Raw genomic sequence first — 71,703 nt, forward strand, 5'->3', positions numbered from 1 at the left:
GCCTGAAGGGACTCCCCGCGCGCGACCGGCGGCGCCTGAAACCCTGCAGAAGCTCGGGAGCGTCGCGGTGCCCGGCGGCTCCGCGTAACTTTGCCCACTGCGCCCCCGCGTGCAGAGGCGTCCCCTCGCACTCACACCCTCACCCCACCCCGCTCCCCCTCGGCTGCGGCCCCGAGCCTGCCTTTGTATTTCAGGGACTGGGAAGGACCTGCTAATCTGAGCCAAAGAAGGAGGGATGTAAATTGCGAACATTCCACTCCCTGGTCCCCCCAGATCCCGGGGGAGAGCGTCCGGGTCTCCCCGAGAGCGTCCCCTCCGCTTCCCTCTGCCCTTGGGTCTCCAGCTTCTTTACTGCTGTGGACTGAAGAAGGTAAAGCACAGCCCGATCGATGCGAATAGTTTTTCTGAAAGCACGACCTCCCCAAACCCTGGCCCCCACAGATCCGGGCGGGGTTGGAGAAAGGCACGTTATTTCGGGGGAGGGGGGCAACAGCACCCCTCGGGAGGCGCGCGCGCGCGGCCTGGAGGACGCCTTGCCGGGCTCCGCGCGGCCGGGCGGAGTGGCTGGATTATGTAAGTAACAGCCCTCCATGTGCTCACCACCATCTGTTAATATCTTGATATTGGAAAGTTCGGTGCCTGAGGCAAAGCCAGGGTTGGCGGCGCAGAGCTCCAAGCCTACTCTTTTCTACTCCCGGGCAGGGAATGTACCTCCCTTCGATTGTTTTTGCCCACTTCCCCAAAATCAAGTTAGTAGTGTGCCCCTTCCCTCACTGACAACCAGCCCCACAGGTGTGTGTGTGTGTGTGGACGAAGGGTGCTTTTCTTGGAGGTCACTTGATTGTACTGAATCCTTTCGATGAATTTATATTTTTATGACAATTCTAGTTTCCTTTAGGCATTGTGGTGGACCCCTATTTGGAATGGAAGCTTTATTACTTAAAAAAAATTACTTTTTCCGCCAACACTCCGGCCCCCTAATTCTTGTAAGGGTTATATTTCAACTTCTTTGGAGCGCTTGGCCTCTGTTTACTTTGAAAGCTGTTGGTTAAACAAACATCACTGGGGAGGCTTCAAGCAGTGGGGTTCCCAAGAGAGAAACGCGGCAGCTGCTACTTGCTACTGATCTTGTGGCATTTCTACCCCCCCCCCCCCAATTCAGAACAGATCCAGGTTGGGCTTGGAGTCACACTGGGCACAGGGTTAGAGGGGGGTGGGGGATGAGAGAATGGCGGTCAGTCTGCCCTTCGACAGCCGGAAGCAGGCCGGCCTGCACCCTGGACTTGGTTTTTCTTTCTTTTTCTTCTCCTCTTCAGGGTGGTGGCGGTGGTGAAGAGTGGATGGTTTTGTGTGTGTTTGTGTTTCCAGGTAGGGATCTTCAGCATCTTTCTCCCGAAATCCACGCTCACGTTGGCCTCTGTACCGGATCCAGTTGAAATTCCCAGAATTGATTTGTTTAGGATCTGATGACGGTCCTTTGTAAGGTTTTAAATTTCTTATGTGCCATCTTCCCTCCTTCCTTCGTCTAAGGGCTTTAAGAAAGAACGGTGGAGGGGGGCCGAAATACACCGAAGAATCGTCAAAGCAACGTGTGTTTAACCCAGAACCAGATGCATTAAGTGGTAACTGCAGGAGTTTGACTAAGAACTCACTGCAGATCCCCTTCCCATAAATAAGTAAATGCAGTGTGCGTGGATGAGATTTGTTGGAAGACCGGTCAGAACTTGTGTTAACTTTAAAGTTATTGGGGTTGTGTTGCCAATGGGCGGAGGAAGGGGTTGACCCTAGGCTTGGCCCCTGGTTGCAGAGATGGAGCCAATATCTAGGCGACTTCTCGGCTCCGACCTGACCGATCGCTTCTCCCCTATCAGAAAACAAACCGGGAGTCGCCGGAGATAGGGGGCTCGGGCCTCACGCCTTGCTTTTGGGCGGCCCAAGACCTGGGAGAGCGCCGCAGCTTGGGCAAGAGAGGCTGCCAGGAGCCCGGCCTGTACGTCGCCCCGACGGCAGGGGACAGGACAGGGCGCCGCGTACGTAGCTCACGGAGCTGGGCTGCGGACCGAGCTCGCTCACCCAGCGTCGCGCGCGCTCCTATTTCAACCAGCCGCTCCTGCGCCCTAATGCGGGCTGCGAACTGCCGCGGCAGAGCGCTGCGAGCCGCGAGCCTCCGCCGCGTCGGCGGGGGGTGGGGGGGGGAGCTTCCTTGTCTGCCAGGCGGGTTACCCCGACTTCCATTCAGGGCTGCCTTCCCCCGGGAGTGGCAGAAGGGTTCCTGGGGTTCGCAGGGAACTTTTCCTGCCGCCAGTTCCGGGGCGTAGAGTGTGCAAAACGTGCATCCGAGCGTTAGGTGCAATTGACATAACTTGTGGGCTAAAGTTCAAGCCATTTCCTTCCAGATTCTGAATCTTTTCGGTCCCTGGGCTCCGTTTCTCCCCCCTCCACCCCTCCTCCTCCTTCCCTGCCCTCCTTCCTTTTAAATGTCAAACTGAGCAGATGGTTTTAAGGTGTGGAGGGCATATATCTTTGACTCCTACTCGTTTATTTGTGGGCTGGCGCTAACATATGTACAAACTGGGATACTTAAAGAAAATAATAGGACGGAAAAGAAGAAAGGAAGCAGCCTTGATCCATTCACAGAACGCACATTTCCTCGCTCAATACACCCGCTTACCTCGAAAGGACCCAACCAATAGAAGCATTATTCCATCCTGTATCTAATGGGCACGTTGATAGATTATTACTGTTCCCAGCCTAAATGGTCACATCCCGGTTACAACACTTGATACAATAGCCGATCATTGTAAGTGTGAGTGGTGTGTTTGTGTGCGTCTGTGTGGTTTCCCTAATGGTGTGGAGGGAATGTCTGGGGGTGGCGGAAGGGGAGGAACGAAGGCTGGGGATGCTGAAGCAAGTCTCTTTTCTTATCCCTGACACCTACCCTGGCCAGCTTGATTTTTTTCCCCCTTCTTTTCAGTGTTTGAATCCCGTGCCAAAAGTTTCCTACAGGGTATAGTCTCAGACATGTTATCATCTCTATTCTTATTCAAAGAGAAGACTTCTTCACAGTCTGATGAATTTGAGGCTGAATTTGTAAATGTCTTAGGAAAGAGGTGTGTGTGTGTGTGTGTGTGTGTGTGTGTGTTGCAGAAGATGGTAGTAGTTGTCCGCCAGTGTACTTTTAACATAGCTCATAAACACTCTGTTGTCCCAAAGTCATTCAACCTTTGATCTGCCTGAATTCGAGGAACATACAAAAAGTACTTGCCCCCATCCTACCTAAAAACTGAGTGTGTAATCGACTAGGTATGAATGTTTCTGCTTCACAGCCCTTGTAAGTCCTGGCTTTTATAGGATCTTTAGGACATAAACACAGTTGCTTTATTAAAAGCCGTTTACGGTGCCCGGTGAAAGACACGTTCTGGCTGCCGCTAGAAATGCCCTTTAGCATTTGTAAGTTGCAAACCCCCAAGGAGGTCTTTAAGAGCCCACATTATCTAAAGAAATCTTGCCAGTTATTTTTCATCCAAGAAATGTCAAACCAAAGTGAATTTTCTATAGCTTTATGTTGAAGCCCGAAATTTAAGCGCTTGAAATTTCTTACCTAATAAACTTCAAAGTTTGTTACCCAGGCGTCAAAACTGTGTACTCCTATATGAAACCTCTCTCTTTGGTCATTCTGGGGTGAGTGAGTTAGTGCAGGGTAATTGCGAAGTAATGTTTGCAAGATCTCCCCCCCCCAAAAAAAAAAAAAGGCTGCTGTTTCTACAACCCAAATAACCAAGGGCAAATACTCATATTCCTAATAATTTTGACGGGAGATTAACTGGAAGTCAGCCAATACTGGTCGGCTACCAGATGCAGCGGAGCCCAGGGGAAACCTCTGGCACCCATGATTTTCATCCCAAACGTACCTGTATTTTATTGTCCACCTCGCCTTTAAAAGGAAGCAAGGGTGACATGTATTCTTGATACTATCTATGATCATTTAAAAGGTGGAACGATTTGAGCTACCCCGCTCCCTCCTCCTAGACCACCCCACCCCTAAAGCCCCACTTTTTCTCCAGTACACTTTTCCGTGCCTTCCTCCACCCAAGTCCGCTCCACGCTCGGCCACTCGGGGAACTGGATCAGCCGTATCTGGGGAAGGAAGGGGGGTGGGGGGAGAAGGACCTGCGTCCTGGACGAGCTAGTGTGAGCCGAGCGCCGCTCGCGCCGTCGCCCGCTTTGCACAGTGCCCGCAGATGGCTCGCTCCGGCCCCGGCGCGGCGATCCCGTCGCCCCGAAGCGGTGGCAGGGCGGGGGCGGGGGTGGGGGCCGGGGATGGAGGCGGGGGGAGGGGGAGCGCGGGGCCCCTCTCCCCTCCTCTCTTCCCAGCCCCTCACCCCCACCCCTTTTATATATTTTTTTTTCCTCCCAAGTTCTCTTGCCTCGCTATCCCCCCTTGAATCCGAAGGCGCCTCGCGATTGGGTGCTGGGGCCGGGTACGTCAGTCAGACTGTGACGTGCAGTCTTCCTGTTTCCTTCAGCTGTGTCTTAAAGTAAATCTTGTTGTGGAGCGGAGCCCTCAGCTGAGGGAGCGCTCTGAAATCATACACCATTGCAGCCGGGGAAGCGCCGCGGCGCAAAAGAGCTCTCGCCGGGCCGCCCGCTCCCGCTCCGCGCGGCCCCTCTCCGCCGCTGCTCTCGCCTCCGCTGCTCTCCCTCCGCTCCTCCCTGCTCTCCTCTGCCTCCTCTTCTTCCCTCTCTTCCCCTCTGCTCTCCTCTCCTGCCCCCTCCCACCCTTCCCTCCGTCCCCGCTCCGTCGCCGCGCTCGCCCCGCTCGCCCGGCTCGCGCACACTCACCGGCCCGGGTCCAATTATCACATTCATCCCCCGCGAGACACCGCCGCGTGTGTGCGCGCGCGTGTGCTCCTCTCCCTGCCGGCGAAACCGCGCTCGGTCCCCCTGCCCTCTGCACCGCGTAAGTATCCGCTCCCCCTCGCCAGTCCCCTCCCCTTTTCCAGAATCACTTGTCCTGGCTTGTTCTTGAATGGGAAGAAAAGAAAAGAGACTCCCATTACTCATACCCGTGTAAACATTTTTTTTTTCCAGGAGAAAATGGTGTTATTTAAATGAATCGTCATAAAATAGGCTCTAAACAGTTTCTAAGCAGGAGCCTCCGTGGAACTCAGCGCTCCGCTCCTCCCAGTTCCTAAGAGTAAGTGATCCGCTTGGCTTTTATTTCTTTCTCTTTCCTGCTGGTGGCTGGGGTGGTGGTGGCGATGGGGGCGGGGGGGGGTGGCTGATACGGCTGGACTTGTCGCTGATCTTGTCACCTTTTGTGTACTGTTTCTGGGCTGTGAGGAGGCGTCTGCTTCCTTTCCTTCTTTCTCCTGCCCTGCCTCCTCGGGAGAGAGGACCGCGAGGGGGACCGGGTCGCTTTTTGTTCGCCTGGATCCCCGCTTTCCGCCAAGCCTCCTCCTCCCCGTCTCCCCCGGCTAAAACTCCGGTGCTGGTCCCCTCGTCCTTTCTCTTTGTCTTGTTTATTATAGCTGCCTTTCTTCCAGGCTCTTCCAATTTGCTTGTCATTTGCATACCTTTCACTTCTCCTTTTTAACCCCTGCGGAGGGCTGGGGAGTAGGGAGGAGGGGAGAGGGAGGAGGAGGAGGGCGCTCTGTGACTTTGCTCGCCAAACGCTGTCGAAGCCGAAATGTTGAAATCGGGGTTGGAGCGGTGGAGAGATGGTCCCGGGAAACCCGCGCGGCGCCCCTCTCCCGAGCTCCGAGGAGCCAGGGATAGGTCAAGTTGAGTTGGGTAAGGCGGCGCAGGAGCCTCGGGAGGTGGGGTGGTGCAGGGAGGGGGGGCGCCCGAGCGCCGCGGGGGGCCCGAGCGGTCGCGGTGCGGGTGGGGGTAGGGGATGTTCTCCCGCTGCGGATGCGCGACGCGAGGACTCTCTCCGCGCTCGCTGGCAGTCTGCGCTGGCGGGCTGCTCCGATCTGGTCTTGTCTGGGTGGTACCTGCGGTTCTGCCCCAGTTCGGAGGGCTCGGGAGGGAGGAGAACAGAGGTGAGGGGGACTGTGACTGGGAAGAATGGTGAGGAGGGCGGGAAGAGCCGCTATCTTGGCCGAACAGACTAGGAGGAGGGGGTGGGGGGGCGTTGGCAGGGAGACATCACCAAAGTCCAGTTTAGCAAGTTGTCGGTTCTTCTGGCGGGCTAGCCGCTTACTCCTGCTGAAGCTGAATGTTGGTGAGAAGTGTGGCTTGGAGTTCGGGTGGGGGGCGTGGAGTGGCTGAAGGGAGTCGCTTTCCAGCGAGACTCACCCTTCCTTCTCCCGCCACTTCTCAGCTCTTTTCGGAAGTTGAGAGCCCTCCAGGCTGGCAGAGAAGGAGGAGGAGGAGGGGTTGGGCGACCGTCTTAAATAGCCCAAGGAGGCAGGTTGCAGTGTGAAACTGCTGTTCTTGGCAATCCAGAACCCTACTCCGCCTGGGGGAAGGCTGGGAACTCACCTGCTTGTTTTTATTTTTCCAAGAAGGTCTGTGTTGTCTCCTTGAGCTTATAAAAACAGTGCAAGCACAGGGTGGCCTTCTCTCAAAGTCAAGGCTGTAAGTGTCTTGTTCTCTCTCCCTCTTCCCCTCTGCCCCCCCCCTTCCCTCAACCCCTCCCTCCCACCCTCCTTTCCTCCCACCTATAACCTCCCTTACAAAAAAAAATAATTTCCTTTCCTAAACTAGGTAGGCAGAGGTCTATTAGTAGAGTGCTGTGCATGGGCAGGGCCTGACAGGTGTGTTGTGTCAAGAAAGACAGGTGCAAATTTCCTCTGTGTCTGTGTGTGTCTGTGCAGTTCCAGACCACAATGTGTGCTCCAGGCTTCTCGAGGTTTATGAATTTATGGGCGCCCCGGTTAATAGGATTGTCCGGGCTAATGGGAACCAGGCTGTTGTTAACGTTTTGAGCCCTGCCGAGGGAGTTCTTTGCTTGGGGGGGTGGGGGGGCGAGTTGGTTTGTGTTTGTTTATTTTTCTTAAGGATGTTGGCAGGCTGTGGCTGAGGCTGTGTCTCAGACTTCTGTCTGCCAGGCAGCGGAAAGCACCCCCACCTCAGGCAGCAGGTGGACGGAGATTGACTTTCCTTTTGCTCCCCTCTCTGGTTTATGCCTATCTCCCAGGTCTGCGGTGCCAAAGGGGGGTGGGGGAGAGCTGTCTTTTGTGTGCTTGTGTGTTTTAAGCAGCCACCGGTGGTGTGTGTAACTGCCAGGATACCAAAAGTCATTTGAAAGTGTTACTGTTGTTAAAGCTTATCTTTTTAGCGTGCTTTCTCCCTGCCCAGAAAGAATAGGTACGTGCACAAAGTCTTTCAAGTCCGATGTTAAATACTCTCATAAAGTAGAATGAGCCTGTCATTGTACCAGACATGTGCCAGATGTCCTAGTTATTACTTGGATGGAGAAGGAAAATCTCAAGTACGTGAGAGGTAACTGTTTGTTTCTATTGGATGCAAGATGCAAGCAGTCGGCTCTCTGAAGAGTTTCTTGCAAGAACTTCTGAGTATTTTCAAGAATGGAATGGGCTGTGTGTGGTGAGCAGGGAAGAGGGGAGCGTTCAGGTTAACCTGTGCATATGCTCCAACGTGGACCTGTTTATATAATGGTAAAATAGGGGAAGGTAAGGCCCGAGGCTTGATGTTGCAGGAAGATACTGAGAATTCAATGTAAGCATTATGGCTGGATGATTCAAACTTGACTTTTAAAGTTTTTCTGGAAGCAGGCTCCTTCTTGTGTGCCATAGAAATAGATTACAGGGCGAATGGTTTTCTCGGTTGGTTTTGCTGTTTGGGTGGTGATCGTTGTTTCACGAAAATGCAATAGCCTGTGTATTTGCTCTTTAGCCTTAACACATTCAAGTCCCTCCCCCAATACTTTTCCTTGGATTCTTTGGAAGTTCTTTCATGTATCTATGGATATATCCATTCGCTCTATTTTTAATGGGGATTATCTGCGCTGGGTACTTACTGATATTTTTTATGTGTCCATTATGCAGAATTCTGTTTAGTTTAATCACCACCTTGTGGGAAAAAAAGTCATGCATACGTAACATGCATCTTTGTTCTCACTTTATTCATTTCCTAGCATGGTTCCTCTGTAAGGAGCCCTTGCAATCTTAAAACATAAGCTAGCTGCCAGGGTTGCTCTTTATTTGTTCAAAGTGCAAATAGGCCTTTTTCATGAATTTCTTATATCAGTTAAGGGATTGTCTTGTATTTTCTAATATAAGGAATTTTTAGGTTTAGGATTAACAAAGAAATTATAAAATGTTAGTGGTTTTATGATATGAAGATGGATTGTGTGTGACATGTTATTATAATTGGATTCTAATTAAGTACCTGTATAAACTGGAAAGGACATATACGTGAGGAATTTCTCAAACCTAACTGCTTAGTGTACTCTAATGCTTCAAAGAACATTTAGAGTGTTTCAGTGTTCCACGAAAAGAAAAAAAGCGTAAGTGTTTTGCCTTGAGATCATTTATTTAGTAATTTGGTGAATTACTGCTTTTTAAGCAAGTACAAGTGAATATTTTTGGCATGTCTCAGAAAATACTCTGTGCTCATTGTGCAGGTAGAAAATGTGTGGAATTTTTGATAGGATGGAGGCATTTTCAGTGAAATGGTTGTGATTTGAGAACTCTCTTATGATCGGAAAATTTGAAGCCTGATATAAGATTTGACAATACAATCTTAGTTAATTGAAGTATTAACTTGTATCAAGTGGGTTCTTCAGACTAAACATAAAACGCTTTCTTAACCTTACAATAAGCAGAAACATCTCCGAAGGGCAAGTTGCTAATTAGCAGAAATGAACTCTTGAATACAGTGAGGAGGGCAGCTTAGTGATTTGGTGGTGTTGGAGGAGAGTCCCTCTGTCTAACCATCTGATCTTTTCTTCCCCCCTTGAATGACTGAATTTTAGGTGGATTTATAATGTTCTTTGTTAGTGATACTCCGCTTGAAATTTCATAACCAGGTTGGCCCAAGTAGGTTAGAGGCCCATTCAAAGCTGTTTTTCTATAGGAAATAAAGCGTAGGCTTGAGAAATTTCTTCAAATAATTTCATCAACAAAGACAGATAATCTAAGTGATCCAAACAGGAAACCATGCCAACCTTACACTCCCCCTGTCTCATAAAAGATTTGTCTGAACTGTTTGGATAATTACCATAATGAACACTTCTTTGTCCAGAATCTGGACTCCAGATAGATACAGTAAAAGTTGAGCTCCCCTCCCCCAAATAACTTCTTTATTAAAGTAGAGCACTTAACCACTTTCTCCTTCACACACTGCAGTGTTCCTTTCAAATTCTTCACTGAAAATTCTTTTCTAACACGAAGCCACCAGGTTCCTTAGGAGTCCCCATGTTAGATCGGCTGACATTCTTCAGATGATTCAGATCTTAATGAATCTTTGGGAGTAGTTACAATCTGACTGGATTATACCCGGATGTGTGTTCTTATCTTTTTCTGGGAGGAATCTGCTCTGTCAAGATATTCATTGTATAAGAATTAGTGAAGCATTTGTATACCAAATGTATGGCAAAATATTTAAAAATGGAACTATTCTGTCTCGGTTTTCCTACCAGTCACAGAGGAGTTTATAGGAATACAATATGTGTATCCAAACGATGATCCGTTTGGGTTCAAATTCTGTATCAGTAATTTTTTCTGCAGACTTGCTGATATAGCTGTTCACAAGTTCTGATCAAAAGGTTTCATATCGCCTGGATAAACTCAAAATTAATGTTAAGATTAAAATATAATAAGAGTCGATAATAATTGTAGTTGAAACCTTGTGGCTTAGTACAGATGTTGAGAAATAAGGGAATTTCTAAACATCTTAATGGACAGGATGGTATCAGTGGTAAAGTCAGTGCATAGCAGTCTCTAAATTCCGAATTAGGAAATCCATGGAAGCGCCTTTAAGAGTGTTTTTGAGTGATTTAATTTCTATTAGCATCACATAACAATGCATTTTCTCGAGTGGTGTATGTGTTCACATAGAGATCTTGTTTATGAATCAAGATGCTAATGAAGTATTACGTCAAGCAGTTATAATGGCTTCATCTCTGTTGCCTCCATGGGTTATGGTCCCCATGTGTACTACTACGATACCTTTAGTTCTAAGTTTTAGTTTTAGGTCTTAGCTCTATGGAGAGATGTAGTGACTTGTGCCTATTAATATAATGCCTTGTCTGAGTGTGGAATATACAATTTTTCCTGTTTGTGTTGTCTTGTTGGTTACATCTCAGCTGAACATTTTATAAGACCTAAAAGTGTTTAAATTCTCTTAGCCTAAAACAGATAACAGATTGTTACCTAATCTAAAAATGATGACTGGTTAAAAGAGGGTTGCAAGAATCAGTTTAGTTTGGTGAATTTGAAGGTAGTAACAGGATGTTCTCTTCTTGAAAGACCCAACAAGGATGTTTAATTCACACTTAACCATCCACCAAAGATGAGAGCATCGTGTCTTTGCACCTTAGGAAGAGCACAGCCCTCTTCTTGGCTTGGGTATGAGGCAGGGATGCAGCTGTTGATACCTAGGCTGGCTGAGAGGAAGTGCAGTTGACACAGAGGTAAATGGCAGTTGGGAAAGGAAGGATGCCTGGGCATGACCTTGTGCTCATCCCTTACACCAGCCTGTCATTTCTGAGCCTCAGTTGCAGAAATGCTCTTCCCCTGAGTAGGAGGACGGGTAGGAGAAAAATCTAGATTAAGATGAATAGAGGAAGAAAAAGACTGCAGAAAGTTTGTTCAAGGTTTTGATTGGAGACTCATGTGTTTTTCAGGTGATATTAAAGAGAAAAGGATTTGCCCACCAAAAGAAAAAAAGGTAAAATTTTTAAATAATGGCAATGAACTCTATTTTTGGAGAGCTGATAGACACACAAAAAAGTCCTCCTTGCAAAGACCTACCCCCCATGTGCAAGTCTTCCTGGGCTTTGAAATAATTTATCCCTTTTCTTGTTTGTCTCGGTCTTTTTCTTTTTCTCATCTGATCGTTACACCCGATTTATCAGATCTAATATGTCAGTGAAATATTTGTCATTGTATTTTTGTATTCCTGAATGCAGTTTTATTACTGATGTGTGAGGGTTCCAAATCGTTCTGAAACTGATTTTGAAACCTGTATTGAAGTTCTTAAGATCTGTTTCCATTCCGACTTCAGGAAATTTTATCCTGGGGCATACAAAAAGTATTTCATTTTTAAGTGTATGAAAAATATGGAGAAGCATCCTATAGCCTGCATGATACTCTAAAACCGTCTTTTTAAAAAAAAATGCTGTATCTTCATATAGAGATCAGGAATAAGGAATGCAGGATGAAATCTTTGTTGCTTAAAAAAAAAAAAAGAATTAAAAACCCACACACTGTCATCTAAGCATTGAGCATTTTCTTGATTTTTACAGGTTATTTCATGCTGAAATTATGCCTATTTGCATGGATAGTCATTCTTTAAAACTAGCCACAGATGCAGTCCTAGGGAGCACGTAGATGTTTTTACAGGTGAACCGAAAGAGATGGGAGCTGTTCCAAACACTCTGCACGCTGCCTTTGGCAATAGACCCTGTTATTGTGAAGATGTGCTCTGTTAAGCAAACGTGAAGTTTAATATTAGATAAACCCTGTGTGAAAAAAATATTTTCATTTTCTTCATAAAATGTTAATTGTAAGCAAAAAGATACAACATCTTATATTTACACAAAATTTGGGGCTAACCTCACTAGGTAATAAGTCACAAAATATGTCAAGTGCCTTTTATGAAATGCAAGGAAGGATATTCTCTTTTTTTATGGGTCCTCAAGAAACAATGGAAGTTCATATGCAGAAAAGGTACTGCTCTTTCCTCCTGTATTTTGATTGATGCCAGTTTTCCCTTTATTTATCTTTTTTTCTTTAATTTGCATAAGAAACATGATCCATAAATGGTGTATGTTAAAGTTTCCTTAGGCATTTGGAGTATTATTTTGGCAGATTGGAACAGAAGAAGACTGATACCAAAGATGTATTTACCCTTGCCTAAGTCAACTTATTGGTCCACATATCGATTTCTAAAATGTGACAATTCCTTCTTTTGCAGCAAGTCCAACTTTGTAATAATTTAAGTCAAAAGGACATCACAGAAATGTATAAATATTCTCACACTTGTGTTAAAATATAGCAATAGATACCATTTTCGAATGTAATTTTACTAATAAAAATGCATATCTATGCTAAATAAGCAGACTTGTAAAATGAGTATTTGTGCATTTATTTCAATGTTAAATTGACCATTTATATTGGAAAGATGCTGATGGGGGTGTTCTCTTTCCCTTTTTGTATATGACAAAAATATTTAAAAATTCAGCAATAAAGGGGGCGTGTTAAGTATTTGCATTTATTTTCAAGTCCTTTTCCTTTAATAGCATTAATACCACAATAATTTTAATTCAGAAATGGAATTTTTCACCCAGATTTCACACGGCCTCAAAATTGAACCTTATTTCTTAAGTATAGACCACTTTCATCTTCTTCTGTAATATGAATCTCAATGCCCAAAATTTAATCAATTGGTTGTCAGAGGCTGTGTTCTTATAATATACTGTTTCTTCTGAAGATAAACAGTATCATTTTAGGCATTTGTGAAAGAGAATCATATTACTGGTGCTTAAGCAGTTTTTGCTTTTTTTTTTTTTTTTTAATCTTAATCCATCTTAAACCAGTGGAGCAGAAATATTTAAAAATGTTTCATTTCAAGCAGAGTGCATAATAAATTGCAATAATTGTAATGTGCCATAAATCCCAGAGCCTATGCATTTTGCATTTGATTCAGGATTGAGGTCAGGAAATTTGGAGAAATTTAAAGAAAATGATTCATCAGTCCTTTTGTTCTGTTGGCCAGGGTCCCGGGATTCTTGAGCTGTGCCCAGCTGACGAGCTTTTGAAGATGGCACAGTAGCTGTCCAGTGATGCCTGACCATGACAGCACAGCCCTCTTAAGCCGGCAGACCAAGAGGAGAAGAGTTGACATTGGAGTGAAAAGGACGGTAGGGACAGCATCTGCATTTTTTGCTAAGGCAAGAGCGACGTTTTTTAGTGCCATGAATCCCCAAGGTTCTGAGCAGGATGTTGAATATTCCGTGGTTCAGCATGCAGATGGGGAAAAGTCAAACGTACTCCGCAAGCTGCTGAAGAGGGCGAACTCGTATGAAGATGCCATGATGCCTTTTCCAGGAGCAACCATAATTTCCCAGCTGTTGAAAAATAACATGAACAAAAATGGTGGCACGGAGCCCAGTTTCCAAGCCAGCGGTCTCTCTAGTACAGGCTCCGAAGTACATCAGGAGGATATATGCAGCAACTCTTCAAGAGACAGCCCCCCAGAGTGTCTTTCCCCGTTCGGCAGGCCTACCATGAGCCAGTTCGACATGGATCGCTTATGTGATGAGCACCTGAGAGCAAAGCGGGCCCGGGTTGAGAACATCATTCGGGGGATGAGCCATTCCCCCAGCGTGGCATTAAGGGGCAATGAAAATGAAAGAGAGATGGCCCCGCAGTCTGTGAGTCCCCGAGAAAGTTACAGAGAAAACAAACGCAAGCAGAAGCTGCCCCAGCAGCAGCAACAGAGTTTCCAGCAGCTGGTTTCAGCCCGAAAAGAACAGAAGCGAGAGGAGCGCCGACAGCTGAAGCAGCAGCTGGAGGACATGCAGAAACAGCTGCGCCAGCTGCAGGAGAAGTTCTACCAAATCTATGACAGCACCGACTCTGAAAATGATGAAGATGGGAACCTGTCTGAAGACAGCATGCGCTCGGAGATCCTGGACGCCAGGGCCCAGGACTCCGTGGGGCGGTCGGACACCGAGATGTGCGAGCTGGACCCGGGACAGTTCATCGACCGAGCCCGCGCCCTGATCAGGGAGCAGGAGCTGGCGGAGAACAAGCCGAAACGTGAAGGCAACAACAAAGAGAGAGATCACGGGCCAAACTCCTTACAACCAGAAGGCAAACATTTGGCCGAGACCTTGAAGCAGGAACTGAACACTGCCATGTCGCAAGTTGTGGACACTGTGGTCAAAGTCTTTGCCGCCAAACCCTCCCGCCAGGTTCCTCAGGTCTTCCCGCCTCTCCAGATCCCCCAGGCCAGATTCGCCGTCAACGGGGAGAACCACAATTTCCACACCGCCAACCAGCGCCTGCAGTGTTTCGGCGACGTCATCATTCCGAACCCTCTGGACACCTTTGGCAACGTGCAGATGCCCAGTTCCACAGACCAGACGGAAGCACTGCCCCTGGTGGTCCGCAAAAACTCCTCCGACCAGGCCACCACCGGCCCCCCGGCCGGCGGCCACCACCAGCCCCTGCACCAGTCGCCTCTGTCCGCCACCGCTGGCTTCACCACGTCCACCTTCCGCCACCCCTTCCCCCTTCCCCTGATGGCCTACCCATTTCAGAGTCCATTAGGTGCTCCCTCCGGCTCCTTCTCGGGAAAAGACAGAGCCTCTCCCGAATCCTTAGACTTAACTAGGGAGACCACGAGTCTGAGGACCAAGATGTCCTCCCACCACCTGAGCCACCATCCTTGTTCACCAGCACACCCGCCCAGCACCGCAGAAGGGCTCTCCCTGTCGCTCATCAAGTCCGAGTGTGGCGATCTTCAAGACATGTCCGAGATCTCACCGTATTCGGGAAGTGCAATATCCTTTTCTTTTCCACCCCCGCAAGGAAAACGAAACAAAACAAAACAAAACCAAAAGGCTTCCCCAGAGGTCAGGTGTCCACGATATATAGAATAACGTAGATTACTATCTTCCTAGGAACGCAATCTTTCCTCTTATTCAGAGTAATAGGCTTTTATCAGCCCGCGTGCTGCACTCCTGATGCCACAAAAGCTTCGCAGGAAACCTACGTCTTTGCAACTTTCACAAGTTGTTAATTGCCTCAGAGAGCTGGTATTTAATATGTGCTTTTCAGCAGTGCTTTTCCTGCTATTCCTGCATTCTCTTCTTTTTTCTTTTTCTTTTTTTTTTTTTAATTTCTTTTAGGAGTAGAGTCAGAGATGGACCCAAAAAATCTCATTATAATATTGAATTCTATCAGTTTCATTTTTTTTTTTTTTTAAAGGTGTTAAGCTTTATCATGGAGTCAAGAGAAAAGTCAGTTTTGAGATCCCTAAGATTCCATAAGAAGAATTCTCCCTTTAAACCATCTGCAAGGCTCCTGGGCCATGTAAAGAAGACCTGATTTAATCTTATGAAGAGCACTTTACTGGTGGGAGGCTCCCATGAGACAAAAATGGACACCGGGGAGGGGGAGGGGGGAGTCAGAGTCTCTCTTTAATCTTTAAGTAATGTCATTTGTCGTTGTTGGTGTTTCTTTAAGGAAATATACAGGTACTGATTTATTCAGACGGCATTGGTCTCTCTCTCTCTCTCTCTCTCGTTCACCCAAGGTCTGTTCTTTGGGTCTGGTGCAGCTGCCTCTATGCATGATTAACCTCTGTTCAGCCATACACAGAAATCTTTTGTCCTAACATACACAAAGCAAATTATTTTGGAAAGCAAGAGAGCACAATTAAATATAAAACTCAGCTGTATTCGACTTAAAAATGGCTCTTTTTTATGACTTTTTTATATTTTGAACCTGACTTTTTAGGTAGAGGTGCCAGTTATATTTTTTTATTAGACCTGTCCTGAACTCCAGCTATTTTTAACGGGCATTTTTTTTCCTCTGTAATTTGGTCCTTTCGGTAAAATTTTAAAACTCTTGTGGTTGTTGGTGTTTGGGGGCAGTCGAATAGTAGCATTTGGGGGCAGGTAGAGGCATGTTTCTTTTATAATCAATTGCCAGATGGACATAAAATTTAGCAATTAAGTTGGCTGTTGCTAAATTGAGGATTTTGAGCAATTGTCCTGATGACTAGAGATTGACATTTTAGTATCTAAGCCCACTCCAGACGCTGCCACGTAAGTGCAAAGTCCCAGCTATGGTGGAAATACATTTTTCTGTGTAGGGAAGGCCGTTCTTCTAACCAGCTCTTAGGACAGTAGCGAAGATGTCTGCTAAGATGAGCCACGAGTATGAGACCCACTTGGGGCACTGAAAATGGTCTCTTTCCACTGTGAGGAAGAAGAGAATAATGTCACGAGAGGAAGGAAGATGAAGATGTTGAGGACTTAGATATAGAAACAGAAATTGAGTCTTGGCTTGGTTGCTAATTTAACTTCTACCTTCCAAAGACCTAAAATGTAATCTACCAGCCATGAATCAAAACTGTGCCAAGCACCATGCCTTGCACATTATAAACAGGCAATAAACATCGGTCAAAGTGATTGCCATATAGTGTCGGCGATGAGAAAGGCCAGGCAAGAAGATGCAGGGCCTGGAATGGTTTTCCTTGGGTGGAAGAGGATCTTCTGAGATACACACAAGGCTGAGGTCCAGGGCTAGACCCTATTGCTAGACCCTATCTTACTTCATTTTGAAGGCTGTAGTCATGATGGTGGGTTGTTTCTCTCCCTTCCCTCTCTCTCTCTCTCATACACACACAAACACATACACACACACTCAGAGGAAAGGGACATACTCATTTTGAGGAATATTTAAAGCCAGGTCTCACAGTCCCATAAGTGCACACTAAACTCTTTAACTAGTTTATGGTTTTTTTTTTTTATTAGACTTTTTATCATAATCAGATCTTTATGCCTGTGCCTTTTTTTTTTTTTTAAACGTAAGTTGGGTCTTCTAGGAAAAAATCTTTTAGATTGCTTTAAGTGTTGGCTACATTCATTGTCTCATGCTCTCTAAATCCCCTGAAGAATTTAGAGGATTTGAATAGAAAGAAGTTCCTTTTATTTCTATACATATCAAAGGCTTTAAGGAGAATATAGTTGCTTCTTCAGCTGAATAACGTCCCTCTCCTACCAATATAAGAGGCTGTTGAACAGGGATGGCTTGGAAACACCTGTGTTTGTATGAAATGTTGCTTACACCCGGAGCTGTTTCTTTCATGGAGCTAAATAATTTTGGCCCCTTGTCTCAGTTAATGGTTACGTGTCCCACTTTTGGCCTTCTAGCCTCTGTTTCTTTCCCCTCGATCATGCCGTACTTTTAACCATTCACCCCACTGATTCATTCTTTCTTGGGAAGAAGATAGGCAAGCAACCCTTTCTATAATCCCCATGATTCTGAAGCCAATGAGGGTCTGAGTGTTTTGGGGAGACTGGGTCCACTGGTCTCCTGTCTCCATCCTTGTATGGCAATGAGTTCTTCCCTTGACTTACCCGATGGTGTGTAAGCAAAATTTTCAAGCTTTTAGTTGAAAGAACTCTTCTGGGAATCCTGGAGTGTGGTGTCTACTTCAGTTTTAGGTATATAAGGCCACCTTAGAATCATCGAGTTATTCCTAGAAAAAAAATTCAATAGACATGAGTAGAAATAAGGATGAAGTGATACCTCTATGGTTGTCTTATTATGTTTTTCTTTGTGGTCATGGCTTTTCCAATAGTAATGAATAATCTAATTCTTAAGGAATGATTCTTTCCCACTTCAAAGGGCATTGTGTGCTTCTTTGAACAAAGTAGCCAAGATAAGAACTATTAAGAACACCAGCTTATCAGATAAATCCATTCTAAGTTCAGCACATGAAGCATATGTAATCTATATAAACACACTACCTCGTTATCCTTTTCTAATCCAAAGGAAGTAGTGAATGTGTGCCTGTTGAACTCCATGTCAGTGCACCTGCTCCAGGAGCGCACATCTCAGAGATGTGTGTGTGTGTGTGTGTGTGTGTGCAGTATCTTTGCAAATGAATCTATTTAATCAAATACTAAGTTTTATTCAAATTCCAAAAGAAAGAGCCAGCCAATTGTTTTTCTTCATGATGTTCCTTGTCATTCATCCTCTTTGCATCTCAAGAAAAATAGCCTTGTTTGGGCCTCAGACATTTGCATGCCCCATAAGCCGGAGAGTAGTCTTAGGAGCCTTTAAGATGCACCAGTGGAGAAACTGAGCCCCTTTCCTGTGACAGCCAGCATCCCGGACTTGACTTTGGGGGAGAATATTTAAAGCATTTCAAGTTTAGGAAAGGAAAATTGTTTGGTAATTTGAAACTAAAATCTAACTGGAAAACATGAATTAAAAATGAATTTCTGATATGTGAAATAGTCCATAGACATTTTTAGAAGTCTTGTGGAGCCACAGTGATTCTATTAGCTTCATGAGCTACAGGGAAAACATTTACACAAAAGACTGAGAGACTCTGGGTTCTTACCCCACCAAAAAAAATCATTCAGTAAATTTTTTTTTAAATTTCCATAAGTGACACATCTTATGAGTTCAACTTCTTAATGGAGTAACAGCATGTTCTATCACTTTGATTAAATGAGACAGTCTAGATCCTCTCTCCCCATTTGAGGGAGAAATCCTCTTGGAAACAGCAAATCAGAGCATCAGGAGACTGCTTAAAAAATTCTTTGGGTTTCAGAGCATTTTAGAAAATGTAAGTAGCCCCAATCCAATTCGGTTGGAAGTACAGCTGGTAAAATCTCTAGCCACAATTTGGAGTTCAGCTGAGGGGGAAATAAATCCTTCCTCCAGCACTCACAATGCCTTATTGCATTTGCCTTTTTGCGGCCCTGCTCCCCCTGCCACCACTGTGTAGGTAAGGTTATATTGAGCTTGGTAAACAGACAACACTCAGATTCCCAGGTTGTTTGAGGCCCCCCGCCCCCCCCCCTGCAGGTTCAGCTGCAGTACCCACTTCTCTGATCTTTTCTATTCCTGAGCAGATGTCTTTCATTAATTTATGGATTTATCATCTTTTTTTTCCTTTTTCATTTTCTTTTTTCTTTCTTTTTCTTTTTCTTTTTCTTTTCTTTTTTTTTTTTTTTTTTACACCTGGCAGCTGTCTCAAGTTTCAGTAGTTATTGTCTATTTTGCATTACACATAGAATTGAATGTCATCTGTCTTCACAAAGCTATGGCTAAGAGAATTGAGGCAAAGCCACATGAGCTGCTGGGACAGATCTTGTTTGCGTTCCATCCCCCTCACCCCATCCCCCCCTTACCTCCTTAATATTTATTTGTGCTCATTTTCTTTCCTGGCCTTGAATGGAGCTTAGCTCGTGTTCAGTACAGCTGTATGTTTACTGAATCTATTCCATCATGAGTCATTGTGCGTGTGTAAGTATCCTGGAAACAGCTAGTGCTTTCTTGGAAGAACAGTTGCTTTTCAGCACAAGCACTTAAAAGGGAAATTAACCAATTGGTCAGTTCAGATTTATTTTGAGGAGGAAAAAAAAGGATTATCTAACTGTTGGCTTTTAAATGTTTCATTAGCTATTTTTAATAGTTTATTAGAAACATATATTTTATGGGAATTTTATCTTAATTACACGATGAGCGAGAGATAAAGATTTATTCTCTGTTCCATTTCAACTGATCAATTCTAAGTATAACCAACAGGAAACATTTTAAAGCAAAACGAACTTGAGACACTGGAATCAGAATCATTTTTTTCATGAACTAAAAAGCCTCTAAATCCTGATCAAAATAAGACCGATAGTGGTTTGTCTTTTTTTTTGTTTTTTTGTTTTTTGTTGTTGTTGTTGTTGTTTTTTAAATAAAAAGAGCTAAAACATCGAAGCATGATTTAAGCATATTGAAAGCGTCAGGAAGTTCTGGTAGTTCTATCTCAGAGAATCAGAATCACAGCAAAACAGGGTGTTTTGCAGGAGACCACGTTTTTTTTTAACCATTCAGTACTTTTCCCCTGCTAATAATTCAGTGTGCAAGGTTGTTTTTTCATCTGTCCATCTGAAGAAAAGACTAGAACCCAGATCTGAGAGTGTCTGCTGAAGTTTGGAGTTGCCTAAAAACTCTTACCACAAGGCAAGACGAGACAGCTTGCCACTATTATTTCACTTACCCGTTTGGACAGATGGTCCTGAAGTGTGCTGGGCTCCTTTAGTCTTCTCTACCGTTCTAATGGAGGTTACTGGAGGGCCTTTCAGCTCTTTCCTTGGCACAAGAAGTATGTCAGTCATAAATTATCGTCTTTGTGATCATTACGGATCTGAAACAAAAACACAAGTTCAGTGAAGCTGCTTTGGCTCACAGACAGAAAATCGAAATTTCTTCCTTCAGTCCGTATTGTCCGTGGGGAGGGCGGGGGGGACGGTAGCGCAACACTGAACTTTTCTGTTTACAAACCAAGATGATCTTTTAAACGTTGCATGATGTTAAATGGAATGCGAGTGGATCCGATCCCCAGCAGAATATTTGGTTCAACACCCTGCTAGAAGTAGTCTAGAGTTTATCAGTGTGAATTTGATTATGCGTCGCTACCAACTTCCTGCTTTCTCTCTCTTCCTAAGACTGCTCATGCTGTTCTTGGTGGAGGTCATTTAGAAACCTTGACTTTTCCTAAATAGGAGGTTTTTTTTGTTTTTTGTTTTTTACCTTTTTTCACCAGGTGTGGCATTTTTGTTGCCTACTAAGATGTGTGTGCACGCGCACACTTAAGTGCAGATTTTCTTTTCTTTTCTTCCTTATTTTTCCCAGACTCTCTTTTAAGAGAAAATCCTTAGAGAAGCTTCTAGGAAGGACCCTTAATTGACCTTGTGGGGGACCACATTGATTTTCTCCACGTGCATCTTCATTTCTGATAAATTATAAAGCCATTAATTTGCTGAGGAAATGGCAGGGCCAGGCTGCGGCACAGATGTGACCAGAGCATCCCAGCTCTGAGTCTGCTGAGGACTGCCAAGAATCTGGGGGAGAATCAGGAAGCCTGGATTGTTATGGTTAGCCTCACATTCTCTCGGGAACTGTTTTAGTTGCTGCTGTTTACAGATCTAAAAGGTAATGATGTTTCCAGATAAATAGGCCTTCTTATTTTGGGTAAGTGGCCATTTATTGATCTGCTAACCCACATTTATTGATTTGCTAGCCCCCGCCACTGTGCCACTCTCAAAGGAGTTAACTATAAATCCAGGAGAGGCAAATTGTATTTGGTCTTGGATCGTTGCTTTAACAAAAGCGACACCCCCTCCCGGCACCCTCTGTGCCAAAACGACCCCTCCCAAGTTGCGGCTATTTAAAAGGAAACAATTAAAAGGATATAATAATAAGATAGGAAGAAAGTGAGTCAAGATGCTCCATTAGATTAGCACTAAAAGGTAAAATACGCAGCTTGCCTGACAGTGTTCAAAATAATGCATTTTATATTTTCATGCACATTAGGATAATAACTTGATGTAAACTGCAGAGTGGGGAGAGAAGAACAAACAGAACTGTAATTGCAGAGAAGAAAAAAAACTCTCACGCTAAGAGTTGTACAATCCATGTTGGGTGCATTTGTCTCCTTAGCAACAAGTGAATGTATAGGGAGCATAAGGACCTCGGAAGGGGGAATGTGTTGCCATCCTCACCACAGAGCCGTCAAGATTTCTGCAACCCCGTTGTCCATCCTCACCATTACACCTGGCAGTTTCTGACCAGCGGGGGTCGTTTAGAGCAAGGGGCAGCAGCGTAGTGATGGATTCCATGGCCCGTGCCATTGACCTTCCAGAATTCCACCCTCCCCCTCCCCATCCTCAGCTGCTTGATGGGCCTCCAGGTTCTTTGGGGGAGTGGGTGGTGAGTGCTTGTGTTTAAAGACATTTTTTTTTCCTTAACTAAATGCCTCCTACATGCAGGAAGGATTGTCACCCAATCACTTGAAAAAAGCAAAGCTCATGTTCTTTTATACCCGTTATCCCAGCTCAAATATGCTGAAGACCTACTTCTCCGATGTGAAGGTAAGGATGTTTTTCATCGGTTGTTTATCAGTCTCTGTGCATGTGGTCGTGATTCAAACTCTTGGAAGTTAGCGGAGATGAGTGTGAAAATCAATCCATGAATACACCTGTGTTTAATTGATGCAATGCATTTGTCTTTTTGTCAAAAGCCGTGCCAGGCAAAGATACCCCATAAGACCAGGAGGCTGGTACCAAGTCATATGGGTTTCCAGTGTGATGTGGGAACTTAGCCTCTTGCTTTGTATGTCTTAGTCACTTCTTGGGAGAAATTTCAGCCAGCCCTGGATGGGTGTGCTTCCCAGAATTTTTTTTTTTCCCCTCCCTCCAGCAACAGTAAACTGTTTTCTGTTTTTGTTTCTGTTGGTTTCCCCATATTTGCGCTTAGGAAAGCAAACTCTAACACCTCTTTTTCCCCCCTGTCGAAAGGAGCGTACATTGAAATTCTCTATGCAGTAGCTGCTTAAAAACAAAAGTGATGATTGTCTCTTATTTACAACTTAATTTGTTGTTGATGTAGAGTACACTGAGCATAAGGAGAATGAATAAAGTGACAGATTCAGGACACATTATTCAAATGAGGATATGAAAGCTGTCGGCTACAGCTGCAGCCTCCCTCGTTCTACAGAATATGGGGACCTCCTGGTTCTGTGTGCGTGTGGATGTGTGTGCGCGTCTGGGTCTGTGTGTGGGTTTTAAGTAATTGTTTGCAACAACTTGATGTTGTGTTAATCATCTGCAACTTTTTAAAACATAGATTGGGTTTTGATGATGATAATCACATGCATGGTATCATTATCCGAGGAACTCGATAAACATTACATTAGCTGAGATTAGTTTATTAGGGTTGGGTGCCTTTCCCCCCCACCCCTTGCTGCCCACCCCCATGTGTACAAGTTCTTATTCCTGCCACTGAGAACTCAGGAGCTGCCAAAGCAGGCTTTTGCCGTGGCACCGCTCCCTCCACGCAGAGGGTTTCAAGCCCCGTGGCCCCGTGGCCGCACTGCCCCCCCCGCTTTTGCAGGCCAACTCATTTTCATTTCCTTCACTCCTGTTATAAGAAAAGTTCTGTTTTCCCTCCTGTTTGCTTTTGAAGTGTGTATCCACTTCAGCCTTTTATCTTCCTCCTTCCCTGGGGGGAGCTCCTTAAGTGGCAGGCGTGTCCCCCCAACTTCCAGGGCCAGCCTTCTGGGCCGGATAGGGAGGCCCAGAGAGGCAGTAACTTGGAGGGCTGGTTGAGGATCGTTCAAGTACAGACAATGTTGAGTGACACGGTAGGCCCAGGAAGAGGGTTTGGATTTCGTGGGGGACCATCTGAAACAGACACCAGGGAGGGAATTTGCCAACTGGTTGAAGACTGGAGAGCTTCTGCAGCCTAATGGAACCTGGCAGAGTTTGGGGGCCGGGAGTGGGGAGCAATCCTTTCAACAACCAAGTTCCAAGAAGAAGGGGGGACATGGATGAGAAGAAGAAAGTGTTACCATGCACCTATGTGCGTGTGTGTGAGTGTGTGTGTGTGTCTAGGTGCCCATGTTACCTCCTCCACTCCTCTTAGTGCAATGATCAGCACTGTTATGATTATAATAAAGACAATCCCTTATATTATTTAGATAGTGCTTTTCCTAAGAAGGAGGCCATAGTGCTTTACATAGCTGCATCCATAGGGATCTCTCACCCACCATTGGAAACGCAGCCCCGGGGGGGTGGAAAGCAGCAGCCATTCTGAGCCAGCAACACTATCCAACAGTACATGTAAATATGAGAAACATTCGTGGGCTGGGGGAGAAGGGCAAGGGTAGGGGAGATTGTTAATCTGTAGTGGTTAATCTGTAATCTTTATAAATACTCGGCAGTGTAAACTGACAAGAAATTGTTCTTCCTCTAGAATGCATCTAGTAATTCAGCTTTGCAAATAATCACTATGTAAATAACAATTAAATACCGGGGTGAATATTTTATTTTTAAAAAAGCACTGATATTCAGATGATAGATTCTATCCATACTCTATCCATACTGGGAGAGAAGGCTGTTAAAGTATACGTGAGTCTGGTTAATTCCCAATTATCCACTCTAATGGAGGGGAAACGGTAGGGCATATAATGCATAGCAGAAAATCACCGAAGGTCATTTCTCTTTTATTTTTGGAATGAATTATACATTTTTAACTTTGCTAATTATGTTTTTTCTTTGGCTAGTAATAAATGAATTTGTATTCCCTGAGCTTATGCTGATGAAATTGGAAAGGCATGCATAGAAAAGGGAAGGATAGTCCAGGCACGGTGTTCCAGAAACTTGGTAGAAAACAATAGCAGATCATGCTTGGACTTTTTAATAGTAAAGAAAATCCAGAATTTGAATGCCGACAGTGCATAGGCTCATATACATGTATATTTATACGGATGTTATAAATGTATAGATACATAATAAAGTGGGTGTGTATATATGTACATACATATACACACATACTTATTTCTAGATATAGATACATAAACGTGGATACTTACTTGCAAGATGGAAATAACTAGGTGTTTCTCTACATATGAATATGCAACCCAAAATTTTATTTCATTGTAGGTAGATTCAAGAAAACCACTACAGAATTAAGAGATCTCTAGAAATTAGGGGAAGGACCTTGGGAATTTATAACAGGAGAGAGCCTATATCACCTGTCTTGAGAAAGACGTAGTCATGTGTCTGTAGACCAAGTCAGACTTCGCCCAGCAACACAAGCTTATACTTGATTGTGGCTGACTTCATCTAAGTGAAAATTCCTAATCCTAGCAAAACATACCTTTCCAAATCATCAAAGTCATTTCATTTCAAATTGGGGACCCCAAGTTAGTTTTGCAAGTTAAAAAAAAAACAAAAACAGGAGAAGTAACACAAGTGGAAAATATTTTGTTTCATGAGTCAAGCATAGCCTAGGTGTCATCAGACACAGTTGGAAGATCATGCTAGACCAAGTGCATCCTCTGATGGGCCCCAGAAGGTGAGCCCAGGCAGGGTGGTACGCCCTGCCTTGCATTTTTCCTTAGGGAGGGATAGAGCTCTTCTCTCTCCGCAAGTGACTTCCATTTGGGCAGGAGGTGAATGCTTTTAAATTATTCTGGAGAGAAAGGGGTGGGGGAACACCTCCCACGATTCAGATGCTGGCTTGGTGAGAGCTGTCCAGCGATGATCTATACGAAGGATGAAACCAGGGCTGACTTGGTTTCATGCCTAGAGTAAGAATCTAAACAAAGTGGCAGGTTCTCACAGAGACCAACTCCATCCCCTCACCGCGACATTTAGCCAGACAAAAAGCTCAGCTCACCAGGGCTTCAAAATCCTTCGAGAAGAGCAAGGAGGCAAATGGACAGGACGTGCAGAGGACTGATGGGGCCCCTCCGTCTTCCTGTGCACCTACTGGGGGCTGATTTTAATGTATCAACTAATAACTCTTAGACCACTAAAGTACAACAGATTCAGTGTCATTTTAGCTTTGAAGAACAGACGCTCCCAGCTTTTCAAGCCGGCAGTGTTAAATGATGTATCTCATCCCCTCCACCCCTTGAGTCAACTGCTGCCTAGCCAGATTAAGGTGTCAGATTGATTTGTTTTATACATCTTTTGACCATGCTCATTGAATATTTAGGAAGTTTCTTCAGCCCATATTGAGGCTGAGATGTCCCGTGGGAAGCATTAATCAAAGTCACAGAGACTCACACACTGTGGAAACACAGCCTCTTTATTGTAGCGATTAGTTTTTGCAGTAACACATTAACACACTACAGAGCTTTCCTTTATAGAACAATTGATCCTTTTCTTGTAAGCCACTACAGAACGGGGGGGGGGGGAATTAACTCTTTAAAGTTTAACACTTTTTCTCCCCCAGCGTGAATATCTAGAAAAGGGGGCGGGGGGGGTGCTGCTGCCTCTGCTTTTCGCCAGCAACTGGAAACAGAACAAATTTCAGTGCACTTCTGGTGGAGGGAAACCCAGTTCTCCAAGCTGTTGTGCTGGTCATTTCACTTGTCTTGTGTCGGGGGGAGTCTGTTGTTTTTGCCCATTCTTTCTCTCTGGTATTTCCATTCTGTGACAATAAGCTTTAAATCTCCCTTTATGTCCCATTCCTAAATAATGGCAAGTGCACTTACTTTTTTGTCCTCCCCCATTAGGTCATTCATGACCATTCTAGAAAAAAAAATACCCTTCTATTTTTTTCCTCTACAGTACTCTTGTCCATAGGAGACAATGTCTTGTAACAATGCAGAAGCCTAATCTCCATGTCAAAGCAATTTTCATTCCCCAGTGCACAGCCTGCTATCATTTTGTAATGTTTTGTTTCTTATTCTAAAAGAATTAAAAAGGAACAGTAAGCCGTCACGGGGGCCTGTAGTCCTTATCTCAGTGTCTGGAAATTTGGACAGTGTATTTTACTGCTGAGATAAAATGGAAAGAACTCCAAGTTCAGCAAATCGTAATGGGTTTAAGTTCTATTGAAATCGGCAACCAGAAGATCAGATAACGGGGGTCCTTCAGTTGTCTTTTTAATCGGGTTCCCCGCAAGGCTGAATAGAGACAGAGCAGACACACAGAGTGAAAATATAATTCTTGGATAGGTTAAGTACATGTTTGAACTCTTGCAAGCAGAAGCGATTTGCTGATGACTTAATCATTTTCTGGTCAATTATCTGTAAGGGCCCTTGCAACTCCATGGCAATTATGATGCAAGGTGGCCTTTTGGGAGAAACACCAGTCTTCCTGCTTCTGTTTCCTTGTTATGTCCATTCCCTGCCATAAATTTTCATTCATTTATTATCTTTGCTAGTATAGAAACAACTTTCTGTGTAGTAATTACAGCCCCAGTACACACTTTAGCTGTCATCTTGTTGGGAGTCTGGATGTTCTCATGGCCGCTGTTTGATAAGTGGTCTTTGTTGATTTTTGATGAATGTACATCTTTTTCTGGGGGCCCAGGGAAGGGAATGCCTGTGATGACAAAAGGTAGGGGGTTGTCTGACAGCCTGCCTGATATAAAGCTATGGATTTATTGGTTTTGACTTGGCAAGTTGAGATGCATCTGTCCTTTACCGCGAACAGAGGACTGTCAATAAGAATGGTATCATTTGCAGTGAATCCAGGAAGACATCTTCATTTAAAAGGTCATCAGGAAACCTTGGTAAACAAAGTTCCAAAGCCAAATCACGTTATGGTAACTTGGCATTTAAAAAAAAAATGCAATAAAGTGTCCGTCTGGGCCGTCTGTGTACTCTTGTCTTAACCCCTCCTTCGAACGCATAGACTCCAACAGAAAGGGGCGTGGGTCTTACCCAGCACGGGCTGTAAGAAGTGTGCGAACAGGCACAGTGGTCTGGCCAGACAGAGGTGAGCACCGTGTGCAAACAGAAAGTGGAGTCACAGCCGAATGGCCATGGGGATCACCCATTACCAAAACATAGGCCGATGCCAGACTCCTCCCCTTTTGTGTGAAAGTTGTTTTCTGGCATTGCACGAGGCCATCGTGTGATGACACAAATTCTCATTAAAAAAAAAAAGAAAAGAAAAATCACACTAGTGGTGAAGTCATGTGGCTCACCATCTCTGGTACAGGTTTCCCCCGCTACCCAAAAGTAGAGCGTTCCTACAAAACTTCTCATAAGCCCAAATGACGGAAAGCCAAGGACCAATTATTTCCATCAATTTATACGGAAAACACGTTGAGCCTTCCCAGACCCAAAAAAATAAGCTCTCTTAGACTTTTCTGATAACCTAGGACACTTCTTGATAGCAGATGCACAAAATAAATCAAGATAAAGCACAGATGCTCACAGACACAGTGCAAAGCCATGGCGCCATGATGCTGAGATACTGAGCCTGGCTCCTGGAGAAGGTGCTTGGGGAGGGGGCCCCTCTCGCTGCTCGGGGAGCGTGCCACCACCCTAATGGCTCGCTGCAAAGCTGAACACCGTTTGCCCTTGTTGCTTTGCTTCTGAAAAGCAGATATCCTTTCTGGATTTCTTTCGGTTCGTGAAACCGGGTACCAATGTAGGTCTTTTCGTAAAAGCAAAATGGTGGAACGTGAACTTTTGAAAAGCAGGGGAAGCTGTACTTGCAAGTAATTACTCTTCCCAGCACTCTGTGGCTTGAATGCATTTCCATAAAAAACTATATAAATGCTGTTTGTTCCACTGAAAGAGGAAGAACGGTGTTTAGAATAAGATATTCAGCTTCTTAAGGAAATTCAGATTTAGGACGTGAGTTTTCCATTGGAAATGTGGAGGACCGGGAGGTGATTTCCCAGGCTGATAGGTTTTATAATCTCTTATACATGTCCTACTGCTTTCACCCCTCCTGCCACCATTTTGGTGGAATCCAGAACATACTCTGTCCAAGTAAGGAGGACATGAGAACTTTAAAAAGACTTCAAATGCTTAAAGAATAAATGAAGAAAATGGCCATGTTCTTATCCTTTCCAACATTTAAATTTGACAGTTCAACAGATGCATTACCTCTCAGCTCATCAAGTGGTTTAGCAATTTCCGTGAGTTTTACTACATTCAGATGGAGAAGTACGCGCGTCAAGCCATCAACGATGGAGTCACCAGTACGGAAGAGCTGTCTATAACCAGAGACTGTGAGCTCTACAGGGCTCTGAACATGCACTACAATAAAGCAAATGACTTTGAGGTAGGAACTCATCTTTATTGTTTGGTCATCTCCCTTTTCTTTAAAAAAAAAAAAAAAAAAAGAATTCATTTTCTTTGGCAATGTCCCCAAATCTGTTTTAGTCTTGGTATCTCACACGAGCATCCCACAATAGGGGAAGAGGTGAGGCCAGAAGAAGGAGCCTTCACTCCGTGGGCAGAGTCCTGGGGGACTGACCCACTCCTACGTCCTTTCCCATTCCCCGGCTCTGCTGCTTGCATGAAGAACCATGGGCCACAGAAAAGGGAACCCAAGAATTCAGAGAAATTATAGCAAGGAACCCATACACACTGACTCCCCTTTCCAGGGAAGAGGTCCCCACTCTAACAGGCCTTTTTGCTCTTAGGTTCCGGCATGTCAACTGAGCGGACATAGGCTATGTGCGATGATGGCTGCAAATATGGTTTCTAGATAGGTCTAGAAAGGTGGCTGGGGGAGTGATTCTGTGGTTTCTCCTTTAATCGGCATTTATTTCCTTTATGGAAGAAATGGTACGAGAATTTGCTTAGTATGTATTAATGAGAGAGCCATCCACATCTTTTTATGGTTTTGTTTCTGTTTTTGTTCTTTTGGGGGGAGAGCCTAGGGTGTTTATATCCCTATGTGTAGCTTCACAAGCATGCCGCTCTTTGTTCATACACATACCCTTACACACACACACACACGTATCTACAACATGCATATTCTAGATACACACAAAGCAGTGTAGATGATTCCCAGAAAGCAATGGCTACACAACAATGAAGGATGCATGGCTATGAGTAAGGTGTTTCTTTACGGGCTAATGCTGTGCCTCAGCAAACCGTTTTCATTGCAACGTGATGACTCGATGCGACAACACTAGCGAATCTCCCAGCCCTCACAAAAGCATTTTGCTGAGCCCTGCTGGCTGAGGCAACAATAGCGAGAAGTGGGAATGTGGCAGAGTTCTGCAGGCTGAACCCCTGGTGGTGAGTGTAGACAGGCTGTGGGTGGCTTGCCTTGTTGGTCCTTTTCTTGTGTTATCTTCAGGATAGGAATGTTCTTCTCTGCCATTGGCTCCTGCAGGGGACCTTGTGTTAATATTCATGCTTTCCTCACATAGATAGGTACCCAGAAACACCCAGGAAGTTGGCTACTTCAAAGGAAGAGAAGGGCATCTTGGTCTAGACTGGTCAATGAAAGGGACCTGCCCTTTCCTTTTGGGGCTCTTCTCACATGGGTTTTGGCATGGGAAAGAGAGTGCACATCAGTGATGGTGGCTGACCATGCAGCAGTGGTGGAAACTTAGCCACGGGGAAGTCGTGGTTTTCCCTTGAAAGTTTGAACGCTTCTACTGTAAGCCAACATATCTTTGGTATCCACAGTGAAATATGTGTTACGAGCAACGTTGCTCTTTGGCTGAACACATTACAAGTGGGGATCCTTCTTGCATTGCTTCTCCATTGTAAAGGGTCCATGTTTTAAAGTCTGTTAGAGAGCTCAGGTTTACACTCAGAGTTTTGACAGAACTCTCTCAGGATTTCTTCTAGAGCTGACAGATTGGACTAGGGCTAACCATTTTAAAGAAATCCTATGAAGACTTTTCATTTCTTTTTCTCCCCCTTTCTGTTGAGTCTGTTGCTCTAAACTTTACCCAAAGAGAACTCAACTGTATGCTAGTGAACTCTTTACAGCTGATAACGGCAAATATTTGTTCGGCGACGTGCGTCAAGCTTTCTAAAAGAATTGCCCAAGATTCGCGCCATGAGTTCTGCATTTTTGCTGTGTAATACACTCTGAGATGACAAATCCTCATGGTGCACGTTTGGATTTTTAAGGTTTTTAAATCTTACCTGGTTGGAACTTAAGCCCCTGCTCACAGCGTAAGGGCCAAAATGATACAAGCAGGGGCGGCTGGCATCGAGAAGTACCCAACACGCTGTTCCATTTAGCAGCATCTAAATCCTCCCTTAATGTGATTAACATCTGATATTTCTCTCTTTGTGAATCATACCCACTTCCAGCCAGGACACCTCTCCTTTATCTGCAGTGTCTATTTTAAGACTGCTTCAGTGCAAGGAGTATGGGGCCCTGGGAGCAGTTTTGTCACTTCTCATGTGACTTCAGACAAGTTATTGGTCTATTCTGGGTCTTTTCCTTCTTCAGTAAAACACTGGGATCTTTCCAGAAATGCAGTAAGACGCAGAGCAGGAACATGGGTTCCGCGCTGTCCCCGCCACTCGTCCATAGGCACAGACGTGTACACGCACGCCCGCCGCCACAGACGGTCGCTAAATAGATTTTCATTTCGCCTCCCAGTTGGGCTCATTTACTAACAGAAGCTTTGGATGAGATGGTCCCTTCCCTTCTGTGCCTTGGTGCATGGAAGTCAGTGCTTAAGTGAGACGCTCAAAAAGCCACTGGTCTTATCCGTGTGGTTTTACCACTGCCGGCGGCGGCCGCGAGCCACAGCAGACCCCAGCACCTTGAGCAGAATATCTCAGCTGGTGCTTTGTGCACTCCTTGACTTTTGTATTTAACTTTCTTTTAAGATCAAGTAAAGTGAATCTGTGGTCTTATAGGAGCAAGCAAAGAGGATGGCCAAGTAGAGAATGGTACATCTTGTGGGGTTTTTTTCTTTCTTTCTTTTTCCCTAATTTTTAGACAGGGATGGAGCATGGTAGAGAGACTTTGAAGTTATGGCTACATGTTGCCCAAAGATCCAGTCCGTTCCGAGGACTATCTATTCACCCAATGAAATGTTAGTTGGTCAAATAACAAAACAGCTTATTGGTGGCATTTTTAAGTTTCTCAATCTGTTTGTGACAACAATAAGATAGCTAACGTTTATTGGCTGTACTATGTCCTGGGCACTCTTCTCAGTGTTTTGTCAGTATTAACTTATTTAATGTGAGCAATAATAACGCTGTGGATGTTACTAGAAGAAAACGTTTAGTTTGCCTAAAGCCTTACCCTATTTTTTAAGTGATTCTAAACTGGTGGGAACAGGTAGAGCCAGGGAAAGAAAGAGGCTAACGCTTTCCCTCCTTCACCATGACTTTCTTCTTTCTTTCTCTTCTGCTACTTGTCTTTTTTCAGCTTTGTGCTCTGTCTGTCTCTGCCTCTGTCATAAGCTGGCTGGCGGCACCTCTGTCCCCGCCTAGCACCATCCCCCTCCAGCCCCTGCTGCTCCTGGCTCTCAAGGCCAGAGTGGTTGCTGACCCCTGGCCTGCAGGAAAATAAAGCAGATGGGGAAGGTTATCACTAGCGAGGAGGGAGTGGCTTCAATCTTCTCTCCTCCTCTGGACCCCGCGTTTCCTGGCCTTTATGAGTCAGGACCTTCTAAGTGACAGGAGGGCTTGTTCTGCCTTTTGTATCAGTTTACACAATGGCCAAGATTCTTGGCACAGCACTTAGTGTGGTGAGAGCTTGAGAAGACCCAGGGGAAGTGGGAGAAGACCCGGAGGGGGAGGGGCGCGCACCACGCGCCGCCGCCCTCAGTCTGTGCTGGAGGAAGGAAAGTTGGCCACCTCGCACTGGGTGGGGCATCTCGCTTCTGAAGGTGAGTGTGTGAAGGTGTGCAGGAAAGGGGTGTTTAATTACAGGCTGCATCTTTCACTCCTACTTCTCACGTTTAATGAGATTGGCAACAATAAATTTGTCTTTCCAGGTGTTATGGTATATATTTCCATGCTTGATTCTCACTTCCCTTTGAAGAGGTTCCAACATCTTTTTATGGGGAGGGAGAGGAGGGTTGGGATCCCTTCCCAGTTTTTAAATCATACTGATACTTCTGACTTCAGGGGCCGATGAGTTGGATTTTATTACTTTTTTGTTTCCCTCACAACTGGGGCAGGAAGGAAGGTAATGCTGGCTGTCAATTTCCCTGTCATTCTCCGGTACTGGGAGGAGGTAGCTCTCGCCCCTCCGTGCCCGGCCGGCATCCCTCCCAGGCCTGCCAGTGCCAGGCATTTACCTGCAGGCAGGGTCCAAGTGCCCTATGAGTGTCCCTAGCTCCGCCCCTCCCCAAGACCCAAGTGTGGGGATGGGAGGCTGAGAAAGAAACAGAATGGGGGGGACTTGACTCATTGACTAATGGGCTCCTACAGGCCGTCTCCTAAGACACTGACACCCCACCCAGCAGATGCCCCATCCCAGAGCCTGCGGTTCAACTCTTTTCCAGGCGTCCCATGACCGGCAAGAAGGGTGGTTCTGCGGACCCACCGCTGCCTTGCCTTGCTTTGCCCTTAGAAAGCGAAAATAACCCCCCAGCGCCCCTCCCGTCGCACCCCTACCCCAGACACTGAACAACACGTGCTGAACACGTCCTCTCTCCCCCTCCCACACCTGCCCCTGCGCCCAGCCCTCCCGCTTCCCACACATCCCGCGTTGAAGAAGATTTAATGTATTTGGAAGTCTTTCATTCACATTGTCATCTCTTTAAAGAAAAATGAGGACAGGTGGATTTAGGAAGCGTTTCCCTCCGCTCCAAAGAGATACTTAAATATGAGTGATCATTGGGGAAGCTGGCACACGGGTGAAACCCTCTTCCTGCCGCTGCTGTCTTTTGGCCTCGCAGCCGCGGAGCCGGTTGAGGGATCACGTGACCCACAGCCTTGGTGGGCGGCAGGAGGAGAAGACGCTCTTCCCATTTCTTCCCCTGCCAGTCCCGCCACTGACAAGCCAAATTGATCTTTTAAGAGACTAAATGAATGTTCTCTAAATATAAGTAGACACATGGCTGTCTGGGAACACATTCCTGTACAGAAAGAGGGCCTGAAGAGTGAGGGAGAGGACGGGAAAAGACGCCGGCTCCGAGGTGGGCTGGAAGGGGTGGGGGGCAGGGGGTGGGAGGGGTGCGGGGGGCAGAGGCAGGATTGTGCGCGCACGGAGCTTCGTTTTTGCACCACTGTCCTTTTGGGATTCGAGGTGTTGATCAGTATAATGAAGCGGGACCATTGATTTATCATCTGTTTGGTAATGTCGTTGCATTTTTAGCTCCCTGTGTCTTTTTTGTCATTGGGTTACATTCAAGCACAGTAAGATCAGCTTTAAAACCTCCTTACTCAACAGCTTTATTAGTTATAGCATTCCATGACCTTTCTCAACATTCTTAAAGAAAAAGATACAGTGTAACGTCGCTTCACTTTGCTTATTGTCCTTTGTTGGGGTGAACAAAGCATTTTCCACAGTGGCTATAGCACATAATTATACAACTTTCAATGGCAGTGTCTTGGCACATATCAAAGTTCAGAGAAGCCTTTAGAAAAAAAAAAATGTTTTGTGGCAGCCTAGGGAGGGTCTCATCTTTCCTTCAGAAAATAGTTCAAGGCTCTTCTGTCAAGCTTCCCTACTTAGAGCTTTTTCTCCTCCTGCTTCATAAAGTTTAAAGCGGATTCAGTGGAGTTCTATGATCTATTTCCTTTGAAAGATTGTTCCTCAGCACAGAGAGGCCCTTTGACTTCAAGAGTGCACAGATTCATGTCTTTAGGTATCATATGTCTGACCTTATCAGTTACTCCATTTAATGTCGGAGAAAAAGTCTCAACTCTTTGTGTTTGTCTGTTTTGCCTCTGTGAAATGATTTGGTGAAAAGACCATCCTTTTTAACACACCACTGAGAGGCCGTTTCTGCTGCAACCTACCCTGTGGCTTTTCTCTCTTTAAAAAAAAAAAAAAAAATTGTCCTTGTGTTTTGTGTATGGATGAGTTCACAGTGAGAATAGAATTATACAAGGGCAGACGCACACACAAAAAAAATCTTTTGCTTTCCTCCCCCCCCCCAATGATCTATTGGCTCTCTTGGTGGCTCTGCCCCAACAGGAGAAGGCATTTAGCAAGCACAGAGGTGGCAGCGTAGTGCTGGGAAGGCAGTGGGCTTTCCCTTGCTTCGACCTACCCCTAAGGCCTTCATAATTAATTGTCCTTCAGAGATGAGGGAAGTTCAGAGACAGTGTGGGGAGTGATGTCTATTGTGTGACATTCACTTCTCCTTGCCTCTGCTCTTTTTTTTCGTCCCACAAAGGGTTATCAATAGGAGAAAGGGAGCAAGTTCTCTGCGGAGAGCCGCCGCCGGTGGTGGTTGGAGCTTTCGGTGGGACGTTAGCATTGTGTTCGGCCCATCCTGGCTTCAGTGTCTGGAGGAGTTCTGACAGCCTTTTGAAAACCAGCCTGTTTATTTCGTCTGGATGAAACAAACTCATTTAGCCACCTAAAGCTTGTTCAGAAGTTGGCGATCCCTTTTCACGTGGACGATAATATTTTAAATCAAATTTCCTCAGCCTCCTCCCACCCCCGGATTTGATTTCACTGGAACCCGTTCGGTTCTTTTTCAGCCGCGGGGCAGCAAATGTAGAGCTCGTTCCCTCATTTCTCTTAAGTGTCTCGGTATAAATTTCCAAGAGTGAGTGTTTCTGCAACCGGTCTTTTTGGTGAGGCCTAGGACTTTGGTTCTGGAGAGTAGATCATTCTCGTTTGAAAATATTGTGTCACCTTCAGTGATAGCCTTAAGCCAATCGTCAGTGCTATTTGGTAACATGACACAAAACAATGCAATCTGTGTGCCCCCCCCCACCACCACCCCTGCTTTTTTGGCTGAGACACAAACTGAAAGATTCAATGTAGAGACAGCTATTCGAGAAGTAAAAGAGGAAGGCCATTAATGATTATTATACTTCTGTTCCTGTTAAATAGGGTGAAGCCAAGAAAAACAAATATAATTGTTCTTCCAAAGAGCGGTTGAACGGGCACATTAGAAAGGTTTAAGATCAGTTCGCTGTCGGGGGCACAGGGACGTCGAGGCTGAAGGGGACCATCTCTCAAGGAAATCTCTGGGTCTCTCAAAGCAGCTCCTCCTGGAGGAAGGGACCCATCACGATGGCCAGAAGTGATTCTGTCCCCGTAGCCTCCTTGAACAACTTTCCCCACAGACCTTTTGGTATTTAAAGAGAACCTGTGTATGGAAGTTGACACAACTAATATAGTCATACCAAAAAGGGGGTCATAAAAAATTAAAGTTATTCTTATAAATCTTTCATCAGAAGCAATGAAAAGGGACGCGAGGGTAGTCTCGGTCCTTTGTGCTGCAAGCTCTTCTTCCGGGCTCTGGGCTATTGTTCTCGCAGCTCCTCAAACAGACTTTCACTTTCACACTGACAAAAGTCACTTAAAAGCCAGACAGCTGTACTAACACACCCACCTTAGCGAGCGGGAGCCGCGGGCAGGTGCTGAGCCCTCCGCGGGACCTGGTTTCGGATGGGTGGGGGCCGCCGCCTCCCGCCCGCCCGCTGCCCGGGCCCTCGCACCCAGGGGGGCCACGCACGGCCCTTTCATGTCCTCCCCACCCAGGTGCCCCCAGAGTTTTCTTGCCTTCTCTTCACGGCCTGAAACACGGACGTCCCTGATCGTATTGATATCTCAGGTGGGAGGGCCGGGGCCAGGTTCGAGAAAAGTTTGAGCCCAGAACTTGGCAGAAGACGGAGGGAGAGTGTCTCAAAATTCTCTCCTTCCACTTCCCCTTTGCTTCTCTTCCTTCTGCCTTTTTTCCTGACAGTCTGAAGCTCTCATAAGCTTTTCAAATTGCTGCTGCCTCCTTGGGAGCAGCTTGGGTCAGAGGAGAAGCACCCACCGGTGCTTGGGGGACAAGCCTTACCTCGGGATCGAAGATCCAGCTAGAGACAGCGAGGCTAGGTGGCTCTGCCTGCCTCCCAGGCCTCGGGGCAGCCGCCGCCATGGGCCGTGGTGAGTCCTCCCTGTGTGTGTATTACAGGCCCCCCCCTCCCCTGTCACCTTGTGTACAGTCTGGTCTGTGACACTGATGGTGATTATGTCATTATTTTGCTCTGGGGGCCCTGGCACATCTGCAGAGCCCAAGCACATCTTCTTTGTTGCGCTGGCAAACATCCCACACCACAAATGCTTCATTAGCCCGGCTGCCGGCCTCCTTGCCAGACGCGAGTGCCCAAGCCCAGGCGTCTCTCTGCTCCGTTCTTTTGTGTCGCTGATGATCATGTATTCATCTTCCCGGTTCTTCCCCATTTTCCTCGACTTCTGAACTCCAGATGTCCCAGTTTTCTTGCCCAAATCACTCTGAGGTCCACAATGAGAAGCAGGGCGACTCTACCCCTTGACCCAGCCCCACCCCCTTGCCACCTTCCTACTTCTCCATTCCCCAGATGGATGGTGACTTTGAATAGCTCCCCAACACGAGGGCTGACATTTTCAAACTTACAGTTTGCCCAGATACCAAGGGACAGCTCCCGGGGTCTGATGGTAGATCGGGCTGGGATGGGGAGTTATTAGATACCGCTTGTTGGACGGATGCCTTTCTCCTGCATGCCACTCCTTTCCTCTCCTTGGCTCCTTTATTTGCTTTCTACACATTGCCACATTTTACCAATTTTCAGAGAGCAATCTCAAATGCGAGTACAGGAAGATTCTTCATGCTCCGCTGTGCATGTTATGGTCGTCTGAAGGTTCTTTTTCTCTGAATGGAATCGTCATCTCCACTTTACCCCCTACCAAAGTCCCCTGCCTCCTTCTGCGGCCTTAACCTCCCCAGCCCCAACAGTGACCTATTATTAGATAGTTAAAGTGATTAGCACTTGGATCTTCTGGAAAAGAGCTAAAACATTTCCCTTCAGTCTTATCCTGTGTATTTCACAGAACTATAGCTTTTGTGAAGGTGTGCTGGTTTCTCCATTAACTGCAGTAAATTCCCAAGTTTAATCTCTTGGGCTGTGATGGGTGCTTCATAATTGGGATGTTTAATTTCCCCTTAAATTTGAAGTAATTGGTCTGTGTTACCATACTATCAGTAACTTCCCCAGTAGAGAATTTAACCAGTTGTTTTTTTTTTTTTTATCTCCAAACTACCACAACATAAGATACTTGAAATGTCTCTATCTTTGAGTAAGACAGATTTTTTGTTTTAAGGATTAAGTTCATATTTTTATGGAAATCATGGTCAGACCCTAGGACAGAGACACTAGCAAAGAATAAAGAAAACTCCCTGCGAGGAATGAGTTGTTGTATTGTACCAGATCCGAACACGTTCCAGTCAGAGCCCCTTTTCAAATATTAGGAACGATCTGGCTGGGAGAGTGAAGGGAGAGATGGTCAGATCTGTTGGCTACCCAGCCCCCTGGGCAGAAAGCCCGTCAGGAGAGGCTGGTACCTGTCACTGTTGGAATCATTTTCAAAAGACTCAGGATGTCCCTAGAACATTCCCAAGCTTCCATTATTAGCTCATTATGGTTTTATCACCCATGGGTTTATTTAAACCTTTTTTTTTTCAAACCTAACTGCATTCTCAGAGTATACCACTCCTCAAGATAATAATTCTCTAAATTTATTACCTGCTGTGAAAATTGTATCTTCTTTTTATGGCTCTTAAAGTGATTTCCCTGGAACTCCAAAGGGATCTCCCTTGTTATAATATCCTGGGATTTGTGAACAGGACTATGGCCATATTCTCCATTTCCTTTCTGATTTTATAGACTTTGATCATTACTCCCTCTTAATCTTCATCTCTCCAGATTAAGGGGTTCTAATCCTTTTTAAAAGTCTAATCCCGTACAGTAAGTGGGCTGCCCGCGATCATTTTTGCTGCCCTTCTGTAATGCGTTTCTGGCGTGACTGTGTCTTCTCGAGGGACGGTTACACTTAGCAGACCACGGGACCTAATTCGAGCTATGGCAGGCCACACTGTGGTTTGGTGGTTGTACCTCTCTCATGCACACCCACTGTGATTTGTTTTGTTTGTCCCAAAAGTTTATCCTCAGAAGTTGGATTTCTTGAGTAACATCTCAGTAGCGCTTTTTGGTTAAGATGGTCCCATGAAAACAATTGATGAGACTTGGCAAGTATTCTTATTCTGGCAAATCTGAATGTGTCTCCAGGACATAGCCAGCGAAATTAAAAAAAATTAAAAAAAAACAAAAACGGGCAGGTCCACCATGCTATGTTGTCAGGATGTTTTCAGTGTTCTTGTAGATGAAGTATCAGGGTATTTGAGATCATGAAGACATGACCTTCGTCTTACGCTTGAGTCTTTAAAATGATAAAACTAGGGCAAGAAAGCTCTGGCCTCTGAATTATTCTCAGGAGGAAACAAAATGTTTACTTATAAGTCAGTGTTATTTTATGTGAAAGCATCACCTTGAGATCTTAAGAAGGAAATCCTTTGGGGGAGTCTTTGCAATGTCAGTGGTCGTGAACTAATAATAGTGCAGCATGGATTCTGGAACTGGCTCCTGGGGTCCTTGAAACCCTTGAAACCCTGACAAGTATGTTACCCTTCCTGTGCCTCAGTTTCCTCGTCTATTAAATGAGGAAAATAATAGCAACTACCTCACAGAGTTGTCTTGAGAATGACATGACTGGACATGATGAACTTCACACAAAGTAGGTGCTGTAGAAGCATCTGCTTTTATTAATTCATGCAGCCAAGTAAAAGGTACCTTGTTGCTGTTATCAGTAGCTCAACTCTTGCACCATTTCCTGCTGACCCTAAATAGGCAAACAAACAAATGAGCAAACAGGGAGTTCTCATCAGAATTGGGACAAAGAGTCAATGCAAAACTGGTTTTAAAAAGAGAAAGGGAGTCCTCCTGCCCCAGGTGTGGCTGTAAAGGTGACACCAGCCTGGAATGGGTCCAGGATTCCGGAGTCATGGGTTCCAGATGAGAAGGGCAGCAGTGAGGGGATGGGGTCTGGCAGAGGGAGCACCGGATTGGGGGGGGGGTCTGCCTCTGACAACACCTGCCTCGTTGAGCTCTACTTTGCTCACCTGTCAAGTGATAAGATGAGACACGGAGCTTTGTTCTATCTCTGAAATTCGGTGATTCTAGAAGACCTTCCGCGTTCTTGAAATAAATCCTGGGCACGAGACAAAGCTTTCAGCAGTGACTGTGGAGCCCCTAGGAATCCAGATGGTGTCCATGTAGGGCCACTTCTACCCTTGTGGTTCTGCTGTGGCTTAATTATCTCAGTGAAAGTCTCTAGGGTGCCCATTGTGGTGTTCTCCCAAGGCTCTCTTTGCAGATCTGAATCTCAACAGTGCCCTTGGAGACGTGGCAACTCCCGTGCTGGGATTAGAAAGACTAATTTTTTACATTCATAAACATCTATTGACTGAATTGGCACGATCGTTATACTCTGCTCACTTTACGTGTTGTGTTGGCGGGGGCAGCTGAACAGTGAGGACATTTGTGCCGAAGCCCTCACGCAAGTGGGTTTTCTAGGAGATGGAACAGAACTGAACAAACTGAGAGAGGGCGTGTATACCTGTCCCACCCGTATCGCACTACGGCACATCTCCCCCAACCATCAGAATTTGCGCTGTGCGTGAACCTCTGTCTAAGATACAACATCTGCCCTCGTTCAGGACAGAAAGGGCTGTTTTGGATAACTACCTTCACTACTGGGCTGGGTTGGCAATTTTTGCAAAAGCAACACCACCTTTTCTTTTAAGGACTCCCAATATGGTGGTAATCTTGATCGTTAAAGTCTTTCCCAGTGGGATTTGGTATGTGTTCATGCGTTTCTGGTCGGTAGGGATCGAATCCTCACACAAGTCATTTGGATATGTATTTCTCATCTTTTTAGGGTCCTAGTCACCAATGTCTGGGTTTTTTTGGGGGGAGGAGCTCCATAGCATTTTAAAGTAAAATCTGATTTTAAAGGTGACTTTTAGTAAAAGGTAGTATGTTGTTGAGAACAATTGTGGGGGTTAGAGTGGTGCAAAGGCAGAAGAACAGCCGGAAGCAGAAGCGGGTGGAGGAAGATGAAAGGGTCTGGTTTCAAGGCCACTGTGTTTCCTTTAATATAGAGACAATTTTCAAAGATTTCTCATTTTCAGTGGCCTGAGAGTATGCAAGAAAATCTGTGTATCAATTCCTTTAATTGCCTTTCGGCAGGACCAATGCAAGAGCCAATCCCTGACAGTGTCCTAAGTCTCCCCATCACAAACATTACCTCAAGTCCCATTAGGTGTTGGCATGGGTCTGGAAGGCTCCCAAAGGCCCCTGGGAGCCGTTCAAGAATCAGTTCCTCCCCTTTCCCAAACTATTTCCCTTTCTTGAAAAAGGAATTTCAGTGCCATTCCAAGCTCTTAGGTTGCTTTGAAATACAGCTCACCCTTCCTTTTGCAAAGGGTAATTGTAGAGGAAAGACCAATAGAATATTCTAGAAACACAAAACAGAATTTCTCTGAGAGAACAAAAATCCTTTAGTCAAAACCAAAAGATCTGATGGAGGCCTTTAATCCCAGTCCTTTCTCAGAGCAGCCCCAATATTATTTGGGATGCATACTCTGTTGTCGCCAGAGTGGTGGTCTTTCCTAGGATCCGGGGATCTCAGAAACACTCTTGATCATCTTCCGTACCTCATGGTGCCTTCTCTGGTGCTCGCCACGGGTGATGCTCTTCTCATCGTCCTGCCTGAACCCCACTTCCTAACAGTTTCTCCCTGGGCTCCTCAGTTCTGTTAGCACGAATACAGGACATGCAGACCAGCTTTCATGTTAGTCTAGGCAAAGCTTAATTATGAAGATAAACCCGCCGCAGAAAACAATCACGTAATGCATTCTTGAACGAAACAGGAGTAACTGTGGATTATCTGTGCCCCAGCTTCCTTTCGTGCAATATTGGAGAGTTTATGTCTTGTTGTTTTTGGATAATCTCCCATCCAAGAGTGGCACCAAGCTTGGCCCTATTTATTCTACCACCTCACCCAGTAGTTGTAGCAAAGGTTAAACTTTAAGCACTATCAGCCTGTCTTGAACTCAGATACCAATGGCACATAATTCGTGGGGCTACCTTGAGGGGAAGGGAGTTAACACTGCTGTGTGAAGGTACGCTGCTTGCTTTTCCATCTAAGTACGGAGCTGATTCCTTTGGTGTGCTGTACAGGAGGGTCTGGACTCCTCCAGCTCATACATTTGAATGTTTCCTGCCAGGAACATTTCTAATAAAATGCTCCTCATCACGGCACAGAAGGACTGAAGTCTTCCTGGGCCTTGATGATCGCTGGGTGTGCCCATAGACATGGGCAGCCTTCCATGCATCTGAGGAATGGCAAGACATTGCAGGTTGAATTTGGGTGAATCAGTTCCAGCTACCCTACAGGAACAAGTAGTGTGCTGACCCGGTGAGGCACATGGGATTGGTGAAGAATGAAAGTGCATTCAGGACCATTGTTAGCCCTCAAGTTTAGCTAAGAGCAGAGGTTGGCCAGATCCGGCCATCAGCCTATTTTTTATGACTCTGAGCTCAGAATGGTTTTTATATTTTTAAAAAGTTGTAAACAAGAAGAAGAATATGCAACAGAAAGAGAATGTGGCCCACAAAGCCTAGGTATTTACCATCTAGCCCTTTACAGAAAAAGTTTGCCAACCCCTGGTTTGGATTGTTTCACTCTCTTGGAGAACACAGACTTTCTCCAAGTCCTGAGATTCCCAAACTCCATGATTCTTGGATGAAATAGTCTTGGTCCAGGTCTTACTGAATAGCCTACCAGATGTGTAATTCCGGCGGGAGCTTCCAGTTATGTCTAAGATCTAAGAGTATCTTCAATGAATCCTGGGGCTAAAGAGATTAGGAAAGTATTAAATTTTCATTTTTATTACTTTTTCTCTGGTTTTCTTTTTGTTGAATTTTATTTGTTCAATTGTTTTGTCTATTTAAAGTTGGAGTCACTCTTTGAAACATGTGCAGAGTTCAGGAAGGAAGGAACATTTACTCTGTCCCCACGAATAACATGATGATCATTGTGTTTCCTGACACGTATGCCACCAAGACTTCCAAGCATGAGCAAATAAACTAGCCTTTTTTATCATATTTGGTGAACCAAATTTCAGTGCCAAAAAATAATTTTGACAGAGTCATAGAATGTATTATAATGGCATTTGCCTTTCTGTTCCCAGCAAGCTAGTTAAGTACTTCCTTTTCTGGGGCTAGGAGAGAGACAGTTTCATTTCTCTTGATATCTCTATCACGTTTCCAGTGGAAGGTTTATGCCATTTAAAAAGCATACACGCACTATTAGCAGGCAGAGTAGCTGTTAAGACATTTTTTTTTTATTCTCAAAAGTCACAATTCATCAAAACTCTCCATCCAAGCATAGTTCTTGATCATCACGTGATTTTTTTAAATCAACACATACCTCATCAACATCTTGGAGGTGTAGAAATTTTATTGTGCATTCTGTATTTTCTAAATAGCCGCCTCGAAATGAGGACGATTCAATTTAGGTAAGGAAACAAAGGGAGCATCGGGGCACACTTCCGCCCTTCCTCCACACTGCTGTCAGAGGGTGATTGTCTGTGGTCTCCCCAGCCCCTCCCTGCCCACACTGCAGACCCAAGTTCACGTCCCTGACACTTTTTCATGGAACTCCGCTGTCCGTTCAAGGTAGATCTTAGCCTCCCTCGCTCCCTTCCCATGTGACTCTTCATTCTGTTTATTACACTTCCTCCAGTGGGGCCATTTCCACCATGTCTCCCTGGTGGCTCCTCTACCGGCATCTCCACGGACTGGTACGGCGCCGGAGGATGCCAGGCGTGTTCCTTTGGAAGTTTTCCTGCCACAAGCTCAATGTATGTCCCTGCCACAGTGACAGACGGAGATACGCTCTTTCCTTTTGCCACTTTTTCTAATTATCCCTGCAGCTCTTTCAGTCTGGCTGGGAGCAACCTGGGGACCGTTGTGTGGGTCTCCCTCCCGCTCTGTTCCCCCATCCCCGCCCCTGGCACATTAACATGACATTGCGTGGTGTGCACAGAACGGGAACAGCTTCCACCAGCTGAAACCTCTGATCCCAAACCCACTAGAGAGTTTGGCTTTTGGATTTTGGCAAGAAGGCCTGTTGCCCATCAGGTCAGCATGAATAAAGATTTCTTTCTTCCTTTCTTTTTTAAAGTCAAGCACCAACTGACACTGCCCTGCCCCCCCCACCAGCTCCTTTTCTCAAGACAATTTAACCCCTTCTCCCAAGTACATTTTTTTTTTCTGAATGCGTGGGATTTTGTTTTTTTCTTTTCCTGTGAGACAACCAAGAAATCTACTATATGCAGAATCTGAAAGCCAAATCAATTCTAAGCCATCTTATCATTTTTAAAGTATGTTTATCCAGCTTTGCAGTAGGAACAAGCAGACTGTTTGAAGGCCACATACTTTTCAAACCTTGGTTGCAACACGTTTGCCCCGTTTTGAAACTGTCTTTATCTAGCCGAGAAAACGAAAATCTATTTGACAAAGTGGCACTCTGGCCAGTTTATCTTGCAATATGGCTTTAGCTCACTGAGTCTATTGATTTCCTTAAATTAATGTTTACAGAATGCTACTGAATTTTGTTCAACAGAACATTGTTCTTTTGAAGGTTTGTAAAAAAAAAAATATGATACAGACTGTTATTGCCATGTGTTCTTTTGCTTAGAAACATGCGTTTGTTTTTTCCTTTTTGTTTTATTGTGTGTTTTTTGTTTTTTGGTTTTTGGTTTTTTTTAAGGGCAGCCTTGAACTATAACCACTTCCTATAAGCATTTACTCTTCACATATTTAAGTAGCAAAACACGTTACTGGGGGAAGTGAGCCCACTCTTAGGCCTAAAACTGCATGGGCATTATGCTGACCCAGTCCCGTACGGTCCCCGAAGGCTGAAGGCCACTTGGAGCATCAGAGTGAAAGAGACTTTAGTCCGAAGCCCGGTTGCTGCCGCAGAATCTTCCTCTGCCTTTCTTGGTATCACCCGGCCGGCCTCGGCAAGTGGCTTCGCAGCCAGGGCCCCCCGGAGGACGCCAGGCTTCCAAACATAGGTGTGAGGATCCCAGTAAAATTTAAACACCATGGAGCCGTTTGGTGGGAACTCCACTAGCTCGTTCTTTGACCATGGCACTCAGCGAATCTCAGGAGATGATTTTAAAACTGGCCCTTAAGCTCTATGACAAGGGTTGAGATCACCATCATGAAGTGACTGAAATAAAACTTGGGAAATACAAGGCAACTTTCTCAACTTGTTGACTCGGGCCATAAGATCGCTGAGGCAAACATACTCAAAGCATCTCTCAAAATACTGCCTTGTACACACTGACACATCACAGTGAGACACTTGCCAGGAACTGGACTCTTCTTTAAAGGTTCTAAGCATCACCTTCCGTTCGGGGGGTATTTTACGCTTCCCGGAAGCGCATCCGTGTTTGCTCTCCCCCTTGGGCCTTCCCCGCCACGTCGGGGCGTCAGGACGCGATCCCACAATGCACTGCGCGCGGCGTCCGGCGTCATAGCTTCCTTCCGGGTCGCTGCGGCCCCGGGCGAGCGTTCAGGGTAAACGCGACCCCGGCCGCAAGGGAGACCCTGCGCCACGGCATCTTGTGAGCATATTTGATTGCTCCAGGTTTCCTCCTCTGCCGCCGACAGGTAAATTCCGGGAGAATGAGACAGTGGAGAGGAGCAGCAATGTCGTCTCTGTTTTTGCCTTTTCCTCTGATAATCTTGGAGGAGTTACTAAAGCATCTGAGTTTATCCATTTAAGTCCACTCTGTCTGCAGTGTAAGTCCCCAGCTTGTGCCACTGCCGTCAGGAGCTCCGTCTCTCCTTGATCAATATTTACTTAACAAACAGCAGGGATGGGAGAGTTTGTTTAGAGGAATCATGTGCGCACCAGGGTGAGCGAATGCTCGGGAAAGTACTTTAACTTTGTCTCCTTCCCTAGGACCTTTGTGCGCGTGTGTGCGCGTGTGTGCGTGTGTGCGTGCAGAGGCCCTTTCTGTTTTTAGCTTCTCCAAAGACACTTAGAAGTCATCGAGAAAATGCCTCGCGAAATGTGATTAGTGCATTGTTCACACTCTATGAGAACTCATGATGTAAATTCAGGTTTGAAAGCCCCAAGTTCGACTTTTCCTTTTAGGCTCTTAGGCAGGTTCAACATTTTGGAAAGACTCTTGGGATGAACAAGATACATAAGCGTCTTCCTTTGACCTTGCTCAGATGAGTGGGAGAGAAGGAGATGCAGTTGGAGACAGTGAAAGCAGTTTAGACAAGGCAACTCTAACTATATTTCTGATGGCATTAGAGAGAGAGAGAGAAAGTGCGTGTGTGTGTGTGCGTGTGTGTGTGTGTGTGTGTGTGCATGCGCGCGCGCGCGCACACGCGTGTGTGAAAGCCCAAGGAGAAAAGTAGCTCTCCGGATTTTCAAAGCTGCTTACCCAGTTTTTGGAATTAGATGTTCTAACGCTAATAATAAATATGAATACCGCGGCGTTCAAGTTTAGAGAGCATTATTCTTTCAACTTCACTGAAACAATTGCTTGAAGGCTCAAGTCAGTGTCTCCAATGCAGTTGACTTGGAGGCATCTGGGTCTAGTTGGAGGGGTTTTGTTTCTGTGTGGGTAGAGGCTGGGGGAGGCTGGGGGAGTTATTTATTTATTTGATTTTGTGAATTGGAGTTGTAAAGCCATCTGAAATATTCATGCAGAATTGTCTGAGAAGCCCGTTTCTGTTTTATTTACTGCACAGTAGAACAGCCACAGTGGATTAGTTCTACAATACCCGTAACAAAAGCCCAACAGCTGATGCATGTGATGTTAGGAGGTGACAAAACAGTTAAAGTATGCTGCTGGCTACAGGCAAGCAGTCAGCAGATGCAGACAAAAGGGTTTGTGACAAGAATAACTCTCTCTCCAAGGCGAGCAGTGAAGAGTATCCAAAATACCAGTACCCTTTTCTCCTTGACATTGTCTTCTTACAGTCAGCATTTTATTGCCCTTTTATAGTATTAAAAAAAAAAAAGTGGAGGGGGAAGAAGAAAGAAAACCCACACACAAACTAATTCACCAAAATACTAGCCACGATGTTACTTTTCCATCCGTTAAATATTCCTGCCCATACGTAGGTTCTCTTTTACATTTTCCCTTCAAAGTGAGTTTGAAAAAAAAATAGTTTAAAAGATGAACTGAAGAGATGATCTCCCTTGATAAGATTGTAATCCATTGATAACCTTGATAAACCATTTGAGCCTTTGGATGTTGGGGAGGGACTGGGGAGAGAGCTCTGTGCCTGGTTTGTTTTCCCTCCATTTCAGCAAAGATCATTTCACTGATAAAATGGGGCCAGTGGACCAATTTTTAAAGGGGATGGAGGATGGAGAGGTATCCATGGGAAACTGTGCAAAGGGCCAGGTTGAGGTCTCCCGCAAAAGGCCAAGGGATGAGCTTGGGGATCTTTCAGAGGTGTGAAAAATCAGCTTCTCTGTCTCCAGAAAATAGGGGAGGCTGTCTTCTTTTTAACCTTTGTAATTCCCCTTCTATTCTCTGTGACATTCATTCAGCTGCCAAGAGCGTTTGGCAAGGTTTGGGCCAGCGAGCACACTTCCAGTGACCACTAACCTTGGTATGTCCTGACACTTATGATGAGTGTCTGCAGGACACAGAAGGCAGGCAGCCTGCTATGTCAGGCTTTTATTATGTACTGCAGAGGCTAGGGACAGTCAGTTTAATAAAACAAATCATCCTTGAAGGTAAAGCAACTGGGAAGAGGAGGAGGAAGACAGGGGGAAAATGTGTCTTTGCCACTCATTCTGGGGCGGGGGAGGGGTGCGGAGAAAAAGAACAGCAGGACAGCCCCCCACCCAACACACTGTGCGTGTGCGTGTGCGCACGTGGATCCATGTGTGCGTGCGCACGCGCCCAACCCAGCCACAGCCGGAGCAGATCTGAAAACGTCCTCCCGATTTCCCCATTTCATCAAAGCCCATAAGGCCCTTGTTTGCTCTGAGGAGACTCAAATACAAATGATCGTGATGAGATGGGTAGACGCTGATAGCCAGCCCCCTTCAGATTTATGAGTGCATTCAAGTACCTCGTCGTAATTCTCTTCTCCTCCAAATATCAAGGCAAGGAGAGGCAAGACCATCTGGGGTGAGGTTCCTATATTGGGATGCCTTTTTATCAAGCAAAGTTTCCATTCTCCTCTCCTGAAGAACACTCAGCAGAGCAGCTCCCACAATAGCTTCAGAGTTCCAGCCAGAGACTTTGGAAGCCTTTTGTTTTTTCCCTGTGGCATGTCCAAAGGCACGGCCTTCCCTCCCCCCTCCCAGCAGCCTGCATTGTCTTGCATTCCAGGGACTTGATTGACTGTTGCCACCTGATGCTGAGGAGACACTCTGGGGTTCATTCTGCAGATTGTTAGGTTCTATTAAAAGAAACCTAGATAAGGGATTACTTGTCACTAAGGGATTTTCTGCAGATGTTTATTAGTGATTGGAAATCCATTAGGTGTGAAGAGGTACAGAAGAATATGGGCAACATCATTCTCGTAAGCCCAAATTCTAAGGCAGCCCCCCCAAAATCAGAAAGGGCCCCCTTTTAGTCTGTTAAATGGAGTTGGGGAAAGTTTTAAAGCAGAAAGGGGTAAGGGTCTCTTTTCTCATGGGTGATATTTCTACCTGTTGGTGGAACTCCTTGGCACCCTCTCAAAAGATCAGTTGCTACCCATCAGTTTACCTCTCTGGAGCCACCAGAAAAGATTAATTGCTCTAGCATTAGAGGATCTCATTATCAATTGCTTTAAACCAGCCCAATCTGTTGTATGAGTATTGCCTCAAAGTAAGCCCTAAATTAGCAAACCATTTCATTTGTTCAAAAAGAATTCATCCCTTCTCAAACATAAACCAATATCCTAAGTCTCCTCCTGGGAATCCTTTGTACCATTCACATTTATTTTGAAGTTCCTAGCTCTTCTGTGGTTTTCCTCAGCCACAGATCCACAGCTTGTCGAGGTTTTGATGCCCCATATAAATAGAAATTACTGAAAATGCATTAAAAGAGAGCCAGCATGGTTTAATGATAAGACACCTGGACATGTTATTTCACATGAGTCTCTTGTTCTCATAATTTATTCATCTTGTAGAGTCTCATAGTTTCTTCATCTACAAAATGACTTTTGAGGTCTATTCCAACTCTTTAAATGCTAGCTTTTAGCATTATTGAAAAAAAATTTTTTTTTTCTTGTTCAAGTATCGAGGGAGAAGTTACATGTGACTCCAGAGCAGTGTGGAATAAAGCAGAAGGCAGGCTCTCATTATGAAAGACTATGCAAAAGAACTTTGTTAAGCATTGTGGCGGAGACCCACAATAGAAACCGTGGCTCTTTATCTAAAGACACGTCGGGGCAAATTCATTACAACTAGATAGAAGCAGGCGAAAAATTAAACCACACAAGACACAAATACAAAAGATGGTGAAGGATAGCCCAAGATTACCACCAAAAGAAATGAATGTTTAAAACAAGATAAAACCCACTAAAAGCCATGAACAAGCATGGCAAATAATAATAGGGTGGGAGAAGCACACCCTCCCCCCAAGTTACTTTGATTTGCCCTCAGGCACCCCCTAGAACCTTCTCTCCCTCCTCCAGCACTGATGCTGTTCTAGATGCATCTTCTTTCCTCTGATGGTCTCAAACAATACCTCTGCTCCCTTGGCCCCGGATCTCCTGTGGGCCCTTGGTGTGGAGGAGCTTCCGGTCTTCCCTGACTTCCTCTGGAGGAGCGACCATACCCTATGATACCCTATGTCCCGCACTGCTCTCTGCCATGCCCTGCTGCGTCCCCAGTTGTTCAAGGAACATAGATCTTTGTCCTGCTTCTGTTGCCAATGGCAGGGAAAACCACACTTCTTGAAATGCTTATTTTAATAAATGCCTATGATTATGTTTCTTTAGCATTTGGCTAACAGCTCCCAAACCAAGTAGTCAGGGTGGGTAGTTGTACCTGCCTCACTGTTCCCCAGCCAGATCCCCTCTCTTAGTAATGCCCATCTGATCAAACATAAAGGATTATCGTGGAGGGAAGAGGGGAGAGTATGCAAAAAGGCTGCTTAATGACTTTATTTGGGTGTGAGGTCAGTGAGAGAGCCAATCCCTTCTCTAGGCTTCTCCTATCCCACAAATACTCATGTATCTGCAGGAGTTTTTGGGAGAAATTACCAACATTGTGTAGAAAATTTAGATGAATTCTCATCAGGGAATGGCCATTGGGGTACAAGGGTTAGCACATCCATGGGGGACGAGGCAGGGACAAGGGGTTGTTGGGATGATTTTGGAGACCAGTGTCTGGAGAAACTGGCTGGGGTGTATGTCTTTGGAAGAGGCTACTGAGAATTTTCACTTTTTCTAGACTCTGATAGGCCCCACATGGGGTCCTTTCTTTTTCTGGGGAATTAAAATCCTTTAATTTTCTTTACAAAAGACAAGTGACTTACCTTTGGAAGGAGTGAACTTCTTTGTCCAACTTTAAATGTATGAAACAGGGATGCCTGGTGATCATTTTCGTTTTCCTTAATAGTTACTGTCATTATAAAATGGTCCATTGCACAAATTGAGAAAGAGTGGGAGAAAGAGATCAAATCTGTTCGACATGATGATACCTCCGTGTAGTTGGTAAAATGGCATATGTGAACTGGGACGAAAATCTTTGAACCCTTCTGTATGTGTGGACAGATCTGTCTACACGTACAACTGCAGTGCATTTACTTCCTCATATATCTGCACTTACTATAAAAGTAAAACTTACTAATGCAGAAGTACCCCACTAAAAGAAATCTACTGAGTGTCCATGTGTACATGGGCAATTAAGAGTTCATGGAATGGCTCCGCAAATCCTTTATCTTGGTGTAGGGAACAGAAGCCATGCTTTACCTTGGGTAGCTGACAGAGAATACCAAGGACATCAACATCTACCCCTTTCCCAGGACAAGACGTTGGACTATTAAATAAACAATTGAGAACACACGTACTTATTAATTGCTGGGAAGAAATGGATAAACAATTAGGGATTCTCAAAAGAATATTTGGAAGGGGTGCCTGGGTAGCTCAGTCGGTTGAGCATCTGACTCTTGATTTCGCTCAGGTCGTGATCTCAGCAGTGTGAGATCAAACCCGGTGTCAGGCTTTGGTTCAGCATGGAATCTGTCCTTTTCCATCTGCTCCTCCCCACCTCGCTCCCGCTCACGCTGTGCTCTACCTCTCTCTCTCTCTCTCTCTCTCTTTCTCTCTAAAATAAATAAATAAAATCTTTTAAAACATAAAAATAATTTACAAAAAAAAAGAATGTTTCGTGGATATTTGTCTTAGAATGTAAGGACTTTGAACAATTCCCTTGATCTCTCTGAGCCTCAGTTTTCCGCACAGTAAAAAGGGGACAGGGACACCTTATAGAGATGCTGGGAGAACGGAATGGGATGATTCACAGTCTGTGCATAACTGAGCTCCTGACATGTAACAAACACTCCAGAAATGTTGGTTTTCATTAGTACTATCAGCTGTATGAATCATTCTTATGGAGCAATTCTAATCTCAAAGTAAAATAATTTCCGATGTAGAATTTTGGGACTCGGTAGAGATTTTGTATTTTGGGACTCAGCGTTAATGTTATCCCCTTATCCCTGTCTGTACGCAGAGCACTTTCTGGTGCATGTTACTCCCATATACAATTTGGCATTTGGGTGCAGTCCTCTGCTGCTATGAGAAGAAAACAGATTTTTTCGGTTTTCTTCATTTACAGGGGGTTTCGGTGATATCAAAGCCCAATGATCTCTTCTTCTACTTTTGAGAACCACACTTTGTTTTCATAATGGAAATCAAAAGGAAATAGGATTCAAATTCTGAAAGATTAGCCGGAGACTTGCACCGGAATGCACCTGTTTAATAAAGTGGGGAATCCCAACAGTGTGTCCCCTTTTCTCACCCAAATATTCAGAAGGGAATCCCGGTTTTTCAGTACGTCTGCGTATATCCTTTACACAAGTCCCTTTCTAGAACTTCACAAAGCTGTCCACCCCACATTACAGTGCTACTATATATAACGACTTTACATAAGAGGGGCCAGCCATTTTTAGCAAATGCGGGTGCCACGTAAAGCCCCTTTCTGAAAGAAAGAACTTAGCTCAGTTTCCTTTGAAGAACTAGAGACTTGAAACTGAAAACTTTATTAATGCCATTGTCCCCTTGTATCAGCAGGTTCCAGAAAGATTCCTGGAAGTTGCGCAGATCACATTACGAGAGTTTTTCAATGCCATTATCGCAGGCAAAGATGTTGATCCTTCCTGGAAGAAGGCCATATACAAGGTCATCTGCAAGCTGGATAGTGAAGTCCCTGAGATTTTCAAATCCCCGAACTGCCTACAAGAGCTGCTTCATGAGTAGAAATTTCAACAACTCTTTTCGAATGTATGAATAGTAGCAGTCCCCTTTGGATGTCTAAGTTGTACGTGTCTAGATTTTGATTTCCTATGGATGTGTATGGGAGGCATGGATATGTTATGAAATCAGCTGGTAGTTCCTCCTCGTCATCTTGCGCTCATTTTCTTTTGTTTTCCATTGCAAGGGGATGGTTATTTTCCTTTGGTCTTTAGTTTACTTTTGCCCGAGGCCCTTAACATTTGGAGACTTTAAAATAGGGTTAATTTTCAGGGAAAAAGAACGTTGACGTGTGGAAATTCTCTATTCGCAAGGAAAGGCATTTCAAAGATGCTTCTGCTTGATCGATAGTTTATCGCAAATGGCAGTTGGCAGAGGGAGACCCGTGACACGGCACTGCCCCACCGACGGTGACGTGTGTCTCCTGCTTTTACTGCTAACGAGGCCAGAAAACTCAATGAAACCACTACGTAAACCTAAATATTTTGTTTGGTTTGAACTCCGTAAGTCGCTTTGTATTCCTTGTTTAAAAATAATGCCAGGGGCAGATGAACAGCTCACTTTTCCAGAAGTTACCCCAAAAGGCCAAATTCCAAAACCAAAAATAGTCACGCTCAAGCCTTTCCATAAGAGAAACGGCGAGTAGGCCCAAACGGGTGTACCCGTTTCTTCCGGGGGCAAAGCAATTCTTCACAAAACTGACTCTTTCGAGATGAAGCTGGAAATTCGCACCCGATCTTCTGGTTACGTCTCTAAGAGTTACAATCGGTTCTTCGTAATCAGTGAGTTTAGATCATTTTTGATAGAGAAACACCCCTTTCACATCATTTTCTATTATCTCACTTCAGATATTAAAAGGCACATATGTTTCAAATGGACTCTTAATTTGGTTTATATGCTTCAACGAGTTATTATGTCTGTTTTATATTTAACACTTGTTTCCAAAAGGAAAAAAAAAAGCAACAACAACAACAACACTATCTTCTGAATACATTTCTCTAGTAAGGAATAAAGGACATCCCAAGTTGACCATAAAATTCCTGCCTACATTAGACTCTTGTTGACAGTGGTGAGCTGACTTGATCTTCACCTCCAAAGAGGAGCCCACGTCAGGATGACCTCTTTTCATACGCGATCCCACACTGCCCTGAGGGATATCCCAAGTGGTGACGGTCTAATGAAGTGTTTCTTCATTTTAGGGACAGCATTTTAAAGCAACTGAGAAAGTCTCTTCGAATTCAGAAGCTAGTACTGACCAAATCGTGCAAAGCGTGTGTAGGCAGCATAGGAAAGGTTGGGGTTAACCCAAAAGACGCAATTTCAGCACACCTAAGAAAGCCGGCTGCTGGTGTGTGCTTTCTTCAATGGTTCTCCTCTTCTTCCTTTTTTCTCTTTTTCCAGTTTTTCCAAGGTGTACAGTGTCCCATACTTGCTTTTAAAAAAAGTCCTACGGCATTCACGCTTGTTTTCCCAGATGGGTTTTGTGTGCAGATGCAGTAAGAATTCCTTGTTCATTGTAATAGGCTTTTCCAGACACCCCCCTCTCTCCCCTTAGGTCATTGGACGTACACTTAAAATGACACAGGAACAAACCTGGTATTTAGATTATACTGAACACAAATACCATTTTCCCTTAATTTTCATAAAAGTTACATTTGACTCTGGAGAATGCAGGTTGACCCATGTGACTAACTAGCTGACCCAATCGCTGTAATTTACCATCATTTATAAATTCTGCTGATGGACAGGAATGTATGGAGGCAATTACTGTCAGCACAAAGCCTTAAAACCTGCTGACTTTAAATTAAACAGCACAGTCCTGTGATGCCCGGCATCGCTCAGGAGGCTAACGGGCCCTCGCAGTGTGCAGCAACACGGGCTGGAACACCACTGGCTTCTCTCTGCACCCCCAACCAATGCATCATCCAGCTCGTGCTCCCCTACATAGCACACACCGAGCCAGCAGATCCAATTTGCTCTAGTTCCGGTTTGCTTGGGGAATAAATAAAAAAATGTTTGGATAATCATTGCATTGGAATAAAAAGCAAACCAAAAAAAAAAAAAAAATCCAATCAGCACAAAGTAGGGAAGCAATCTCAACTTGTGGTCACACTCTTTTGTCTTGCTTCACGTGAAAGAGTAGGAATTCATTGTTCACGTCATGAAACCACTGGGTCTTCGCTGTTCCGTGTAATTGACATCAACATCGTGTTGCCGTTTACAAGGTAGAAGGCAAAACCGTAGTGTATTCACCTATGTAGACAGACTGCTAGCATCTTCTGATCTGGGGCAAATTCAGTAACGATCCCAGGCTCATTTGGATCTTTAGCATTATTTTCCCCTGCCTTTCTAATATAAGTAGACGGATTCAGCAAAAGTGTGTGTTCACAACCAACGTTGATGTGCTTATCTATGATAATAGCCGCTTGAGGTTCACTGAGGCATAGAAATGGTTTCAGAGTAGAAATTGCATGAGGTAAAACTCACCTCTTTGTTCCATCACTTTTGCTTTTGGGTGGTTTTTCCCCTTTTTACGATCACAAATCTTGTGCCTCCCAGTGCATTGGAAAGTGACAAAGCCTGTCTCTCAAAACTCCTACTTAACGATTCTGGGTTTGGTTTGGTTTGGTTTGGTTTTTTAATCATCATCTTTCCAATCTCAGCTCAACTCTCACCAAGTGAAAATTGGCTACTTGGGAGAAGTTAACTTTCTATGAAGGTGGGAGGGACAGTTTACATAGGAAAAAAGAAGTCTAAAGTGCATGTTGAAATACCACATTACCACTTATTTTCTGCTAACCCTAAATTATTTTTGCATATACACTTGAGGTGATAGTCTGTGCCTAGACCTAAAATGCACCAGCGGGGGGATTTTTAAAAATCCTTCAAAATACCAGTTTTTTCCCACAAGTACAATTGTTCTTGTGCCTTCTGTGGCTTTCGATTTCATCTTTTTGACTTTATTTCCAATTACTACAGCTGCAATAAACACTAGATCTTTTTTTTTTTTCTGGCTGTTTGACATAACGTTGATAGCTATGCATATTTTGTGTCTTTTTAAAACAAAGCGGGAGAATACGTTTTTGAAGAAGAGAATTTTTAGAACAGTTTGATACCGCAAATTATTTTTTCTTCAATTGTTTGAGCAGCATTCGAGTTTTGAAAATTCTTGTAGAAGCCAATTTTTTGTAACTGTGGTGCAAATCTTGTGTTTTCTTAGCCTAATGAAAAGTAGTATAGAAGCAATATTTCATACCATGTGCTGTATATGTGTGTGCAGGTATGTGAACACGAGGACACATACACACATATACACACATGTAAAAATATACATATATATATGCGTGTGAAGTGGAAAGCTTACCTTTTCCTATCTAGATTTAAGGACCTATTTTAGACATTTGTTATGTTTTGTGAAAAGAATGTTCTATTTGCAACAACAAAACATTTAATTCTTACTGTATCTCTGGCTGTTTAATGAGGACGTTTCACATTAAATGGTAAAACAACGTGGAAGATGGTAGAATGTAGTAATTATTTAAGGAAATGTTCACCCATATATTCCTGAAGTTTGCTTTGTGCCTCCGAGTATTATTTAATTCAAGTGTTTTATGTTTGCAGAATCTTTGTTGCTGTGCTAGGGATGTGGGTGAATATCATTTTTAAAAATGTTAAAAACAACAAAAAAAAGCAAAATAAAAACACTAAAGCAAGAGGGGAACTTTTATAAAGCAATGTAAATATTTAACCTCATGGCTGTTGTTACGTAAGACATGAGATTTTAATAAATAACTACATTCTCACAACATCTGTTGAATTTATTAGGAACACTACAGTGACTGTATAGACAGTTGAAAGCATTCTTGAAAATCCTGCTCTCTACTTTTAAAAGATAACAGTCTCTTTCATCAGATGTCAAGGGCAAGGGTAATGCAGTTTCTGTAAATTTATGAAATTTCTTTTCTATGTACATGAAAACACTTAGTAAGTAACCACCACACACACACACACACACACACATGCACGTACACAAACAGGTTAATACTAAGTCATTGAGCTGAAGATCTGGGGGCTTTAAAAACAGGATGTCCCTCAGAAGCAATCATACATTTATCAAAGAAAACGTGGTTTACTGACTCCCTGAAAGCCGTGTACATGTGAGGACAGAGCAAAATCTCTTTGCCCTGTATATTATAGAATATTCATTGGTGTGAATAGTACAAATGTTTCCTTCTGGTACAAACTCTGTGTTTGCAAATTACAAGAAGCATTGTTTTGAAAAAGCTCCCCTTAAAAGAATGTAACTGGTTTATATGAGTAAGCGGTTACTGCATTGCACTTAAATGTTCTGTTGAAGGAAATGCAGTTTTGTTTTCTGTAGATCTGTTGGTTGTAAACCATCTATAAAACTAAAGCTAAAACGTTCATATTCAGAGCTGGGATCAAAACTCGTATTCAACCTTTGCATCTTCTCATAATCATCCTTCTAAGACTATAGCAGGATCTGGAAGCGTCTGGACTTTTGAGTCTTTTAACTGAGCCCTCTCTCAAATCTGACACCCTCTAAAATGCACAAATGAGCAGAAAAGGCGAACAGACTGGCCCGCTTTTGTGAAAATGTATTCATTCTGTGTTTTAAAAATATTCTAATCCTCCACATGGGGAGGGGGGAAACATTTTCAAATTGTATATTACCACTTCAAGGATAGAATTAGAAAAACATGCATTTGGGGTTGGTCTCAGCACTACCTACAAGAATCAAAGGTCATGGCTTCTCCCGATGTTGTCCCAGCCACTTCTTATATGTATATAGTATAAACCGTGAAAAAACACTGCCTTTATATTATTTAGCAATATGTTGTAAATAGCATTATTAAGCTCTTTTTTTGTAATAAAGACCCTTTGATTTGAATATAGTACAATAACTGAACTGATAAAGTCAATTTTTGATTTTTTTTTTTTAGCTAGAGGCAATTTCAATTGTGGATTTTTGTTGTTGTCTATTGTTCTGAAGACTTTGCATAATTTATTGGTTTAATTTATCCTAATTTATTTGATGAAGGTGTACAATTTTGTATTACCAAGGATGTACTGTAATATTAATTGATATGATTAAAAAAATGAGACTCCCTGTCCATATTAAAAAGAAAATAAAAAGGTGCAGTAGACAATTGATTTTAAAGTAAAAGTACAAAAATTTAGTTTGGCAGCTACTAAATTTTAAAACAGAAAAAGTTGTGGGGGTGGGGTGGGTAGGGGGTTTTACTTTGTGTGTTTTAAGCTTTTGTATACTCTCCAAACTTTTACCTTTTGCTTTGTACCACTTAAAGGATACAGTAGTCCAATTGCCTTGTGTGCCTTCCATCTTCTCTTAAACTGAATGTATGTGCAGTATATATGCAAGCTTGTGCAAAATAAAATATACATTACAAGCTCAGTGCCGTTCGATTTTTTTTTTTTAATCACGTGACATTTAGCTTTTGGACCCGTGTCCCATTTTAGGACAACGGGCTGCTTGTGACTAATATCCATTCTGGACTCTGCTTTCATTAAAATGCTTAATTACACAAGTCTAACATGAATGCTTGCAACTCCTAGAAATGATCTTTTTTACTTCAGATTATTGTAGCAAAGGGCTGTGTGTCTCTTTGAGACCTCTTCTCGCGGATTTAACTTTAAAAATGACAAAAGCTTTGGTTTAAAACAATGTTAGTGAGCTAAGTTTAATTCAAAATTGCAAACGTCTAACAGTTCTAAGAACAAGGAGAGGTGTTCCCCAAAATCAAAAATGGCAAATATATCACTTGAAATACGGGGAGGGAGAGCTCATATTGTTTCTCCTCTGGTTGGAGTCAGAACTAAGTACTAATGTAAATTTTCTGAAATCTTTCTAGAATGTTCCTTCAAACGTGACTGGCAGCATGTTTCATACTAAGACTGCTGGTCCTATGGCTTTTGAAAATTTCCTTTATCTCTTTCGCTTTGGTTTAAAATCCTGTCTCCTTTATCCTTGAATTGGGAGCAAGAAGAATTAGCAAAAATCCTTCACCTATGTGAAACTGACTCTATGACCCATCATTCACAGCTGCACCTCTGTTTCTGGCTTCCATTTTACTGTAGACTGAGTCTTCTCAATCTCAGAATTCTTTCGCTTTCACCTAAATGATGAAATTGTATTTGACCCTGTTCACACAAAGGTGCTTAACACTATCAAAACAATTAAATAATAACAGTATTTTCCCACTTAATGTTATTTCTCTATCAATGGCACAGACTTAAATTCCAGTCGTCCTACCTTAATTAGGCAAAAGAGCATGCTACGTCTCTCTGCGCCAAGTATTTATTCCATGATTGGAGAAAAAATAAGAAGCTCTCCCTCTTCCACCTGCTCTTGGAAGACAGGAGACATTTGAATAATATAATGACTCTTCTATCTTCTCGTACTTATTTAAAACTGATGTGCTTTAAACTAAATCGGATAATCCAGGTAGCGACTAAATCACCAAGACGTTACAGCAGGTGGTAATGGTTTTTGATAGGCTTATTTCCAATACAGCACCAAATCATTCCTTTTGTGACTCTAAATTATCCAGTGGCATTGGTCTAGAACAATACTGACCCCTGATCACAGACCATATTCCACAGATGTCTCCATGTTAGCCAGTAGTCATGTTCTACCAGAAAGTATAAGCTCCAACACACTAATAAGAAAAAAAAGACAATGCTGGTTTTATTCATTGTTATCTCCATCTGTCATCATAAGCAACTTACAAGTTTTCTTAACGACCTACAGCTAAGAAGGACTCCTACAATTAATTTACTACCATGTGCTGAGGTAAGGAGTAGATACCCCGGAGTAGGAGTCACAGGAAAACATCAGACATGTGCTGTGTATTGCCAAGTCCTGGAATCTACGAATACTCCCATATTTTAAAAGGCATAAAATAAAAGAGAAGTCTATATATTAAAAACCGGCTGGTAAGATATCTAAACAAAATTATGAAAGATCACTGAAGAAATAAGTGTGCTACACGCCCCCGGTCAATATTATAACCCTTTGGAGGGAGGGTCAAGACACTGGCGTCAAACCTGGAAGGGTAACTTCTTTCGCTAAAGGGAAGATAGTCAAGAGAGCACCGCTTTGAGTGCCAGAAGACTTTCCTTGAAGCTGTTTGTTTCTAAAAGTCTTCACTACCCAGGGAAATCTAGATAAGACACATAGCCCCTGAGTGCCCAGAAGAATCCAAAGAAGGCAAAACGAATCTTTGGGATCAGATCGCCACCTCGTTAACTTTCTCTGACAGATGACTATGTGGGGGAAAAAAGCTTTGTTAAAATACTTTTGCTTCTCATAAGAAAGGCAGATGACCATGTGGGGGGGAAAAAGCGTTATTAAAATATTTTTCTTCTCATAAGAAAGGCAATTTAAGATGCAGGACAAGGCAAGAACAAAATTCTGAAGTTGACCAAGTGACTTTGGATCCTTTCCTCTCTGTTCACGATCCATTCTCCCTTCGGTATCTCTGCCCCTCGCCAAGCCCTTGACGCTCCTGTGCTGCCCCTGCCTCCCTCCATCCACAGGGGTGAGCCATCCATAAAGTTAACCAGCTACCATGGTGTTGGCGTGTTTCTCTTCCAGGGGTATGCGCATAAAAAGTTACTGGAGCACAGGGATGCATTTTACATTTTCATATGAGGTCCAAGGTCACCTAAATTTGAGCAATGAGGGGTTGGGCCTCCTCCACAAAACAGAGACCAGGTCTTTGGGGTGGTATCACTCATGGCTACACGTGGCCCGATGGCAGTACTATCTGTCAGAGCATTTCTGCCCCTCGGGCTTCTTTCCCTCCCTCCCCAGGATTTGTCTCCTGCCCACAGTCATAGAGTCCTTCCAAATGTCCCCAAAAAGCATTCATAAGGACTCACAGAAGGAGGGACCCTTCTCCCTTGGATCTTGGAGATTTTCCTGGTAGAGGAAATGATTAGCACTCAAGAAATCTTAAGGGAATCAAATTCAGTGGCTTTTATGCTCCAGATCTCTAAGGTAATACGACATTATCTCAGGGACCACCAGATTGAGACCCCTCTTAGCCAAAAGAGCTTCATCTTTATAGTAAGACAATAAAATGTTCATTGGGAGGGGAAATAGTTCTCTGCTTGAAATAACAATGATCTCGCCAGGTGCGATGGGGCAGATCTCTAAGTATGAACATGAGTAATAAATAGCAAGTAAGTTCAGCCAAACCTTCATTTAAAGAAAGCAGTTTTCTGCTAAAACAACAACACAAGACTCATTGGGTAGAGTAAGGACTCTTTAAGAATGAATGTAAAAATTAAATAACAGCTCTATGAGTTCTGTCAAACCTTCAAAAAAGAGAGAGAGATCATTCCTACAACACAGAAAGAACACAGAAGCTGGGACGTGGGTTTGTGCTGAATCACTATTCGTTTCCTTTCCCACGGTTGATGGCTTTCGTCAGCTCGCCATGTTGTTTTCGGTCATGTTGGAAGAATTATGCCCAGACCCATTGCAACTTCCCAGGACATTCGAATGTTGAAGAACACAGAAGTTCTTCAGGAACTGAAAGCTTCTCTCCCACACTTGCCATTTCTCCAGCCCCTTGCCCTCAGCCTCAGGCCTAGAGCTGCTGTGGCCCCACCTCCAGCCAGCCATGCTTGGGTAGGCCCCAGAATAGGAGTGAAGCAGCTTAGAAAGATTAAGGTGCCACAACAGCCTGAAACAGAATCACTCAGGCTGCCTCCACCCTGGCAAAGGGGAGGGTATTATTTGCAAAGCCCCCTGCTGAGTAGCCCAGGTGCTAGCTAGACAGGCTCAGGAGATAATTTGGCAGCCGCGCTGGAAAAAATGCCTGTGTCTCTACAAATAAATCTGCCAGTGGAGAAAGCACTGGGTTTTCCCCATTGCTTGTGCAAATAGTACTCCTTGCTTTGCTGGTATTGGAAATTCCTTGGTGTGAGTAGCTCTAGACCATCAAAATTGGGGCTATGGATTTCTTGTCATTGTTGTTACCCTTGACCTGTTGGGAAATGATTCCAAAAATCAATGATCCTATTTCCAATTATTCAGAAGTGGAAAATCTTTGGTAACCAGAGGAAATGTTCTCCCTAAATACCAGCTCAGCAGCTGATAGTGAGGTGGAGCAAAAGAGTCTTGAAATGTGGCACAGAGGAGCATAAATGATTAAGCACTCAAGCCTGATGAGGGTGTGTACATCTGAAAAACTCATGAGGAATAATACATTACCAATTGAGTACTATATATGCGCCTTCTCCATTTGATATTCAAGAATTTATAGAACCAACACTATGGTTAGATATGTGAGAAATCTCAGTGAAGTGGGTGCATTTCAAAGTAAAAAGAAGGTATCAAATTTTAGTCTATAAGTTTAAAAAAAAAAGAAAAAAAGAAAGAAAAAGAAAAATTTAAAAGATCCAAGGCCATGGAAGAAATTGTAAAAGTTGTCCTGAAAAAGTTGTCCAAAGTCTCTCCTTCTCCAAAGGTACATGGCCTTGGTAGTTTTATGGGTGAAATACATAAAATATTCAAAAAGAGATCATATTGGCTAAATAGTTCATCCTAATTTATTTTATGAAGCCCACAATGAGTACCACAAATTCAAAAATCCCAAATAAAAATGTAAGTGTATTTAGTTGAGCAGTGTAGTAAAAAAGAAAAACATGATACTACAAACAAGCAGGGTTCATTATTTGTAGTAAACTGAAATGAAAGAAGATCTGGATTTACTTCCTGATGAACAGCAGGAACAATTTCTTGATGTTTTATCTTTCCTACCTCCTAATGACAATGGAAACAAATGTTTCTTATTGGCGCTGTCAGCTAATCCAACCGCCATGTGCTAGTCTCTCCTAATTTTTTCTCTAACAAGGGCCAAGGAGCCTTTGCTCTGTTGGCCATTTTAGTTTGCCAGGCTGCCTAACTCAGAGGTCATATCTCATATTAACATGGATTTTTGAAGTTCCAATCTTTGGAAAAAAACAGATTCATACACAGAGCCCTAGGATTTTTCTCAACAATTTCAAAGAGAAGGAGAAAAAGGAATAAAGGAATCCAGCAAAATAATGCTAATTTAAAGTAGACTATTCAAGCTACATAAAAGTAATCCTGAAATTTTCCTTTTCCAGCATAGCAGTTTAAAATAAAAACCTATGTGTTTATATTCTAAGACTAAAAAGTGAGCTATCCAGCTCTAAAGAAGTGAGTTGGGCAGCATGAATCCCAGGCAGTTTGGTGAAGCATATGAGAGCGGCCATTGTAAGCAACATGGCGCTGGAGAGGAATTTGGCATCCATAATTTTTTTTAAAATTGTGCATGCCTTTGCCTCACCAGCCCCACAGTTAGCAATCAACTTTTTAGAATATTTGCATGCATGAGGAATTACAAAAGCACATATTTGGTTACCTTAAAATGTGTGATTTCTTTTTTCTTTTCTTTCTTTCTTTCTTTTTTTTTCTTTCTTTTTTTTTTTTAAGATTTTTATTTATTTATTTTGAGAGAGAGGGAGAGAGAGACAAAGTGAGAGAGAGCATGAGAGGGAAGGTCAGAGGGTGAAGCAGACTCTCCATGGAGCTGAGAGCCCAATGCGGGACTCGATCCCAGGACTCCGGAACCAGGACCTGAGCCGAAGGCAGTTGCTCAACCAATTGAGCCACCCAGGTGCCCCTTTTTCTCTTCAGATCGTATAAATCTTTCGCCTTTTTTTTTTTTTTTTTTTTACAACTCAGGTTAAACTCTAATATGAAGCTCCTTTTCTGTCTGATGAGGGAAACCATCTCAGACTTCAGGCATGCTCAACCATCTCAGACTAGATTTTACTCCCTTCTGCGCCCTTCCCTTAGGATGGGCATCTAAGTTCCTGGGCTAGCAAGGAGGCTTCTGGCTCTTGGTGGGATGTCCTCTCTAGTCTTTGGACAGGGAAGCATGGAGCATTTGATTCCAAGTTATTATCAAGGTGCCATGCTTTGCTATAATGGTCATCACTGCATTGGGCTTTCTGTCATGCCAAACTCACACCACTTTCCTCTGAGGCATTCTCAAGCCCTTGCTGGCTCATTCTTGGCCATAGTACGTCCAATGGTGTGGACACAGGAATATTTGACTTTTTTCTCAAGCCACTCTGACTTGACTGGTATTCATGGTGTCTGTACCATACCATAGCCACACCATGTTGGCCCAGGACATTTCTACATGCCTTCTAGGGTCAAGGTGCCAGGGAGAACATAGACACAAATCCCTTCTTCTAAACCCCAGATACACTGGGCTGATCGGTCACCTTTACCCAAGCCTCAGGCTCAGCCCAGAACACAAAGGGCAGGGTGTCTTTACAAGAACAGGGTCTACCTAAGTCTTCTGGCCATTTCGTCCCTCAGTCCAGGAAAAATTCCATCCAGTGACAAAAAGTTTAAGTGGGCTCCTCATTTGTTATTACTCTGTTATTTGCAGATTAAGCTTTTTGCCTTGATTCTTTTGGTGCTTTACTCTTGAAACTAAAGAGTCTTTTCTTTTGGCATTTAAACACATGTTATTTCCCCTTACCTGTCAAAATTAGTTTTCAGGAAAATTTCAAGATTCATCCCACTCATCCCCTCCCTACATCCAATATGTAATGAAATGGCAATGACTCCGTGCGTGTGCACTCATATCCCCACGACAGGTTGATTTTATAACTGGAAGCTTGTCCTCTGCGATCCCCTTGACCTCTTTCACCCATTTCTCCCATCCTCCACTCCCCACTGCTAAGGACCACCCATCTCTCCTCTGCACCTATAAGCTTGGTTTGTTTGTTTCTTAGATTCCATGCATAAATGAGGTCATACAACACTCGTCGTTCTCTATCTGACTTCTTTCTTTCACTTAGCATAATACCTTCAAGGTCCATCCATATCGTCACAAATGGCAAGATTTCCTTCTTTTTTTATGGCTGAATACTATTCCATATTACATACAATACGCCACATTTTCTTTAGCCGTTCATCCACAGATGAACACTTAGGTTAGTTACTTCCCTATCTTGGCTACTGTAAATAATGCTGCAAAGGACATAAAACAGTCTTTCTTATCACACACACACACAAAAAGGCTGGCTCTGGCAAATTAAAAACCTTGACTTTTATCTCAATACTAAATGTTAAGACCCTATTTAGAAATTTTAAAGTGAAAACCTTGATTCTTAATTCTCTGCACTCGCTCCATGAATCCCTTCCAGAAACTGTGCTTGCCCCGGACTGAACAAGAAAGAGTCACAGATGCAAAAATTTCAGTTAATGTATCTCAGATTTATGGGGACAGTTCAGGGATATTCATTGCAGGATTATAAGTAACAAGGGGAAATTGTAGACAGACTAAACTTCCAACACTGGGTGAATTATTAAAATATGTTAAAATAAAATGCCTCTTTAAGGTATATTTGACTAGAGTACAAATTAAAGCCAGGCCAAAAAAAAAAAAAAAAAAGTCATGCAAAAAAAAAAAAATCTTATCTGTGCTTTTTTTTTAGAGTTTTATCTGCATTTTTTAGTAGTAAGATTTGTATTTTAATTCCATGGTCTATGCAATATTATGTACCCATAAAAGTTTGAGATTGAGCTACAGTTATGTAATGAAATGGATAGTTTTCTATAGTATTTTGTCAATTTTTTAAGTAGATCTAACAATATGTGTATATAACATGACTACACTTTCCTGTTTTTTCTTTTTTTAAAGCAGCTACACCTTTATTTAGAGCTCTATGACTGTGTGCACACGCACTATCGGTGAGAACACACAGCTTTATAGTAAATGCTACCGCTGGGGAGTGGAAGAGGGCAGAAGGCATTTAGGTGAGAGGGGAGTTTCCACATTTGCTTTTTACATTTCTGAATAAATGCATACATTTTTTTTTTTCCAGCAAGCAAGCAAGCACAACTATGGTTTGTAGGAAGCATGTGTATTAAGATACGAAAGCACAGAGGTAAAGCGTCCCCCTCCCCGCACAGCAGAGGAAACGAGGGCCTGCCCCGCCCCGGATCAATGGCTCCCCTGGGCTGGTTGGTGGTCCCTGGTGGGCAGCCTGCACCACCAAGCTCACCTCAGCCGTCGGCGACTCCTAAAGAAGGTGGACACACCAAGTCAGACACACCTACACCCGAGGCCGAAGCCTTGACTTTGGTTTTTAGTTCTTTTGAATCTTCACTTTCTAGAATAAAGATCTTTTCATAAAAATAACTCCTACCTTTCAAACTAAGGAGTCCATGAGCCATGCTATGCAAAATGCTTAGTGTGCTGTGTGCTCAGGAGATGGTAGGAGGGAGAGGGGGTCAGGTGGGAAGGGTTACCGTTGACCATGAGGTGTGGGAGACATGGCTGTCCCCACCGGGTGGTCACTGACGTCTTAAATGTCACCACTGGTGCTTGGTTCTTTTTTCTTTTCTCTTGCCAGTCTGATGGCCTAAATCTATTCTCATGGGGCATCGGGCAAGGGAAGCAAGCAGGGTACATAAACAGGAGTGGAGCAAGGTGCCTTTTCCCCCAGTGAGTGTGTCCAAGCAGGATGTCGGGGCGCATGGGTCCCTACCACAGGTAAGGAAAAAGTGGGGAAAGAGGCAGGGAAAATTTATTTAGGAAGAACAGAGTTCAGAGTGAGTGAGCAGGAAAGAAAATTAACTTGTGAAACAGATGACACAAAACCCATGCTGGAAGTCTGGGTGGAGGGCAGAGTGGAGGGTGCAGAGGGCCACGGGGAAGAAGGTGCCCCCAGGTCTGGAAACCGGCGCTGGGTGTATTGGGATTCACGGCTCACACTTCTGGGAACTGGAGCCTTGCGTGGAGCATGCATGGTGGCAAAGGTGGGAGGCAGAGGAAATCCAGGCCACCGGCACCCCCACCTGCCCTGACCTCTCACCCTGAAGCCCCAGGAAGGGGAAAATCAATGGGCTCCTGAAGTGCCGGAGCCTCCGGTCCGGGGCTGGAATTTGACCCATGCAGAGTGTTTACTGATCTAGAGGCAGATCGGTGCCAATGAGCTCATCTTTATCTTGAGAGGAAATTAGGGAGACCGGACCCAGACAAAGCCACGTTTTATTCAATGAAAACTCAGCGTCACCTCCTCCTCCCCCCACCCCCCAACAACGCACACACCGTGATAGTAAAACATCGGCCCGAGTGACCTAGTCTCGGAAGGTCAGTTCTGAAAGATCAACAAATAGGGAATTATGAGCTGACAGGAAACCACATAAGTTATTCCCGAATATCTTACATTTACCCCTCTTGCAGATTCTGCATGCTTTTTTTTTCCCCCTGCAGTCTGCAAATATTGACTGAGTTCAAGGGCAGTGGTATAAGGTCTAACTTCAGAGTTAGCGTGAGGTGAAATACTTAAGATGGTGCAATCCTGCCCTCACGAAGAACGTATTAGATCCCAAGGTTGGTTATGGGCAGTTCTTGTTCCCTGACCCAGTTGATATTTGTTTTATCAAGTCAGGGACTATTTTTGTCATCATTGTTAATCTCCCTCTTGCCAGATCTGTTTTGGCCGAGGGCATGCACTTGAGGTATGTTAGAAGAATGGAGTGCGGTATTGTGGGAAAGAATTACCACTAATGCTGTCTGCCTACAGCTTCCTCAGCCCTGCTCATCTGATCTTAACCGACTAAGCAAAACTGTGGATGGAAACTCCTACAAGTCTGTGACCTGGTTCCAAGAAGCCGATTTTGGAGCAGAAAGAACAACAGAGACACATCCCCATGATGACTCCAGGCCTTCATTCTGTTGGAAAGAATTTTGACGCGCGTATCGGGGGAGAGCTTGGCAGATCACCCTCCCAGTCAAGAAACCCAGGACTATGTGGATGGGCCCAACTCATCTAGGCTCCTCTTGGGCTCCAGTATCACACAGGTCTTGTCTCGGGGACTCCTGGAGACCTGGCTGACGAGCCCAGGGAGCTCTAGCTGGGGCTCAGAACGAACCGACACTTGGGTGTTGGAGTCTGAGAGACCCTGGTTCAGACCTTCATGTGTCCAAGCCTCAGTTTCTTCGTGTGTGACAATAAACATAACAATGTTCTCCTTGCAAGAGTGCCGTGAGGATTAAATGCGGTATTGTATCTGGAAGCATTTAACACGGTGCCTGTTACTTAAAACGGGATTACTATGTTTTAGTCTCCTTCCTTCCGCTCAGCTCCTCCAGCTGCTGGTGTATCCCCTTTCCCTGCTGCATACATTTGACACAGTGGAATCAGGCCAGTGATACTTGGGGGATACCGTGGTGGTAAGAATGAAGAGAGAGAAGAGAAAGTTCGACAGTGTTCGGAACAGCAATATCCACTTTTAAATGATCTGAGTCTAAACTGAGTGGGCTCCACTGACTTGCAAGACTGCAGATACATAAATAACCTTGGAGTTGTGGGACTGCTTCCTAGACCTGGACACAGCCAACAAAATATCTTGGGGAGTTCAAAAAAAAAAAAAATCTAAATACCAGAGAGATCATTGTAGTTTTCCTTTGATATTAATGATGTGACTCAGTTGCGCAGGGCCATGATGAATCTCCTGGGTAATTGGTTTAAGGGAGAGATGATATTCTTTCAGATTCATAGCAGCTTCAGCCACTCTAGTCTAACTAGCATAGCACAGTGAGATGCTATACATCATCTTCTGTTTCAAAATAACCTTTCTAAACATCCTGTACATTGAGTAACGCTTAGTCACTTCTTCTCTTAGCATCGTAGGGATGGCTGGAATCCGCCAAGCCATATCTTCTTGTTGGGCATCCTCAGTTATCCATGATGTCGCAAAACAAACTTGCTTCCTAAACTATATATATAAAGTGGCTATTTGCAAAGTAGATGGTCAAGTCCGTATTTTATATAAGTCAGTATTCAGAGTTTCTGATGGCAATTATTACTTCCATGTACAACATAGCCAATTCTCCAATGTATCCAGTGTGGTCAGAGGGATGATTAATATGAAAGATCAAGCATTGAAAGTGTATTTATGTTTGATTTGGAGTGATAACATGTCAACCTTGAGAGAAGCGCACATGGTGACTCTTGAAACTGGCCTTTGTTTCTCCATACCTGATACTTCCCAATGGCACCAGAGCTAGCCTGGAGGAAGAACCGGGGAAGCCCATAGAGGACACTCAGAAATATTTGGAAAATTCATGTACATTTCAATTTATGTTTTTTACATATTAGCAAAAAACAATGAGAGCATACAATGGAAGTAAAATAACAACTAAACCTACAAAATATCAGGAATAAAGCTATAAAACTACTCTAAAGACATAAAGAAGCCCTAAAAAAATTGAGTCAGGCAATAACAATAACAATAATAATGATAATAATTGTAACCAATATTTATTACGTTCTTATAATGTGCTAGGAATTAACTAGAAGATTTCTTTACTCTCAGAAATCTTAAGAGATATTAATGCAATCGATTATCTTCATTTTTTTTTAAAGGAAAGTAGGGCACATAAAGGGAAGGTATAAGGTTTTTTTTTTAAAGATTTTATTTATTTATTTTGACAGAGAGGGAGATCACAAGTAGGCAGAGAGTCAGGCAGAGAGAGAGAGAAGCAGGCTCCCTGCTGAGCAAAGAGCCCGATGCGGGGCTCGATCCCAGAACCCTGAGATCATGACCTGAGCCGAAGGCAGTGGCTTAGTCCACTGAGCCACCCAGGCACCCCGGGAAGGTATAAGTTTTTGCACAGGGAAGACCAAAATGATAAGCAGTTATTTTGTCTAATTTGCTCAACAACTTTATTCCATCAATTAATGCAATCAACTTATAAATTAATGCAATTCCAATCAAATTTAAGGGCTGTTAATGGAACATAATTTTTGTTTACTTATTTACTTAAACAATTTTTAAGTTCACCTAGAAGAGAAAATGCTACAAAGAAAGCCAAGGATTGAAGACTAAATAGGGAATTTGTTTTTTTTTTTCCCAATTTATTTATTTTCAGAAACACAGTATTCATTATTTTTTCACCACACCCAGTGCTCCATGTAAGCTGTGCCCTCTATAATACCCACCACCTGGAATTTGTTTTTAAAACCATTAACAGTTACGTTGAAGTTCAGTAAGGTTACGGAATACACTCAAGGACTTACAATGAAGCCCAGCACATAGAGAACAACCAATCAGTATCTGGAGACTCAATGTATATTTCTATCTATTTCTTCTATGATTTTCCCCAATGGGTAGAAAAACAAAATATGAAGTAACAATAATAAGGATTGAGAAACATAGTTCAAGAAAGAAGATAAGAAAACCCAGAAAGAGACATAGGTAAACATAGGAATTTTGTCTATAATAAGGACAACTTTCAAATCAGGATAAAAATGTATTCCACAGCAAAAGACATGCAGAACTATTCAACAAAGAGCATTGGAATGATTTGTTAGTGATAAGGAAGAAAGTTAGATGCCTATCCAACAACATATGCAAAAATAAATTATTAATGGACAAACGGTTGAAAATATATATTTTACATGTGTACACACATGTATGCACACTCATACACACAAAACAGAGGAACACTCTGGAAAAACTAATTCTGCCATCTTGGAGTTTGGAAGATATTTTAAATACAGAACATGTTTGAAGTCATAAAAAAATAAAATTAAAAGTATGCCTGTATAAAAAGTTACACCTCAGCAAAAAAGGGGAAAAATTTTAGAGAAAATACATATTAGACACATTTAGATTAATGAGCCTTACTGTATAAAACACACCAATAAGTCAGTTAAAAAAAAACTACCATTCAATAGTAAAATGGTTAAAGAACATGAAAGATCAAGATACCACAGAAGAAATAAATGTGGCTAGTGAATATGTGAAAATGTGCTTACCTTGACTGGCAAGAGAAGTACAAATTAAAACATAATGCCATTCTTTTTGCCAGTTAGATTAGAAAAATGGAAACTATTGGTGCTATTCAGTTTCGACAAGGGTACGAAGAAATAGGCACTCTGAGATATTATTGCAAGATTGTAGGTAGATGTTTTTTAGGGACTCCTGGGTGGCTTAGTTGGTGACATGTCCTTCTCTTGATTTTTGGCTCAGGTCATGATCTAGGGGTTCCAGCATTGCTCCCTACGTCAGGCTCCTCACATATCAGGGAGTCTGCTTGAGGATTCTCTCTCCCTCTGTCCCTCCCCCTTTTGTGTGTGCGCACACGCACATACATGTTCTCGTTCTCAAATAGATAAATAAATCTTTTAAATAAATAAACAAATAAAAAGATTTTTTTAGAGGACAAATTTACAGTAACTGTCAAAATTTAATATGATCTAGTTATTCTACCTCCAGGAAATAGATATATTCACAAGATACACAAAAATACATAAGAAATTTTATTTAAAACACTGTTCTCAAATGCAACAATTATAATTTATCAGATGAACGATTAAATAAATTATTTGATATCCTTATCTGGAATACCATAGAATAATTTTTTAAATGAGATAAATCTTATTATAACAACACAGAAAGATCTTTAGGGCAAATCACTAACTAGCAAAGTCTAGGAGCAGAATAATATAGTACTTTATTTTGTTGATTCTAAAACATTTTTTCCTACATATCAACACTTCTGAAATTGTGGTGCATCATACAATCAACAGCTCCTATTAATTATAAGAGGTAGCATTATTTTCTTCAGTAAAACATAAAATGATGACAGGCCTTATAATTGATGCCTCTTAGATTTTATGAAATACAGTCAATCACATAATCACATTTATATTTAAAATTATATTCATTTATACATCTAACAAGATGAGTAATTGAGAACTTAATTGGTGCCTTTTTTTTTTTTTTTAAGAGAGAAAGAGTGTACATTGTGGGGGGAGGGGCAGGGAGAGAGGAAGAGAATTTCTTAGGCAGACTCCACACTAGTTGGGTCTGACCCAGGCTCGATCTCACCATCCTGAGATCATGACCTGAGCCAGAATCAAGAGTTTGGACTTTTGACTGACTGAGCCACCCAGGGTCCCCAGCCTCTTGCTTGATTCTAAACCATCTGGTGCAATTTGTACCAGCGATAGACAAACAGATGATAGATCAGATAGACAGACAGACAGACAGATAGATAGAGATGGGTAGACAGATAGACAGTAGATACTCAGGATTAGAGAGGAGACATGAAGGGCATCTTTTCTTTTTCACCGTGTAAACTTTTTATTATTTGAATTTTTACAAGCTTTATTGCTTTTATAATTTTGAAACAATTTTATAAAAGAAATTTTACTATAAAAAAAATTATATGACGGCAGATCAGCAGCTCCGTCTTGATGGATGGACGCATTTGCTTATTGCCACGTTTGTATCGAGCTCATCTTTGCGGCCAGCACTCCGCGGTGGCCAGGGTGAAATGGACGCGACCACTCATGCTCGAGGACCTCGTGGTCTCCAGAGAGCAAATGTGCCTAAAGGGGAATGCTTTGGTGGCACGTGCCCCCTCGTCTGGAGGTAGAATTGCAAGCCTCCTGCTGGTTGTTGCCTAGAGTGACCTGCCGGCAGGTGTGGCTTCCCCGGATCACAACTCGAAGCCGTGCATCCCAGAGACCTATAGTTTTGCCGGAACTGTGTGCAGTGGCCCCAGTAGGGCCCGTGTCTGGAAATTAGCCACGCAGTTTCTCAAACAGCTGCTGAGAGTCGACTGAGAATAGTCATTTCACTCTGGGGGTAGAAAGCCTCTGTGGTCACAGCCACACTAAGCTTCAGGGCATTCTTCTCTTTCATTCCTTCAACAAACATTTGTTCTAGGCTTCGTGGAAACAGTGACGAGTAAGACATAGTTTTTACCCTGGTGGAGGCTATACTCTAGAGGGGGGAGACAGTTATTCACAAAAACAAAGGAACCGCGTAGACTACAAAGTTCTTTATGGGTGCAGAAGCTTAGTAATGCGAAGGCAAGGGTCACAGGGAAACAAGTGTCCCCAGGGTCGGGGCAGGGGCAGAGAGCCTTCCCTGAGGCGGTTACTTGGCACTAACATCGAAAGACCAAAGAGGAGGGGAAAACAGTTCTAGGT

General features: G+C 43.7%; 1 protein-coding gene across 6 annotated transcripts; it reads left to right on the top strand.

Moving 5' to 3' along the window:
• The first annotated feature begins 4,871 nt into the window (after positions 1-4,871).
• PROX1 (prospero homeobox 1) lies at positions 4,872-56,901 on the top strand. Of its 6 annotated transcripts, none has more exons than XM_044267191.1 (7): positions 4,872-4,960; positions 5,092-5,197; positions 10,817-10,860; positions 12,910-14,701; positions 21,701-21,808; positions 28,280-28,474; positions 51,463-56,901. In XM_044267191.1, exons 4-7 carry the CDS (start codon positions 12,977-12,979, stop codon positions 51,649-51,651), a joined length of 2,217 nt encoding a protein of 738 aa, XP_044123126.1. In that variant the 5' UTR covers positions 4,872-4,960; positions 5,092-5,197; positions 10,817-10,860; positions 12,910-12,976; the 3' UTR covers positions 51,652-56,901. The 6 variants fall into 6 exon arrangements, with proteins under 6 accessions (XP_044123126.1, XP_044123127.1, XP_044123121.1 ...); XM_044267192.1 differs by having other exon boundaries at positions 51,466-56,901; XM_044267186.1 differs by lacking the exon at positions 51,463-56,901 and having other exon boundaries at positions 28,280-28,847.
• The last annotated feature ends 14,802 nt before the right edge of the window (positions 56,902-71,703 follow it).

Source organism: Neovison vison, chromosome 10 (genome assembly GCF_020171115.1).
Source record: "Neovison vison isolate M4711 chromosome 10, ASM_NN_V1, whole genome shotgun sequence".
In the NCBI taxonomy this organism is placed as follows: domain Eukaryota; kingdom Metazoa; phylum Chordata; class Mammalia; order Carnivora; family Mustelidae; genus Neogale; species Neogale vison.

Bases quoted from the DNA above. Each gene is read 5' to 3' on its own strand.
- PROX1 (XM_044267186.1), top strand. From the start codon at position 12,977: ATGCCTGACCATGACAGCACAGCCCTCTTAAGCCGGCAGACCAAGAGG. The intron at 14,702-21,700 runs ATATCCTTTTCT...AATGCCTCCTAC, and splicing joins CACCGTATTCGGGAAGTGCA to ATGCAGGAAGGATTGTCACC. The intron at 21,809-28,279 runs GTAAGGATGTTT...TAAATTTGACAG, and splicing joins CCTACTTCTCCGATGTGAAG to TTCAACAGATGCATTACCTC.